Source organism: Abramis brama (assembly GCF_963993115.1).
Source record: "Abramis brama genome assembly, chromosome: 10".
NCBI lineage: Eukaryota > Metazoa > Chordata > Actinopteri > Cypriniformes > Leuciscidae > Abramis > Abramis brama.
In genome coordinates this window covers 25799529-25871617 of record NC_139972.1, presented here as the reverse complement: position 1 = coordinate 25871617, position 72089 = coordinate 25799529, and the positions used below count along the sequence as shown (strand labels likewise).

Here is a 72089-nt window from a genome sequence, read left to right as displayed (position 1 = left end):
AGTGAAAAGTTCCTGAAGAGTTAACGGTTAATCAAGTTTGTACTTTAAATAAAAAAGGGGTATTTGATAGCATCTTAAATATGTGCGTCCCAATTTGCATACTTAATGCACTATTCAACGAGCTTTGTAGTAAAAATATTGTGTGTGTTAACAATGACATATCCAAATAGAAAAAGTACACTTTAAATACCCGGATGATGCACTTAATTAACCGGAAAAAAACATGTGTGGAATGTTGGACACTTCATGTCTCTCACTGTCAGCTTAAATTACGTAGCAGAGGGGGAGGGGCATCAGACTCCAATGTTGAATGAGAATGGCTGCGTCCGAAAACTTAGGCAGCTGACCTGTTGCCTCACTGCCTTGTAGGCAATGAGTTTGCAGGCAGCATTTGCCCACAAAGGAACCTCACGAAAATTATTACGGAAAGACTTCTGAAGCAGAGTAACGGTTTAATGATCCACACAAAAATAGAGCGAGCTTTGGTTATAGTGAAATTTTAATTACTATAATAGTCATTTCTGACTATAATTGACATCAGAAGTGGAAAATGTTGGTCAAAAACGTACATTTTCACTCAAACTGACCACCAACTACATCTTTCAGACACCATCTTTCTTTCTTTTTTAGCTCAACTCTCACAGAATGGAAAGCACAGGATTGTGGGATATCAAAGGCAGTGAAGGATACATCTATGCTGCCTTTAAAAATCAATCAGATGAAGGTCTCTCAGGAGACAGGAAGTGAAGCTAACATCGGATCTGGACGTGCCTTGATGCCTTTCTACCTTGTAATGCATCCTCCGAAGACAGCATTTTTAAGCTTTCGGACGTAGCCAAAATAACACAATAAAATGCATAAACTACACAGTTGAGTACACAGTGCATAAGTACATAGTGTATAGGTGTATTAGTGCGTTGCAACCACTGATCTATATAGAATGACCAGTGGTTGCAACTAATAATTTTTATTTACGTATTTGCTCGAGTTCAGCATAGGCCTACAAGTGATGGTGAGGGTCGGTGAGATCAAGCCTCTCTCATATCTTCCTTCCATTCAAAGCTGCAATAGGGCAAATAAAGACACATTTGTTATTTATACACAACTAAATACAGCAAGCCAATGTTTCCTAGAAAGCCAAGAAAATCTTAAGCGTCCGAGATAATGTTAACTTCTTAGGGCATTTTACACAATACGTGGCAACTGGCAACCGTGAGCTCGGTTCATTTTCAACGAAGGAAATCACGCGAATCGCGGCATAACATGTCATTGATTAAGCGTTTCCACTAACAATAAATCGAAAAAATTAAACCATGAAGCTCGTTAAAATAAGTTCACACCACCGAAATCGTGTGGCACTGGTTGGCACGAGCCCGGCTCAAACTTGCACACTGAGTCCGAAATTATCGCATGCCTTTTTTCGCTTTCGTGATTCGGTGGCTCTGAATTGTCAAAACACCATTCAAAATGCTTGCTACGGATGCGAAAAACGCAGAAAATCGAACCTGATTAGATTTTTTTTTTTTTTTTTTTTTTGACGGACGAAAGTTTCGGAGGCAGTGTACAAGCGTGATTGACATAACGTGATTTCGGAATTCGGACTCAGTGTGCAAGGGCCTTAACCGGCTAACTTACCGAGTTTATGTATAATAAAATGCCACTCGACTGTCTACAAATGATCACAAAAGGCATTTTGTGATCATGTTTCTTACCTCCACGCATTAAAGATATCCACCGATGATAAGTTGAAGCACGAGGGAACTTGCAAGTTGCTCCTGAGAAAAATAACGGCTCACTACGCAGGCAGCAAAGTGTTGGGAGTCGGTTGGACACACTGTTGCGTTTTTTGTTTTTGTTTTTTTATATAAACACATTTAACACAAGATAACACAAAACGTGTTAAAATAGTCACTCGAAAAATGCGTTAAGATTTAACAAATCCTTTTTACCTTAACCTACCTGAAGAGGCTCCTTTATTAGAGCTCAGCATCCAAACATAAGAAGCTGTTTGTACACACAGGTTACTGTTCCATCATCCAATCAGCATTTTCCTGTGGTTTTAGAGCAGGAAAAAAGATCCTTCCTGCCTTAAAAAGTATTAATATTACTGCGATATCGTGTTCCAACTAATCTTAACTAGATAGCATTGCTAAGCCAAAATGCTAAGCTGTTAGCTTTCTTACCGAAGGCTAACTAAAAACTCAGCAGCCAGGAAATGTTTAATTTGACCATTTTTGCTTTGGTAATATGTGACATTAGCAAATAATGACTGCATTTAAAAGACAACAATTAACATTTTTATGATTAAGACTACAAGGCAAAACATGGGAATGCTAATGGAAAGCTCTGTCCAGGGAGTTTTCACAGTGATGCCATAGAATGACCATTTTTGTTCCCCCAAAGAAACTGTCAGTGATGCGTTCTTAAAAGAACCGTTTTTTTCTTTTCTTCTTAGTGTAAAGAATATTTTAATAACATAAAGAACAATTTTAACTTTAAAGAACTTTCTGTGCAGGAAAGGTTCAAAGGATGTTAAAGGTCATTCAAGGAACCATACATGCCAATAAAGAAAGTATTTGCCCTTCAGGCCTAAAATTACAGTATGTAAAGAACAGAATTCAGTGAATTTGTTTGTAATCCAATGTGCCATGCTGTGAACAATGTGCTTGTGTACTTCTGTCTATCTCTGAGCCACAGCAAGAGCAAAGGAGGCCCGTGCCATAAACGTGCTCTTGCCTACTCACACGACTCCTTCGGCACGCACTCGTAGCCAAACTAAACACCCTGTTATCCTCAGCCAACACGTGTCAGTCGCCTCACCTGTAGATCAGCACTTCCATCCGACAAGTTAAAAAAAAAGCGCCACTTTGTCCCTCTCTGTCCCTTTCCCTTAAGGAGCGGTGCGTGAGTCAGATTAAATAATCATTGGGACCGGGGTGCGTTTCACCTTGGGGACATATTGTCCCCTGTCAGTGGAACCTTCGGGGACAGAAGGCGGCTCAGCGGGGGAGCGTGGTGGGGAGCGCTCCGCTCTGATGAAATGGAGCTGGCTTAATGAAGGCATGGCCCGTGGCTTCCGCAGCTCTGCCATATGCTTCGCCAAATGCAAATGGCCCCCCAATTCAAACAACTTTTTCATCTTGATCTATGCAAATGTGTTTATAAATACGGGCTTATAAATATGGCATTTCACGTTTTAAAGAGTGAACTAAAAACTTGAATACCCCCCCTCCCTCACCCAATGAAAATGGCCGACGGACGTGGGGCGGATTAATGGCGTCCCGGGGGATAATATGGACACGTGAGCGCATGTTCAAAAGAAATGACAAATCATTAATTACAGTTTGCACAGAAACAATAGCTTGATATTTTTGTGACACACTTAAATTTTTTGCTTTAATTTTAAGAAAACCTACCCCATACAGTGTGACAACATGCCCCACTATTGTTGACAGGTCATTGTTTTTAAAGGGATAGTTCACCCTTTCTCACCCTCAAATTGTTCCAAACACGCATGAGTTTCTCTCTTCTCAAAAGAAGATATTTTAAAGAATGTTGGTAAGCAAACAGTTGACGGCACCCATTGACTTCCATAGTAGGAAAAAAAGGTTACACTTTATTTTAAGGTGCCATTGTTACAGTGTAATTATATATTTAAGTACTGTGTAATATTCATTAACTACATGTACTTACTAAAGGGATTGAGTAGGATTAGGATTTGGTTGAGGGTTAGTTTAATGTAATTATGCATAATTTACCGTTATTACTATGGTAAGTAGCCTACATGTAACGTGTAACAAGGACACTGTAAAATAAAGCGTTACCAAAAAAAAAAAAAAAAAAAACTGCCTAGTGAGCCTATTATAGAAGTCGATGGGTGCCATCAACTGTCAGGTGACCAACATTCTTCAAAATATCTTTTGTGTTCAGCAGAAGAAAGACTCATTCAGGTTTGGAACAACTTGAGGGTGAGTATAAGTGATGACATTTTTTATTTTTAGGTGAACCACCCCTTTAATGAGTCTTTTTTTTCCTGGCCAACAATGATGGAAATGTTCAATAGCATTTTAGAACTTATACAGTAATTGACTTAAAAAATAAACCAAAGCAAAAGTGTGACAAGTAGCCTTGGTCTGACTCTGGCCTATTTAATTATCAAGTAGGCTAGCCTACCAACTTTTGCGTACAACTACAGCATGATGAGCTCTAGTCCGGTGAGCGCGCAGTGCCTGTGCTTGTTCTGATGGAGTTATTGTAACCTACAGGATCACAGTGAGCTCATTAGCCCGTGTGCTCCGGCGCTAATTTGGGGGGTTACGAACTGGATGTTAATTAATCACAAGGCTGGCAGAAAGCGATGGCCTAGCGTGCGGCTGTGAGCGTGCATATTAAGCAGGCTCTGCCGCGCCGCGCGCCCGAACAAGTGTTGTTGTTTGTGCGGAGCGTGAGAGTGCGCGCGCTGCAAGCTGCGAAGTGTTATTTGTGTAGAGCCAGACAGAAAGAGTGAGAGTGGAAAACAAATTACAGGCTGAGATTATTTGCAAAGTTATCTCATGACATGTGGTCCTGTAATTAATTTAAAAGTTTTTGGTCACTATTCAGATTTGGTATCGGCCATAACGAATGAACAAATTATATCAAAACGCATTTTCTTTCAATAATAAGCATCAAATTAAGCATGCTCTTAGCTATATATATATATACACACTCTACGTTTTGCTCGAGTATGGATTATAATGATGGACTACAATTTTACTATAATTTCTTGTCAGTTGCTGTGACGCTTCTTTTATATACGAGACGCAATGGCGCCATCTAGAGAATTAAATCGTGCAGACGTATACAACCATAAATATTATTTCCTGCCTGTTACATGCATCTATACTCAAATAATTTTAGCATATTATTTTTGGCATTACTTCTCTGTTTGATATTTTAAAAAAGATGTAAGAACAAGTTGCAACTGTGCAACAAACCCTTTTATTTTAAGTTATGAAAACCCTAATTAATATTTGTAAGGGTATTATAACTAAGGGTTTTAATAACTTAAGATGTTGTTGTTTTTTGCACCTGGACAGTTTGGTAGTGACATAATTAGTAGGCTAGTTCTTTATGAACGGCAACCTATATAGCCTTCTCAGAATTAAACAAAAAAGGAAAAAAACTATTGCTTATTTTACCATCTGATTTGTGGAAGTTTTGTGTTGAGAGATTGATACTTGCAGCTTTCAAATGTATTTTTGCTCTTTGTATGCAATACATCTGCAGCGGGAATAAAAAAAATAAATAAAAAAAAATTCTACATTTTTTAATAAATGTGGAGAACACAATATCAAAAATGATGAGGAATATACTGTTATTATTATTTAATAAGTTATAAGCTGGTCACAGTTTATGAGGTCAATTCTCCAGTGATGCAAACAAATCAAACCACATTTAAATTGGAGGAAAAAAAATGAAAAATAAAAGTGGCTTAATTGACAAGTATTCATCCCGCTGTATTTTGGCAACCTAAATTGGGTGAGGAAATCAATTATCAGGGGAAGTCACACTAAAGATGCTAACAAGGTACACTGGGTGTTCATTTCAAGATTCAGCAATGCTCAATTTATGACTGTACAGTAAATATAACAGTCTCAAAACTAAAACAGCAGTTGTTAGAAAGAGAAAGTTGGAGACGCTGTGGGGGAGAAGAAAATAAATACAGGCTTCTTTAGAGAGCTAAAAGAAAGCCGCTGAAGCCATGTGGCAAAAGTGAAATCATTTGGAAGAAAACTGTGGTTTCATGAGACTAAAGTTGAGCTCATTGGCTTGAAAGCAATTGTATTTGGCACAAACTATTTATAGCACAACACCACGGTAACACCATCCATGTTGTTAAACGTAGTGCTGCTGCATGTTGATTTTCAGGAGGAGAACCTGGAAAAGCTTGTTGCGTCAAGATGAATATGGGCAAATCCTTGGGAACCTTTTGTATGACTTTTTATATGTAGCCTACTGTACACACACACACACACACACGGATTTGCCTGTATCTGTCTTGATGATCTTGAGGAGGTGATGACGGCCTCATTTGGAGTTTTTTTATATATATTTTTTAATGTTTTTACTCCCAAACAATAGGCCTTTTACAAACACACTTTCCATTTAAAAAATTTGCTTTATACTTTGTGCATTTTTTTGCTGTTGAACGTGACAATATTCTGAAGTTCTAAATTTCGAAAAGTTCTAAACAATGACCTCGTTATCTCAATCTAACAGTCGTCTTTCTTTTTTCATTTATAAACCTATAATTTAAATAACAAATAGTAGTATGTCATTTTCCTTCCACCTGCAGTTTCATCTGCTGCTTTAAAGGATTTTAAAGCAGTAAATAATTACGTTTACAGCAATTTGAAGAAAGCAATGACAACTTATCACCATTAGATGGCAATGCAGCTTTCTACAGCAACATATTTTTGTGCTGTGGATATTATTATGTCTAATATCACATATATGTGATTATTAGATTCAATTATCTTATTTATAACATGTTACAGGAGAATAACATTTAAATACATTGGGAATAGTCCCATGAATGCAAGACCATGGCAGATAAAAAGTATCAATGGAGACAAGATGAACAGATTTATTTTAATAAAACAAAAAGTGTGGTTGGTATAAATAAAGGCATTCCTATTAAAACTCCAACTTAAAAAAGTACTCATTTGTGTATAGCTTTCACGTGAAACTTGCTATTACGCACTGCAAATACTGTAAAATATACTGATTTGTTATCACAATTTTTCTTTTGTCCAATCAACTTATATGATTTATTATGATCTAAGTTTCTGTTGATTAAACCAATCTCCATTGTATTAACTACATTTTTTACATTTTAATTAACTTAGAATTTCAAGGCATCCAGGTTACTTACTTTAAAGCTACAATATGTAAAACATTTTCGCCACTAGGGGTCGCTAACCTCTTACAACAACAAAGGCGTATGACAGTGATAAGTGGAATGATGGGACTTGCAGTCATGCTGATGGATCTAATAATGTTTATGGATGAGTGAAAACATTCATGTTTTTTAACATGACTGTGGTATGAAGCAGGTCGCGATTGCTAATTAGAGACAGATATCAGCGCCACACGCGAGTCCCGCGTATATAAAGGAATAAGGACATTTCATTCTACCGAACTAGCCGCAAGTGCTGAATTACTACTCACACAGGTCAGTTTATTTGACGAATTAAACTTGTGAGGTAACTCAGCGCTGTTTCACTTGGTCTAACAGCTACACTATCACACTAAACAGCATTTGAGTGTGTTAAAAGTTATAATGTTATTCTATTAGCAGTAAGCTAGATCAACATTAGAATAACATACTGATCATATTCTAACATTTCATCATGTTGAGCTATATAACACTGATTTGTTTTATGTAAATTAGCTCACCTGTCTAATAAAGTACATGCAAGAGCAGCGTCTCTGTCAAGTCCAAGTTAGTCGCGGACGTGGAGCTCTCGGCATCTCGAAAACGCCACGCTGATATTGATCCTCGTTTTAGTTCTCCTTTTGTCCCAAAGTCTGCTTGCCATGGTCCATTCATAATGTTTGAACGAAACAACAACAGCGTGCCGCTAGACGTTGCAGTTGTCCAGTCCACATATCGCCATGGTTACTATGGCAGTACAACCGGAAACCAGGGATAACGCGGATATTACGTCATTGACAGGCGACAAGTGAACAGGGACGGGCACTTTTTAAAATTGTGAATTTCTCTGAATTTACAAATTCTTGGAAACATTTAGGATAATGGAAGTACACAATTGAAAAAAATGTATAACACTGTGCAAGTGGTTTTTGGATATTTTGATACAAAATTCTTACATATTGTACCTTTAAGTCAAACCAACAATTAAAAGCTGCTTTGGATAAACGCATTGTGTAAATGTCAGGATTCTGAAATGTTGAAACATTATATAAGGTCTTACATAAAAAGCGAATTTTGTTAACACGTTTAAAACAAGGTTAAACTACATTCATATACATCGATATATATACACATCAATACATTGAATATTTTGAGATTACAACTTAATGTTAAACTGGAATGAACTGTGTCCGTTAAAAGAACTGTTATCTTTTATCACAACATGTGGATACCTATAGTCTTTGGTGTATATTAGATTCAATTAAAAAGTTATCTTAATCTTATTCACATGAGAATAACAATTAAATGTGTAATCTAAAATGGTCCTGAAAGCAAGACTAATGACAAAAACACTATCTCAAGAGTACAGTGTGTTTTATAGAAAAGAGTCTTTTGAAAAACAAAAGTTAAAAGACAAAATCCTCTTCTCTGTGAAGAGGCTGTGACTGTGGGTTTAGCTGTAATGCAGCAATGATGCTGACAGTCTAATCAGCCAAATTAAGAGGCAAAAGAAGCAGAGAGATGTAATTATTATTAGCATATAGCATAATTGCTGTGCTGTAGGGACTCTGCAGTAACTTTAATCCCTGGAGGACGTCACAGCGCACTGTTGAGACTGGTGAACATGTTTGCCCACGCTCATGGTTTCAAAGCGCACAGCACTAATTATGTCCTGAACAAAATCAACATTTATTACACCAAAACTGCTCACTGTAAACAGGAGACTCGGGTCTCCAGGGGGTCTTTATCAGAGCTGAGGAAATGTGGTTGCTTATGTCTGGCTCCTGGTAAGGTGCTCGACAATCAGGCTTTACACTGTCATTCTACAGGAAAAAGAACATATTTAATTGTACAGTAAATCTTTTGCATTGCTAGAGAACTTTTTAATGCCACGTCATCTATAAAATAAAGCTAGCTACATGTCAATATGCAGCTAATGACATGAATAACAAACACTCCATTGCATATTCTGTGGGAAAGTTTAAGCAGAAGAGATCCCACTTCAGAAAATATATGGAATTCTTAGTGTCACAAAGTTATGCCATATGATACATAAGCTGCTTAGGAGTTATGTGCTTACTGATATGAGAGAAACAGACCTAATCGTTGTCACATGAAAATATATTTTTCTGTACTTTTTATACATATATATATACAGTATATATACATATACATATGTTAACATTTGTTGATGCATTAAGCATTGTGAACTAATAATAAACAAATTTTATAGCATTGGTTAATGTTTATTTATAAATATACCATTGCTCAGTGTTAGGACATGTTTATAATGCAATTAATATTAATCTATACAACTTTAAATGTTAAAAATGCATTAGATTATGTAAATATATATATATATATATATATATATATATAGTACTTAAAGCACATATTAATGCCATTCTGCATATTCTACATCCCTTAATCCTACCCAATACCTAAACTTAAAGGAACACGCCGACTTTTTAGGACTTTAGCTTATTCACCGTATCCCCCAGAGTTAGATAAGTCCATACATACCCTTTTCATCTCCGTGCGTGCCGTAACTCTGTCTGACACACCAAGTAGCAGTACTTCGCCTTCTGAGAATAGTTCCCAGTATGTACACGGTTAGTAGATGGCTGTGTCTCATGTGACCTTGTTATTTGTACACGCTGTGACTATACAAATCACAACATGTAAATAGGAAAATGTTGTCGTTAATTTGTCACTTATTGGGAGCAGTATGCTAGCTGGAGCCATTTACCTCCAGTCTTTGTGCTAAGCTAGGCTAGCGGTGGGTGCGTCAGACAGAGTTACGGCACGCACAGAGATGAAAACGGAATGAATGGACTTATCTAACTCTGGGGTTCCTTTAACAACTACCTTACTAACTATTAATAAGCAGTAATTAGGAGTTTATTGAGGGAAAAGTCATAGTTAATAGTTAATAGTGAGAATTAAGCATGATCAAAAATAATTTTCTTCCTCAGTATTTTTGTCTTGTTTTCCAAAACAAATATCTAAACATTCATAAATCAAGATACATTTACTTGATAAGCTAAATTTATTAAGTTTTGTGTGTGCGTGTGTGACTATGCTTAAAAAGAAAAATCTGCCAATGAGTAAGAAAAATGAACTTAATTTAAAGGGAAAATGTATTTATTTTTCTTATCCCACTGGCAGACATTTTTATCAATTTTGATACATTTTTCAGAGAACAAGACCTGCAATGTCATTTGACTTTTTTTGACTTAGATTTTTTTTCTTCTTCTTTTAAGTGTTGATTAACAGCCTTATTGTAAAGGATTACTTAAATCTGCCAAAGTTATACTATATGTTTAACTTATGTAGATATGTGGACAGACATATACATTTATTTTGATAAAACAAGAAATATGGTAGGTATAAAGGCACTCTAGTGCATCTAGTTTGTGCACATGAAACTTGACATTGTGCAGCAGCGCAAATATCGTTGGCTGTAATGATAAATAGCTTACATAGTTTCTCATTTGTAACCTGCTTGGATAGAAGCATATAGTGTAAATTTCAGGATTCTTGGATCTGTTGAAACAATATGGCCTTACACGCATAAAAAGCTGAATTTGTTAACATTTTTAAAATAATCCTAAACTACATTCTTTTTGAATATTTTGAGTCGAGATTAACTTAATGTTAAACTGGAATGAACTGTTTCCCTTTTATTTTTTACATTTGCAGCTGCATCCTCTCCAGTAAGGGGAAAGTAAACTGCAGGCACTGTGGGGCATCTGACAGAACATCATGTCAGAAGTCTCTTTCCCTTAATTGTATCAGAGTGTGTGAGTGTGTGCATGTGTGCGGCGCTAATCAAGTCATGTTCACCACGTGTAACATCCTCAAAGGAAATGAGTCACTGGTAATGAAGACCTGTTAACATGGCAGGATGTTGCAGAAACGGAGGATCAGAGCCATTACGCAAAGCTTGACTGATAGGGATGTTTACCCCCTTTTTGTTCATGCTATTGTTTAATTTAGAAAATAGCTTTAAAAATTGTGTTATGACTAGATGTTTGTGGTCACTGTTATTTTGATGTTCATGTGTCTCACACTGCATACCGTGAGAGTGTTAGACTAGAAAATATGCATTTGTACCTACCAGGGGCGTAATTTGTGGGGGGGATGGGGGGGGAGATAACCCCCCCAATATTTAAATCTATGCATTACAACCCCCCCAATATTTATACCGATCACAATATCAGGAGGCATATTTATTTATTTATTTATTTTAGGGGTGTAACGTTACACTGAACTATATATGTTTGTGGGTATGGTATGTGTGTGTCAATTATTAAATTTAGGAGCTGCACAACAAATTTTGTTGTACATTAAATGTCCAGTGACAATAAATCACTATAGAATAGAAAAGCATTATATTCTATTATTAATAATACATTATAATCAAGATCATACAATCAATCTCTACCAAAGGACAATAAATTGATTTAGACGTGTTGTATCAAGTGAAATATTATTTTTTATTGAATATTAATTATTGATGAAAGAGATTTACTGCCTAACTAATCTAATATTCTTAGTCACATATATACAGTGAGGAAAATAAGTATTTGAACACCCTGCTATTTTGCAAGTTCTCCCACTTGGAAATCATGGAGGGGTCTGAAATTGTCATCGTAGGTGCATGTCCACTGTGAGAGACATAATCTAAAAAAAAAAATCCAGAAATCACAATATATTATTTTTTAACTATTTATTTGTATGATACAGCTGCAAATAAGTATTTGAACACCTGTCTATCAGCTAGAATTCTGACCCTCAAAGACCTGTTAGTCTGCCTTTAAAATGTCCACCTCCACTCCATTTATTATCCTAAATTAGATGCAACTGTTTGAGGTCGTTAGCTGCATAAAGACACCTGTCCACCCCATACAATCAGTAAGAATCCAACTACTAACATGGCCAAGACCAAAGAGCTGTCCAAAGACACTAGAGACAAAATTGTACACCTCCACAAGGCTGGAAAGGGCTATGGGGAAATTGCCAAGCAGCTTGGTGAAAAAAGGTCCACTGTTGGAGCAATCATTAGAAAATGGAAGAAGCTAAACATGACTGTCAATCTCCCTCGGACTGGGGCTCCATGCAAGATCTCACCTCGTGGGGTCTCAATGATCCTAAGAAAGGTGAGAAATCAGCCCAGAACTACACGGGAGGAGCTGGTCAATGACCTGAAAAGAGCTGGGACCACCGTTTCCAAGGTTACTGTTGGTAATACACTAAGACGTCATGGTTTGAAATCATGCATGGCACGGAAGGTTCCCCTGCTTAAACCAGCACATGTCAAGGCCCGTCTTAAGTTTGCCAATGAGCATTTGGATGATCCAGAGGAGTCATGGGAGAAAGTCATGTGGTCAGATGAGACCAAAATAGAACTTTTTGGTCATAATTCCACTAAACGTGTTTGGAGGAAGAAGAATGATGAGTACCATCCCAAGAACACCATCCCTACTGTGAAGCATGGGGGTGGTAGCATCATGCTTTGGGGGTGTTTTTCTGCACATGGGACAGGGCGACTGCACTGTATTAAGGAGAGGATGACCGGGGCCATGTATTGCGAGATTTTGGGGAACAACCTCCTTCCCTCAGTTAGAGCATTGAAGATGGGTCGAGGCTGGGTCTTCCAACATGACAATGACCCGAAGCACACAGCCAGGATAACCAAGGAGTGGCTCTGTAAGAAGCATATCAAGGTTCTGGCGTGGCCTAGCCAGTCTCCAGACCTAAACCCAATAGAGAATCTTTGGAGGGAGTTCAAACTCCGTGTTTCTCAGCGACAGCCCAGAAACCTGACTGATCTAGAGAAGATCTGTGTGGAGGAGTGGGCCAAAATCCCTCCTGCAGTGTGTGCAAACCTGGTGAAAAACTACAGGAAACGTTTGACCTCTGTAATTGCAAACAAAGGCTACTGTACCAAATATTAACATTGATTTTCTCAGGTGTTCAAATACTTATTTGCAGCTGTATCATACAAATAAATAGTTAAAAAATCATACATTGTGATTTCTGGATTTTTTTTTTTAGATTATGTCTCTCACAGTGGACATGCACCTACGATGACAATTTCAGACCCCTCCATGATTTCCAAGTGGGAGAACTTGCAAAATAGCAGGGTGTTCAAATACTTATTTTCCTCACTGTAGGCCCTTGATAAGCAAAATCGTTCTCATGAGACATATGAAGCCAAAAAATGTACTTCCTTTAGTGTTATCAAGAGATGAGAATGAGAACTGGAAGTCATGCAGTCAATGATTATTTACAAGATAGATCATTTGCAAGTGATATGCATGGAATCTTTATTTACACAGCCCATGTGACCAAATTGCAAAGAACAGGATTTCCTCCCTGTAACTAGGCAGTTTTAGATAACTTGCCCCAAAGTGCTGATGCAATTTAATATTCTGATGTGATATTGAAGCTTTGAATCCAGGTAAGGTGAACTGAGGAGGGGAACTGTGCACCCGACAGAGCAAGATTCCCGTTACCCATGTGATCACTGTTTATTCTTCACTGAGAGAGTTGCTGATAACAGTGTTGTTCGGGACACCTCTGATTTCCTCAGAAGGAAGCACCTGTACCCTGTGGAAAAAAAGTTTTGCCACAACACACAGAAAATCACAACAGTGCCCACGTCATGCATCCCCCCTAAGGACTCTTGGATTTTGCTTGCACAGGCGAACGAGCTCAAGTACCTCACAGCTCCAGAGGCGAGAACAGCAGTCTGGAAAAGACCTGCAAACAGCTGCGGTTTACAAAGTGACAGAGAAAACATTAGTGTTCTCCAACAGAGTGGTCTAGTTAGAAGGTAAACATGACACACTTTAACAATAGTATAACAAACAAAGATACATTAGCCTACACACTGACTATAGGAGTTCCTGTAGCTTATGAAGACATGTTAAGTAGTACTAAGCAGACAAGACCTGTGTTATGATTCAATACAGGTATTAGAATTGCATGATAAAGCTACATTATTTACTCAAAAAATATGATTCATTCATACTCAACCACATGTCATTCCAAACTGTTTCTCTTCTGTTAAACACAAAAGATGAATTTCTGAAGAAAATCTGCTCTTTTTCTATATTTCCATAAAATGAAAGTGAAAGGGGACTATGGCTGTGAAACTCCAAAACTGACAGAATTTTTTTTTTAGCGTGGTTTACACAACAATAAGCAGCAGGCTATTTTAAACATAGATAATAATAATGTTTCTTGAGCAGCAAAGCATCATATCAGAATGATTTCTGAAGGATCATGTGACACTGAAGACTGGAGTAATGATGCTGAAAATACAGCTTTGATCACAGGAATAAATTACATTTTAACATATATTAAAACTAAAAACAGTTATTTTACCTTATAATAATATTTCACAGTATTACTGGTTTTACTGTATTTTTAATTAAAAAGAAATGCAGCCTTTTGATGAACATGACACTTCTTTCAAAAACATAAAAATATTTTACTGATCACAAACTTTTCAATGTATATATATATATATATATATATATATATATATATATATATATATATATATATATATATACATATACATTTAAAAGTTTGTGATCAGTAAAATATTTTTGTTTTTGAAAGAAGTGTCTTGTGTTCATCAAAAGGCTGCATTTTTTTAAATAAAAAAAAATTATATATATATATATATATATATATATATATATATAAATATATATATATATATATTATTCTCATTTTGAATTCACCTGGTGTTCCACAAAGAAAATGAGTAAACATGGGATATAATCTCATTCATGACATTCCTTTGATTGTGATCATGGGTGAAAAAAATATACAGGCATCCAAAACCCTTTGATGCAATGCATACTGTACCTGTAGACCTTTTTTTAACACCACGTTGTGTGAAAAATTATTTTGTTGTCTGGAAAGCTGATTGTGTATGTTTCAGCATGTTTCTACATGCATGCTGACTCACTCTTAAAGTGAATTTCTTTTGCAATATTGTTAAATACTTGGTATTGCTGAGATCTGTAGAGACCTGTCTATTGAGTCGTTAAGTCAACAGAAAAAAATATCCACTTCTTAGTTCAACTGTACTTTTAAAATTGCCACATTTGTTGGGAAAAAAAGGCTATATGCACATCTGTTTTCCATGGCAAAAGTCCTGAAGTCATTTATCTGATAACTCGCTTTTTTTAAACTAAACTTCCTGACTTCCCCTGAACTAAAGGTTCAAAAATTGCATTTTAAGAGACTGACACTTATCAGCTAAACTAACTTTAGCAAAGCATTCTATATAAACAGCAAGGAGGAATAGGGTGGGGAACACCACTACAAAAAAAAAAAAAAAGCACATTCCTCTGAAGAACAAAACTAGTCTGACTTGCCCGAGTTGTTCTTTTAGTCACATGAGGTTCTTTTTGCTTGGCTCTTTCCCTGACATGCACTATAGTGTAACACTTTCCTCATATTACAGCTTTAATTACTCAGGTAAATTCTTTTCAGCAATTACCTGGCAGAACAGATTAAATAACTCACAATAATCATCTATTATAATTATTTAGAAACACTTTCTGCACAAAGACATGCATCACTATGTAAACTAGTATTGTACAGAAAAAGCTTCCATTGTGACAATGGAAATACTGTAAATCACAGGAAATACTATCAATACACTTACTAAGCGAGATGGACATGAAGAGATTGGACTTGAAATGTTTGTGCCATATCTTTTTCATAAGTTGTTATAAGTTCTCTTCTGAAGCCATATGATAGATAAAGGTATTATTTACTGAAGAACACTGAATTCATTTATTAGCAATAATATGTGACCCTGGATCACAAAACCAGTCATAAGTTGCACAGGTATATTTGTGGCAATAGCCAACAATACATTGTATGGGTCAAAAATTATCGATTTTTCTTTTATGCCAAAAATCATTAGGATATTAAGTAAAGATCATGTTCCATCAAGATATTTTGTAAATTTCCTACCGTACATATATAAAACATTTCTTTTTGTGAGTGAATGCAGCACAATCGTGAACATAAATGGACAAATTTAAAAGCGATTGTCTCAATGTTTAAATTTTTTTGCACCCTCAGATTTCAAATATTCAAATAGTTGTATCTCGACCAAATATTGACCTATCCTAACAAACCATAGATCAATGACAAGCTTATTTATTCAGCTTTCAGATTATGTATGAATCTCAATTTCAAAAAATTGACCCATGTGACTGGTTTTGTGGTCCAGGGTCACATAAACAGTAGCTTGAAAACCCTATTACAGGTGAAATTAACAAGTTTATTCTGATTTTACCAATTTTCATAGGTCTGAAAATCGCTATTTAAAAAAAAAAAATCCAGGTTTCCATGACCGTGGGAACGCAGATACTAATGTTTCTTCAAGACAAGCACCAGCTAGTTCTCAATTCAGTAATTTATTGCTGAGACTGGATCAAACATGGCTAGACTAACAAGCATCAGAATGAATACAGACCTTGTGACAACTAAAGCCATAAGGATTAAATGCAATCAGTATTTACCACGCTAAACAAGATTAAGATCTTTGTGGTGATCACATTATCTGTGGCAGCACACTGATATAAACCAGACACTACCGATTACAGAACATGATGTTTACTTAGCTCTAAAAGACCAAAACATTACTTATTTAGCCCATAAAGTCTTTTAATCTCATGATGTTTGTCAGAACGAACACTTGTTCTAATAAGAGCGCAGCACCCTTTTGAACCCACTGAGAATTATTTTTCAGACAAAAGGATGGGGAAAACAGCTACTAGACCCCCCATCTACCCCGAGCTCATCCTTCAAGCTGGAATGAGATGAGAGCAGAGCTGAACAAAAGCAGCCTGCCAACACACTGTCATCAGATACAGACGGGGGAGTGAAGGGGGGCCTGCGTGGAGAGCCAGGTCGCTACACCTCTCGCTTTCCCACAAAATCTCATAGACTGCACTGCAGGGTTTCTGAGATAACTGAACACAAGCGCACAGTTTTCCTTGAAACAATGTCTAAAACTGCTTTGACAAGTGAAAGTCCCCTACAATTGTTTAAAAGCAACAACAAGCATTTTGTATTTCTAGAAAAGCACCATTATAACAAAAAAGACTCCCTCTTTCTCTGTTACACTCTATTCTTTTACAAGCAGTCACATGGTAATCTACTCTTCTTTTACCCCCTCTACAGAAAGGTTTGCAGGAAAAATAGGTCTGCACAATGTACTAAGGGCTAGATAACCAAGTATAAAAATGTATCAATGTCATTGCATTAGATACAAAATAAATCCACTGGCATTTATGAGCGAACAAACACAAATTAATTTTTTTTTAAATTTTAAATTATACTGTTCAAAATGTGTTTAAGTATTTGGACACTTTGTGCTTGTCAAACGTTAGTACAACTACCCCTGTGTAAAAATTACCTTACCTATATATATATAAAGTTGGTTCCGAGAGCCTGTAAACATCTATCTGCAGATGTCATTTGTTTTGATATTTTATCTGATGCAATGAAATTCATAAGTTTGGTTGAAGTGTTCAAAAGTGTTTTGGGGCCACTAACAGTGTGATACTGACCTGCAGTTCAGTATCAGTCTAGCAAAAGTATGGGAAAGAAAACTGCACTGCAGATTTTTTTCCAGTCTGTCACCATCCCAGCATTACTGATATCAATGGAATTGGGGGAAGAGTCCCAGTCGCTCTGGATTTATGAGGCAGGACTGGAATTTAGGGACGCATGTGACACAGCAGGCAAATCCTATAAATCCCCATCCAGTTGGGCTATTTCTGATGCCTGCAAAGGGGGATGCATCACAGATAAAGGGTCATTTCTAATCTGATAACAACAGACAGAGCGGCCCAAGGTCTTGTAATGTACAATGCATTCCACTCTCACCTTAGTGTTACTGAACCAAAGAAGAATGTGGTGGTGCAAGGCTCCAAGTACTCATGCTTTTTAAAGGGATGAGTTAAAGGGATAGTTCACTTAAAAATACCAATTCTGTCATTTACTCACCATCATGTCGTTCCAAACCTGTATGACTTTCTTTCTGCCATGAAACACAAAAGGAGATATTATGAAAGACCATGCAATTATAAAAGCTGTCCATATAACTGCTGTTCATTATAAGTTTTCTAAAGCCATAAAATAAGTAATGCACCAATATTAAAATTCTGGCCCATACTTAGGAGCCAAAACCAATAAATGGTCGATATTGAAATTCTTTACCATTGTATAAATAATAAATAAAATAAAATCAATTTAGACATCACATTATAATGAAGCCGTATCAAAAGTGGATATTAATTTTGAGATTTGTTGAAGATTATATTTAACGGTGTTATTAAATTATTAGTGTTTTTAAAGATTAACTTTAAGTGAGCATAATATAATGTAAAAGAATAAAGGAAAAGAGCATGCACAAATAACTATCTCGGCGGTTAATTTATATGGTACAGATATATTGTGCATCCCTACATGCAATAGCTTTGTGTGAGGAACAGACCGAAATTTAAGTCATTATTCAGTAAAAAACAACAACATGAACATGAGTAAATGACAGATTTTTCATTGTTAGGCAAGCTATTCCTCTACCATGATAGTACAAGGAAAAATTACCTGAACCTAAAATAACTTGGCAGACATTAAAGTCTCAGTGTGTGCAAGTATTACAACACGTGACAAATTAGAATAAACATAGAAAGCCCTTTTATTGCAAATACACATTCTAAATAAAACCAACAACTTGAATCATCCTTCAGTGTGATAATAAAAAAAAAAAACTTTATATTAAGTTTATGTTTCTAAGTGATAGTAAACAACCAGAAGTAAACAACAAGAAAGTAAACAACTAAAGTGCATGTTGGTTTTGACCAACTCTGGGCACATAAAAATGACAGTTCACAATATTGTTCTTTTCCCACCCATTGATTTATATAATACATTTATGGTCTATTTTTCTGTTTTTGCTGTTTGAGCATCTTTCTTCGTTTTAGGATCATGTCATGAAGTTTTTCGAGTCCTTCTTTGAGACCATCACCAATGATGGCGCAGGTGGGCTGCAGGTGCCATGGCGTAGAGGGTCCCAGTTCTTTGAGCGTCAGCATGGTCTCTATCTGGGACGGTGACAGAGCCTGTCTCAAGTCCTGCTTGTTTGCAATAATCAGCACAGGCACTCCTTGATTTTCAGAGGAGCGGGCGATTTTGTAAAGCTCCGTCTTAGCCTCTTCCATCCTCTCCGAGTCCAGAGAGTCCACAACAAACATGATGCCATCCGCGCATCGTGTATAGGACTTCCAGAGAGGGCGCAGTTTCTCATGGCCGCCGACGTCCCAAAAGTGAAACGTCACTGTCCGCGAGTCCCCGACAGCTAATCGGACTTTCTCGGCATTGAAACCTTTGGTTGGGACGGTGTTGACAAACTCATTGAACTGCAGACGGTACAGCACTGTTGTTTTGCCAGCTGAGTCCAGACCCAGAATAGAGATGTGAAGAGAATTACAGAACGGAAGACTGGAAAGAAAGTTGGGTTGCTCTGATATTCCGTTCCCCATTTCCCTCAGGAGTGTGAGAACAACAGGAGTTTAGGATGATGTTCCATAGGTCCAAAATCCCAGTTGCACATCCAATGCGTGCCTAAAAGGTCATACATAGGCACATGGTGGTTTTTAAATGGTGATTGAATGATCGAATACAATTTGGATAATGACAATTATTTGTGTGGATCTGTTTGAAATACTGTCCCACTTTATCTTTACATGTCAAACAAAGTGAGACTTTCAGGTAAACTTAAAAAAAAAGGGTTACTTAAAAAAAATAAAAAATCTGATGCATGATCCTAAATCATTATACTGTTATGAGCCTTCATAGACCATATCAAACAATGGTTGCAACGTAGTTGGTCCAAACAGATCTAAATTAAGACTGGACTACCAGCTGGTAAGGGTTAAACTAACATGGTAGACCTTGCTCAAGCTGGTTAGTGCTGGTAAACCGCTTTACACAACTAAATAACCAGTATTAATGTTCCAAACACCACGGTGACCACCTTAAAGAGATAGTTATTACTTACTCACCCTCAAATAGTTCCAAACCTGTATGAGTTTCTTCTATTGAACAAAAAAGAAGATATTTTGAAGAATGTTGGTAACCAGACAGTTGACGGTAGCCATTGACTTCCATAGTAGGAAAAAAAATCCTATGAAGTCAATGGATGCCGTCAACTGACTGGTTACCAACATTCTTCAAAATATCTTCTTTTTGTTCAACAGAACAGAAGAAAGAAACTCATACAGGGTTGGAACTATTTGAGGGTGAGTAAGTGATGACAATTTTTTTATTTTTGGGTGAACTACTCCTTTAGGCTAATATGACATGGCTTTTCGTAGAAATGCAATTCACTTTTCATTGACTTCTGTCCCACATTATCTGACAGAAAAGGTTAAAAGCAGTGCCTAAATATGTACATTAAAATTACATTAAATGTTATATTTATATATTTACAGTACATTTAGGGTAGAACAGTATCATAAACTCAAATTCTATATAAAAATACATATCAATACTGCATTACGACAAAAATCTCTTACATTTCATAGTACTTCGTCATACAGTAGTTTAACGTTAACGTTACCTAACTAACGTTAGTACAAATTTCGAGAAGGAGCATTTCATTAATGTAAAAATTATATTAATATGAACATGGGTGTGTTGTAAACCCACAAGATCTCAGTACGCAATGTAACTTAATTAACTCATGACGCAATATTGTTTCCTAGAAACTGATAAATAGGGTGGTCCAACAATGAAGGCGAGCGCGATAAGAGAGTTCTGCTGAGCACGTCGTTTCTCTGGAAGTCGCTCCACCTGTCGAGTCGAAACTTTTCTCAATGCAACTAAAGCCCACGCAGACGTCGTATTTATCCATCCTAAACAGTGACTACATCCGTATATTCTGCAAATATTACCTTAATCGAAGTGACAGCAGCTTTGGAGAAAATGTGTGGATGTTTAAAGCGCATGAACCGCAGCTCGCGCCTGGGGCCAGTATAATGAATTAATCATGACAAAATGAGCTTTTATAGAAAATAAAGATGAGTCTGTATCCATCGTCTTTAGTTAAAAGTTTTAAAACTAAACTCACAGTCGCCCATTCAACTTACCGTTCAGACTTCATACTTCATTGATTAACGCCCTAGTAGTAGCTCTGCTCTGCGTGCTGCTGACTGACTGACACAGCGCGCGCTTGCACTCACGCTCACACGCAGCAGCTCATTTGTTTACCTTTAAAATGATTGGTCAACGCAAACGGAGGTCGTGCGTCCATAATGAATACAAAGAGAAAAATGAGAAAGCTGCAGCTATTAAGTGTTTATACTATAGTTTAAATTTCTAATACTATAAAAACTTATATTAAGACATTTAATAATATTAAAACAAAATTTAATTAACATCTCGTTTGTAACATTTTATCTTTATTTATATTAATGATATATTATTTACATTTATTTTGTTATAATAAATGTACATTTGCAATATAAAATTTTTTACAGTTTATCCCCAAAAAAAAAAGGGGGGAAAAAGAAACAGAAAGTGTGTAATAAACATCATTAACGTGAGTGAATAAACAGTAGACAAAACAGCAACCTTCTTTCTTTTCTCTTGAAACAGATTCATTTCCTCCAGGAATTGGTCAACTTTTCTTCAATTCGGTCCATTAAGGCACTATATACACCTCTTCTGCGTCGATATCTCTGTAACACAGAGAGTAAAATGTTTCCAAAAAAAGTTAATAAATCTGCTAATTGATAGAATATATGGGTGTTTTCTACATGCTCACTGTATAAGATGCAGATTTTGGAGGCCATGGCATCTTTGGTAGTATGAGCCTTGGGTCCCATTTAAGCTCTGCCGGTTTGAAAGTGTCCATTTTGTCTCTGTGAGAAGGGTTCAGGTCAGGATGGCTGCCAGTGACTGTTGAGACATTGAAATAAAATGCAGTTCTTATCAGTAATACATGTTGGGTTACTGGGTGGTTTAAAAGACCTTTGTTCTATACAGTGGTTTTTATTAAGTACAAGATTGATTGTTCAAACACAAGGGCAATAATATGCAACACAATTTATACCAACCCAGTGTTCAGTGTTGGAAAAAAAACACTCATATTTCTCTCTGTTTTCAGTCATGATGTCTTAATGAAAATAATACACCTGCTTTTAGGCATTGAGACTTTAAGAACAAGCAGTCTGGATCCTTTTCTATAGAAGTCACCATGTCTGGCATTCCCTCAGCACACTGCAATCGGATAAGGAGTGTTTAAATGTATTATAAAGACTGTCATCTAGTGTTGATACAGTGCAGTGCAGATAATGGTGGCAATCATCTTTTTACTGTAAAAAAAAAAACTTACAGGTCTGAAGTTGTGAGGTTTTGGATCTTTGTAAGGCCCGACAGGATTCGTCCCTCCTCTCACAAACAGGAGTTTTGTCTCTAGTGAGTCTGGTGGTTTGTAGAATGTGATAAATGATTGTTCTTTGTGTCGAGATAATATTGAAGTACCATCCTTAATCTTTTCCAAAACGAAAGATTTTTGTTCCACACTATCATTGGATTTAACCAGGTGAATGTTTTTGCTCTTGATCCGTGGCAAACCCACAGATCTGTAGAGTTTTGGGGTGAAGTCAGGAGCTTTCATGTTCCATGGATCACGGGGAACTGGGTGTGGCGGGACGAGTCCACAACTCCGGCTTGAGATCAAGTTTTGACTCACAGAAAAGAGCAGCTTTCTTCTGAGGTCAACAGACGTGGTAGTATCCAAAGGCTCAGGAAGATTCATTGTGAATCAGCCACATGTTCAGAGCAATGATCTGAGACCAAACATGTACTTTATAATGAATAAAACGGTTACTCTTTTCAGTGCACCAACAATTTCATGAATTTCATTGAATCTTATCAGATAAATGCCAGTATATATGCACAACAAGGAGCAAGATGATGACTTGGGTGATAGAAATGTAATTATATACGGTGTAAAAAAAAAGCTAAAATCTTTGTTACTGTAATAATAATAATGTTAATAATAAGACATTAAATGATGTAAAAACAAAACTAAGTTTAACTAAATAAATGCAAAAGTAAATAAATGAATGCGTGGATGGATGGACGGACGAACAGATAGATAGATAGATAGATGGACAGACAGACAGACAGACAGACAGACAGACAGATAAATACATATTCATACATAGGAGCAAGAACTATTTCTATCAACCTGACATTTTAAAGGAAATAATTCTTAAAATCAAGGTCAACTTACAGCAGAATGGCTGTCATTCAGCCATGACTAAGTAGACAGTGAAGAGTTCGAATTGCTGTGCTTGATCAAAAAATGAAGCCAGCTCAGCATGGAGCATTGGATACAACAAAAAGAGGTTGCCGAGCAGCAAGAGTTTCAAGTTCTCATTCAGAGACTGCATGTGGACAGAGCACAGAGGGGACATTGTTGAGGAAACAAAGAAACGCCTTAGCAACCATCAAACTATTAATTAAAGCCACTGATAGACTTTGTGAAACATATTATTGCTCTGAGGTATATCTTCAGTTATGAATTAATTCATAAATAATAATTCATTCAATAATAATGTGTATGTGGTGGAACTTATTTTTTTTTAGGTTTATATTTATTCTTTTAAAATATTTTAGCAATTGCAATAAATAGCAAATTCTCATATCTGATCTCTTTCATGTTCATTTTGGCTTTTTGACCTAAATTACTCCAATTTCATTAGTGTTAAATGTTTTGGACGTTGCTTTTGTGTTTTGAAGTAAGTTGAATCAAAAGTTCAAATTGTACTTTCAAACCAAAACCAGCAGAGGGTAGCAGTCAACTCATTTAAAGATAGAGGAGAGGTTGATGGGTAATAGATGAAGAAAACAGAGGACGAAGATATTGTAAATACATAAGAGCATATCAAATTTTATTAACAGACCAACCATAAGAAAAAGGATTCTAAAAGATTAAGTGCTTAAAAGTCTTCAGTAAACCGTGCCATTAGAGTGGAAGGGTATTGACTTGACCTTGACTAATTTCTACTCCATATGAACTTTACATGAACGTTTCAGGCCAGAAGAAAAAAGGTATACAGAGCTTGAATCAGTGGGTCAAAGGGCACAGCTGGGTTTTACAAGGGTTATGTTTTTTAAGAGCAGAAGCTCCTAACACAAACTGTCTATTGCACATAGAACAAGTCGTATGTCCAGCTGGTAGGACAGCTATAGGTTGGTCAACCCTTTATAAACAGCTGCTTCTCTTGAGATGCAGCAAGAACCTGTTAAACAATGGGAATGAGCATCTTAGCTTAAGAGCATGTGGGGCATGTGACCTCAGAACCCTTGTAAAAGTTCAGACAAATCTATCATTCACACTCCTTTTAGTCACATACAAAGAAGTACAAATCATCATTTGACAGGTGATCAGATGGACTATTCATTTTTTTCTTTAAGGAATAGTTCACTCAAAAAGGAAAACTTACAAAAGAATCTTTACATTTGTATTTTTTTAAGAATCTTTACACTTTTCTGCTATAAAAATGGAGCATACAAATATCCTTAAAGTAGTCCATACAGCTCATATGCTATATTTCACGTCTTCCGATACCATAAGACAATTATATGCAATTTTGGAGTATGATCATTACATATAAAGATTCTTCAAAGATTCTCCTTTTATTTTCCAGAATAAAAAATAGCAGCATACAGGTTTAGAATAACTTGAAAGTGAGTAAAATAATGCCAGAATTCTACTATCCCTTTAAAGTACTTTCATGTTACCAACACTTTAGTTAAATTTTATACATTTGCAGCTTTTAGACTTTGTGTTATTTTGATTGCTAATCACACCTTTGGGTCATGGAAAAGTCTTTTGATTGTTTAACAATCTGCTTTTCTCATTAGGTGTGACAGCTGTTATGCTGCATTAACCCCTTTTATCTAAATCAAAGTAAAAACACTGGGAATATGTTGTGGTTTTGTTCTGCCTAATGAGTATATCATTCAGTAAAAATATACAGTGTGGAGGAAGAATTTAATTATTTCATACAGAGTGTCAACACCTCTCGTAGAGAAACAGATGGTGTTATACCAGTGCTCAATCTTCATCCCGCGAATGTTATTCACATCTTCTTTGAGAAGGAGTGGCACGCCCTTGATAAAAACAGTTTAACAGATGGCCTCTGGTTATGCGATTCCTTCACAAAGTCTCGCAGGCATCCCACAACAGACCGTGTTTGACTTTCTCAGAGCAGAACTTTGGCTGATTATCGTCATTTTGATATAAGCAGCCCAGCAGTGGACAGAGAAGAATAATTTTCACACTAACTAGTTTTCTAACAACAAACATTTGCACTATGTCTAGCATTATGTTTAGCATTTTGTGGTGAAAATGATCCCAGATAGCACAGGTACGTCTGTAAGATGTCTGCTAAAGATATGTTAATCTGGAAAGCATGCTGTGTAAAAAACATCTGATAAACGTCTTAGAAAAAGCAGTTTTACATACATCTTCTAAATGTCTATATGACATCTAACAGGAAACGTCCTGGAGACAATGAGCAAATTTACTCTCTAAAAAAATACATCTTGCAGATGTAAATGCATAGACGTCTCCGAGATGTACTTGTGCTATCTATTTGAATTGTTTTTATAAATGGCCCAAACTCATTTGTCATGCTGCTAATTTCATAAGTCTCATTTTAATTGATATGTTGCGATTTTTATAAAATGACTGCTTGACTGAAAATGAAGAAAGTACTATTTAAATATGCGTGGTGAATAAATATCAAGTAGGCTACTAATACTTTCATTGATTTTTATTTATTTTCCTCACATATCTAATTTCATTTCAAGCATAGGCTACTCCTCCTTACTGACAAGTTCACTTCCTTGGTAAATAAGAACACTAACTTTTGGGTGGGAATCGTTGGTCGTTGACTCATTGTGTTGGAAATGACGCCACCACTGTGGGACGTTGTTTACAAATGTGAATAAAGACATTATTCGTGGTCATTTCAATGCACAATCGTGAACATGTCCTTTGTATTAGTAGATTTAACTGAAAAGATGGGGTTAAAATATGTAGAGGATGTGTGTAATATTAAACGAGCCGCACTGGAGAATGGGACAGTCAGCTCGAGATGCTCCAGCGGGAGGAGGTGTGTGTGGTCTGGACAGCAGCCCATGAAACACTCGCTGTTCTCCTCAAAGACACAGCAGATATTTCTTTGCCAGCTTTCATTTCGGGACTTATCGGTCGGGATATTATCCTGGATTGCGTTATTGGTTTGGAGACGCTCTTAAATGTTTTCTAAAGAGCATTAGAGACGGAAATGCATTTAAACGTCTGTGTGGAGTATTGCCTAGCTATTATATTTATTATTTTAAACAACACTGTCAGTTGTCAAAAAGGTAAGTGAATCGATTACCATTCAACCTTGGACTAAATGCTACATTTAATTCTTGGTTACGTAAGAGCACGTTTGGACAACAATTTTGGTTGCTTTATTGATTTGTTTTTGCAGTTTGTCATTATTTAATATTATTAAATTCATTATTAATAGTTGTATAAAATTAATATACATGTAGGCTATTAATTACCTCGTATGATGTATGATCATACACAAAAAGTTTTTCTTTAAATTAAAGTTTTACTCTTAATGAAGTTAACAGCAATTTTGAGAAACGGCAATAAAAAGATGTAAATTCCCACGAGATGAAGACAATAGAAAAAAGCTGTTGTTTATATGCTGATATGAAGCGGGTCGAATTCCCAAGGGCGCCTTGTTGACATCACATGACCTGATGTGACTTGCACTGCAGTTTCTACCACTAGTCTACTATCAATGATATTACTGTCAATTAAACAGTAATTTATTTATTTTTTAATTTAAAATCTTGATTTTTTTTAATTTTTATTAATAACTTGTCTATGTTGTATTGTGTGTTTGTGTGTATTATTATTACAGTGGAGCCCCCTGAATGCAGTCGTGGGGGTTACACTGTTCTTCAGAGCCCGTACCGAAGCACCAGGTTCAGCTCACAGCAGCTGCTCCAGTCTGCCCTGCAGGAGCTCATTTGTGATCATTCACTCTCTCCCGGATGGTATCAGTTCCAGATCTTCGATAAGCCGGCCCGTATGCCCACCAAATGTGTGGAGGTACAGTACAGTGCATCTCTGTAATCGGTCCAGCCTGCTGAACAATGGCTCCTTTATGTTATGTTTCTATATTACAATAATCCCTACAGGTGAATCAGTGTGGAACACAAGCCCCAGTGTGGCTCTCCCTGGCGGATGGAGAGACTCTCCCTCGGCCTCTAGAGGTGAAGCAGATGACGGCCTGCGCTACCTGGCAGTTCCTCGGAAGCGACAGTAAAGACTGCTGTCTTTTTCGCCTGCCTGTCACCGTACGCAATTGCGGGGACTTTTATGTGTACTTGCTCCAACCAACGCAAGGATGCATGGGATATTGCGCTGAAGGCAAGTCAACGAACCTCACTGAGTAGTAGGCCTATTTGAAATGTTAGTATGATTATCCATTGGTTCTGCATCATGCATCCCAAAGGCTGTGAAAAATAAGACATAGACATATTGTCAAATAAGAATAAGACAGTCCTTTTCAGTCATCATCACTACATTTTATTATATTCGCAGAGATGTCAGAATCCAATCAAACCAGCTGTGACGGGACACAAAGGAATAGTGATGGAACCTGCAGTGGTGAGTAGTCCATACTTGTCCACCAATATTATAAAAATGCATCTTCAAAACAAAATAATCTAAACAAAATAAATTCAACCCATTAATTTTTTAATCACTCTTTTTTTCACCAAATGTTTTTCCAGAGCTTGTGTAATACAGTAAAATTAACTGCTGCATATTATCTGAAAGGTTCCCCAGATGAATCTAGCAGAAGTTCATGTATTTGTGTTGTTTTTGTTTCGACTGTGGCATGGAGCGTCGCCTTGGCAGCTGATCACAAGTGATCCTTCTCTTGGTCTTAGGCATCCCAACAGAGGCTCGCTCTTTATTTTATTTCTAGTGGAATCCTTCAACACACTTACTTTAGAAGTGTCCTTCATCCGGCATCATAAAGCATGTCTTGGAAGTGAAATAGACATGATGATTAAGACTTTGGCTGGAAATCAGGGTCTTGGGTCTTTCCTTTGGACTTAATGTTTTAAAGCTGAAGCAGAGCCAAACATTCTTTATTTCAGAGAAAATGGCATTTTGGATTTTGATATGATTTGAACAACTACAGACACACAGCAGTCACCAAATCCGGCTGGGCAGCTTTAGAGGTCGCTGAAATCTGTTACCCCCCTCTGTTTCACACAAAATGGTTTTAATATTCTCCAAATTCACTATGGTGATGGCTGAACTCCTCTGTTTCATATTCTAGAAAACATTTTGGTTTTATAAACAGTTGTGGGCATACAGCAGGGTCAGCCAATCATTAGATATTACAAATGATCTGTTACCCTCAAGCTTTAATGACTTTAATTTTCTTCAAATATTTATAAAACAAATATATATTTAGATATTCTAAGTATATGGTTTGAAGCATATATTATTTGTCATTTATCCCTCAGAACTCCAGCCTCCCTCTTCTGCAGTACCACTGATAGTTGCTGAGCTCTACGACAGCAGTGTGTACCTGAAGTGTACATTTGATGACAGTAGTGGGAACAGCTCTCTGGGATATGTAGTGACATGGTGGCGACTATTGCCCGAGGGCAACAGAGAAGAGCTCAGGAAAGACACTACAATAGAGACTTTTGCTCTCATCGAGCTGGATGGGATCAACCTGCGACTGGGAGACAGGGTAGCCACTTTATAATCAGTATTCACATGAATTCAAATTCATATTTATGAATCTTAACCTATATATCTATGTCTCAGATCCATTGCAGTTGCACTAGTTTTTTTCTGGAGTCTCCCAATATACAAAGCCTTCCCGTGGAGAGTGAAGAGTTTTATGCAGGGATCCAAGTAAGTCTCAATTCTCATCCAGTGACTTACAGTTTGTTTGGCAGTTATTAGTAAAGAGTTGTTTCTGCGAGACTTATTATATTTTTATGCATATTTTCCAGATGAAACCTCAGGCTGTGTCTATTTCAGAAGATGGGAGAGAGTATAAACTAACAGTGGAGAGCACTGTACCTTTACCATGTTCCTCAGAGAGATGCACTTTGCCTTTGCATCTTACAACTAGTAGCCAAGGTGGAGTCAAAAATTGCAGTCTTAAAGGGTTAGTTCACCCAAAAATGAAAATTCTGTCAGTAATTACTCACCCTCATGTTGTTCCAACCCCGTAAGACCTTTGTTCATCTTTGGAACACAAATTAAGATATTTTTGATTAAATCTGAGAGCTTGATCACTCCTCCATAGGCTTCTAAAGATGTTATAACTTGCTGGCCCAGAAAATGTATTAAAGACATCGTTAATATAGTCCAAGTGACTACAGTGGCTCAATCTTAAGTTTATAAAGCAACGAGAATACTTTTTAGTGTGCAAAAAACAAACAAAAATAACAACTTTATTCCACTATTCATTTCCTTCTCTCTGGGCCTCGAGTTTTTTCACGTAGTATAACTGCGCAGCGCATCTGTGTTGTACGTCACACGCATCACACACATGACCAGCGTCAGCCAATAGTGAGCCTACGTGTGACGTGCAACACAGACACGCTGCGCTATTACACTACGTGAAAAAACTCGAGGCCCAGAGAGAAGGAAATGAATAGTGGAATAAAGTTGTTATTTTTGTTTGTTTTTTGCGCACAAAAAGTATTCTCGTCGCTTTATAAACTTAAGATTGAGCCACTGTAGTCACTTGGACTACATTAACGATGTCTTTAATACATTTTCTGGGCCAGCAAGTTATAATGTCTTAGAAGCCTATGGAGGAGTGATCCAGCTCTCAGATTTAATCAAAAATATCTTAATTTGTGTTCCGAAGATGAACGAAGGTCTTACGGGGTTGGAACAACATGAGGGTGAGTAATTACTGACAGACATTTTCATTTTTGGGTGAACTAACCCTTTAAGTTATGGCATATGTTGTATTAAATATTTTTTGCATTGTGTCACCCAGAATCCTAATCTCATTACTGTAAATGCTAATAAATATTATTTATATACTACAATAGTATTTGTTTACTGCTTTAAATGTATATTAATTTGAATAAATTATTCTTTTGTTTGCTTTAATACAATAATGTGAATATACGTTTTTGGGGGAGACTTTTATGTGATTTACCCTTTAAATCAAACTTGTAATATTTTACCTTAAATATTAATGTGTCAGAATTTTCCCTCATACTCTGAAAATCTACAAATTATGTTTTTACAGCAGAAAATATGTCTCTCTTAACTTTAAGAAGCAGCTGCACCATGTCACCTGTAACTGAAAATTGTACTAAAAAGATTTGTCTCCAGTGGCAGGTGAGAAGGACCTGGGTGTTGATTTAGTCCTGTCCTCCTGTGAGGTCGAGCTGTTTCAAACCCCTTGTCATAATGGATTCTGTAGCCAAGCATCTGTGCACTACAGCGCAGTGACTGATATATGGAAGGATGGAGACAGAAGCACAGAAATACACATCAAACCCATAATCAGCAGCACCAACTTCCTGTGGAATGGGTACGCTCCTCAAAGTGTGCAGGTGGGCCTTATTTGATTATATATGTAATATATTATGTATTATAAATAGTTTAGGAATATATATACATGCAATTGTCCTGGCACTATGTAAGCATATCAATATTTAGTATGCATATAATCAAATGCCTTGTTGTTTATGCCAAAAACCATCTGCCAAGAAAATGTGTAAATGCATCTTTAGAAAACTAGGTAAAACATATTTATGAATAAATAATACTATGTAATATATGTATTCATATGTATACATGTATATATGTATGTTCCTCTCAGATTCTTGTGAAGGACGTTCCATCTGCTCACTGTTACACTTTTACGGACCCTCACATCATCACATTTGATGGCAGGTAAAAACTCTACACTCAAACTATAGTCCAATAATAAAAGTTGATGTATTCTAGAGGACCTATTATATATTTTTACATTTTCAACTTTCTTTAGTGTGTAATGTTGCGGTTTGAGCATGAAAAAGATCTGCAAAGGTACAAAGCACTAAGTCCACTACAAAGGGAGTTGTTCTCTATATATCAGTGCACACTGTTTCTGAACTCCCTGAAACGCCTCGATTGTAATCTTGAGTTTTCTTCCGGAAACATTTATGTCACAATATTCCTCATTTAAATAATTCCCGCCCAAGGCATACACAAAATAAAAGGGGCGAATCCTGGTTGAATTGTGTTCGTAGTGTGTTGAAACTCGAAGTTATGGTAAGGGATGTGACATTTACAAAACACGCTCGAAGCGGTTGACCAATCACAACTCACTGGTCCAATCAGAGCGGCCAATCAGAGCACATTGAGCTTTTCAGAAGGAGGGGCTTTTAGAAACAGTGTTACTGACAGACTGTGAAGAGAGGTGCTGCAACCCTGTAAAATATGTGAAAAATAATGTGTTTTTTAAACTTTCAAGCATGAAAAGGTATTCTAGTAAAAAACAAAATCAAGACTTTGTAAAAGGGCACAATCCTCTTTTAAAAACACTTTTTGATGTAGAATCACCGAATGAATTTATAAATGCAAATGGAGTGAGAATTGAATTGAACATTGCTTGTTTGTTCACAGGAGGTATGATAACTACCAGATAGGCACCTTTGTACTGTACAGGAGCACCGCTCGGCTGTTTGAGGTACATGTGCGACAGTGGGAATGTGCCGGCACGACCGCCCATCCCACCTCGTGTGTCTGTGGCTTTGCAGCCAGGGATGGTAGTAATGTGGTCACTTATGACATGTGTAACGGGCTGGCTGGAGAGACAAAGCCACGTCTCTCTGTGAAGAACGGAGATCTGGTAAAGAGTGGCATTCGTGTTACTGAGTCCTACCAGGGCCGCAAAGTCACTGTGAGTGATATTGGGTGTATATTAGTATGCATCTTTGATTATTTCTTTTAAGTTATTATACCTACAGTTTAGTCCATATAAAATGATTAATAAGCTTTTTTTAATCCAGATTATGTTCTTGTCTGGGGCATTTGTGCGTGCGGACGTGGCTGACTGGGGAATGAGTCTGACTGTAAGGGCCCCGGGCTCTGATCAAGGCCACACTGAAGGCCTGTGTGGAACCTTTGATGGACAGCCAATGAATGACTACCACAAAGAGGGTGGAGAGACTGTGGAGGACAGCAGCTCTTTTATCAACGCGTGGAGGTGAGACTCACCCTGTTGAATTAGATCAACATTCAAAGTGTAATGAATGGGTTTGGGGTTTATTCAAATACATAACTGTAAGCTTGAGCAGTAGTTTTATTGATGCTTGCCTTAGGTTATTTTTATGGATGCACCAATATCAAAATTCTGTGTGATGTTATGGCTGACATTCAATAAATAGCTGATAAGCTGAAAGGTCTGTTATTTTGTGCAGTTAAAAATAAAATCAATATTTTTAAATGCTAGTGAATTTAGGCCTCACAATATTATTTATTTATTAAATTGTTAGTTAAAAAAAGGATGAACACTAAGAGAGTTGAATATCAGAAAAGATCATGTAAATATACAAATTGAGGAAATTAGTGTAGACAATTAAATATACAATATCTGTCAAAATATACACTAATGATAAAAATATTTTTGAATGTTTTTGAAAGAAGTCTTTCATGCTCACCCAGGCTGCATTTATTTTGAAATATCATTACAATTCCAAATAACTGTTTTCTTTGTTAATATATTGTAAAATGTAATGTATTCCTGTGATGGTGAAGGCCATTTCTTCAGTCTTGTGTCACATGATCCTTTAGAAACCATTCTAATATGATGATTTGGTGCTCAAGAAACATTTATTATCAATAATCAATGTTGAAAACAGGTAATATTTTTATAGAATTTCGTAATATTTTGTATTTTTTTGTAGAAACCATGTTAATTTTTCTCAGAATTATTTAATGAATAGAAAGAACATTTATTTAAAATCGAAATCTTTTGAAAAAATACAAAAGTCTTCACTGTCACTTTTGATCAATTTAATGCATCCTTGCTAAATAAAAGTTTATGGTGACTGACCCCATACCTTTGAACAGTAGTGTATATCCAGTATCTATCTATAAATAAAAAATAACTGATATGGTGATGATTTGTTGTGCATCCCTCCTTAATATGGATTATTATGTTCCCTTAAAACCAGGTTGGCTCCCAGAAACAGCTTTTTTGACAAGATCCCCATCTATGAAAGCAACTCCAGTCTCCGTGAGTACTGCCATTGTCAACAAGAGAAACACCAGTCAACCAGCGGAGCATCGCCCCAGTCTACCATTTCCTCCAGGTGTTCTTCCTCTACCCGCGTCCAATCTCCCTCCATCATCCCTACTTTGGATGTAACAGTTGAGTACATCAGGTCTTTCCCACTTCATAGAGAGACGTCCACCCCTCCCGGCAGGCCCACACAACACCGTCCAGCTCAGGGAAGCAGAACAAATGCTCAGAGATCACAAATTCAGAGACGCGTTATGAATCCCCAAAGATCCCAGAGTCAAAGACGTGTCCTAAACCCACAGAGATCCCAAACTCAGAGACGTGTCACAAGCCGAAGCAGACGTCAAGGTGGATATTACAACTCCAGATTACAACTGGAGGAGCCAACATATAATTTCCCAGAGGACCATTCTTCATCGAATTCCCCTGAACCGCTGGTACCATCCTGGCCTACTGAGTCAGGCCTGACGGAATCCGAGGTCCGGCGGCTCTGCGAGGGAACCCTGAGGAACTCCACGGTGGGGTTGGGTTGTGGGCGTCTCCTGGGCGAGATGCTGGAGCAGGCTTTGGAAATGTGTGTGATAGACCAACAACTAAAGGACGATCAGGCCTGGAAAGGAGCCACCGTGCCCCTTCTGGAGAATGAGTGTGAGAGGATGGTGGTAGAGGACGTTGGCAGGAGGAAGGAGAACCAGGATGTTCTAGCTTCCCTCAGGTGCCCGAGCCTGTGTAGCGGGAATGGACAGTGCACAGAGTGGGGCTGCTCGTGCTTCCCTGGATTTGGCTCTTATGATTGCAGCCAGGTGTCTGGTGGGTGTGTCTGTATATGGGTACTTTATATAATTGAAATATAAGTTCATATGTTCTGCATTGGGACATGCTATACTCTAGCGAAAATTTGTTTACACAGCTTTTTCTTTCAATAAGTATTATGAATGCAGGGTTTAAGAGGCTGCATGGAACATTTGTACTTTTTGTTTTAGTATTATTTATATACTATTATAGTATTTATTAGTATTTTGAATTAGCTTGTAATCTTGTAATGTGCTTTTGTCATTTTTATTATATTTTGTTTTGTTTTTTATATTTCTATTTAGCTTTAATTTATGTTATTTCAGGTTTTTTTTGTTAGTTTTTTTGTGTTTTTCATTTAATATTTACATTTTATTTGATCTCAGGTTTATTTCATTTAACGATTATTATGTTTTTAAATATCACATGATATTTAGGGAATATGCTAGGGAAGTCAAAAACTTTGGCAAATTCTTTTTTTGACTAGTTACATCCCCTAAAATATACACTTCTCTTTATACATTCATATAAATTATTGCCTGATATCATGATTTTGTTTTAAATTCATGGATATGTTATGCATCAATCACTCATTCTAATCTAAAGAGTAAAAGTGGTCTCAAGTGGAGAAAATAAACAAACAAAAAATCCAAATGATTATCTTTACGTGGCCTAGAATGGGATTTTACAAATATTTATTTTATAAAATCATTGCTAAGTATTTGTATATGAGTAAATGAAAATGTAGGTTGATCTAGAAGACTTTGATGTGCATTTCATTTGTTTTTAGCCAGTTAATCTGTTTTCCTGATGCAGATGAGACTCCAGAGATCACAGAACTGGAGAACGGAGGACTGTGTGATGTCCATTATGGCGTCTGTTCCTCTGTTAGGGTTCTTGGTCAAGGCTTTAAAAAGTCCTACAGGCTCAAGTGTGAAGTTGTGAAGGAAAAGGTAACAGCAAATTTGCCAGTCAAGCATTCAATTGAGCATGAAGGTAAATGATTATTAACCTGAATACATACTGTTCTGTCTACTTAGATAGTAAATGGTGAATGGTCTTTGGATGATGCTCAGTTGGTGCCCGCCTCCTTCCAGAGTTCGTCCTCATTAGAGTGCCAGCTCCCTGTGGACGACCCACAATCCTCCACCACTGCACACCAGCCAGTCTTGCGCTGGCAAATCAAAGTCAGTTTGTCACTCATTGCTGTGTATTGAGCTATAAATGTAAAACTAATGTGTATTTAAACGTATTGAAAATGTAATTTATTTGTTTATCTGTCTTCTAGGTGTCTAATGATGGACACAGCTTCAGCAATGCAAAGATACTGACTCTTTTTGACGGCACATGTCAGATTTGTACAGTCAGCACCTCGGTTATCTGCGCCCTAAAGGTCTGTGCTATCCATTCTCATATAAAATGATCAAATAAAGCTGCAGCTGAAATTATGAAAATTCAGCTTTGCCATCACAGGAATATATTACATTTTAACATATATTAAAACTGAAAACAATTATTTTAAACTTCAATAAAATTTCATAATATTACTGTTTTTTTTATTTATTTACTTTTCTTAATCAAATAAATGTACCCTGGGTGAGCATGAGACTTCTTTCAAAAACATTCAAATATCTTTCCAACCTCAAATATTTAATGGTACTGTACATCACTGTAAACCATTTCACAAGAAGAAAAGAAAAACGTGCTCCACCATGATCTGTTTGTAATTTGTTTAAATGGTGTTTCTTTAAACCTTTTTCTGATCAGTTGACCCAGATTCAGTGGACGTTTTATCTTGAAATGTTTACATACACTGTTCATTATATATCATTACGTGTACTAAGACTTTTTAAATACAGGAAACTATTTCACATTCAGCCTTGTAATTATGTACAGCAAATAATTTCAGGTCAAAATCAGTCGAACAAAGCTAGCACTGTTCAGTTCTCTAAAACTGGGGCTCTCTCACACTCTACGGATAAACCCAGCAAGAAATGTTTGTGATAAGCACACTGCAAATAATGCTTTTCTTACTTAGTATTTTTGTCTTGTTTCCAGTCCAAATATCAAACATTTCTTAAATCAAGGTGAATTTACTAAAGTAGTAAAATGACATACACTGAACAAAATTATAAATGCAACACTTTTGTTTTTGCCCCCATTTTTCATGGGCTGAACTCAAAGATCTAAGACTTTTTCTATGTACACAAAAGGCCTATTTCTCTCAAATATTGTTCACAAATCTGTCTAAATCTGTGTTAGTGAGCACTTCTCCTTTGCCAAGATAATCCATCCACCCCACAGGTGTGGCATATCAAGATGCTGATTAAACAGCATGATTATTGCACAGGTGTGCCTTAGGCTGGCCACAATAAAAGGCCACTCAGTTTTATCACACAGCACAATGCCACAGATGTCGCAAGTTTTGAGGGAGCGTGCAATTGGCATGCTGACTGCAGGAATGTCCACCAGAGCTGTTGCCTGTGAATTGAATGTTCATTTCTCTACCATAAACCGTCTCCAAAGGCGTTTCAGAGAATTTGGAAACATCCGACCAGCCTCACAACCGCAGTGAACAATATTTGAGAGAAATAGGCCTTTTGTGTACACAGAAGAAGTCTTAGATCTTTGAGTTCAGCTCATGAAAAATGGGGTCAAAAACAAAAGTGTTGCGTTTATAATTTTGTTCAGTGTAAGATATTAAGTCGTGTTTTCTGGGAAATAATAAAAAAATTAAGTGATTTTTGGCTTAAAACAATCTAAGTTATCTGCCAATGGAGTAAGAAAAATAATCTTGTTTCTGTTTGAATTAAGATTATTTTTCTTACCCCATTGGCAGATAATTTAGTTTTTTTAAGGATCAACTCACGTAATTTTGATTAATTCCCCCGGAAAACAGGACATAATATCTTATGTCATTTTACTCATCTAGTAAATGCATCTTGATTTAAGACTTTTTAGATATTAAGACTGGAAACAAGACAAAAATACTAAGTAAGAAAAGCATTTTTTGCAGTGCATGTGTAACAATGTTTAAGGCTCAGGGAAGGAGGAGGCGGAAACCGACAAACGTTCAACATAACTTTAATATTAATATAAACATAAACGGAGTAATTCCAATAGGGTCCTCACACCATCGGTGCTCGGGCCCTAATAAACAACAAAAGTAAAGTGGCAGCCCCTCATGGACGACTGTCGCATAAACTAAAGCAAAACAACAACGTAAAGTCCAGGCCTGGTCCTCTCTTGTCTTCCACTGTCATCACTCCTCCTTTTATCCTTCCGGAGCTCCTCCGTGGGATTCGAGACCGGCTCATTAACACTCGCGTCACCGGCTTTGCTCTCAGACCCACCCTGCTTGCTACAGCATGCAAGAGGTTTATTTAAACAACCACAAAAACCCAATGATATAATTACAGATTGCTTTGTTTGATTAATGTAAAGTTTTAAAAGTTTTCCCTGAATATCCCCTCAGGACAGGACATGTAACATTGATGGACTGTGTTATGAGGAGGGCGATCACAGCCTGAGCAGCCCGTGTCTGACATGCAGACCGGATCTTTCCAAATACGGCTGGTCCATTGCTGAGAGTATGTTCGTTTCGGGCTTTATTTCCTATATTTCCTAAAGCTGGAGTCCTTACTAGTTCTGCTATTGTAATGACTTCCTTGATGACTCAGAGACTTGTTCGGTCATATTTTTCCATAAAGATGCATGTTTGCTTAGTACGTTTGATTTTTTTTTTTTAAGCTGTTTTATAGTTTAATGTTATTTTTTTCACTCTCCTGCAACGGTTATATATCACAGTATCCATATAAGCTCACAATAAATTATGAAAATACAGTTTTGTTATATGTTATTATATATGTATTTTCCAATGTACATAATGTTGACTGATGTTCTTGTGTCATTGTCCTCGTTCTGATGTTCTGTGTGTGTTCATAGAAAATGAGCCACCGGTGTTTCACGCGGGTCAGCTCAGTCTGAAGACATTCTACGGAGAGAATTTGGTCTATCAGTTCTCAGCCAATGATCCAGAGGGCTCTGCAGTTCTCCTCACGCTCAGGTCAGGGCCCAGAGACGCTGTTCTCTCTCCAGCTGGCCTGCTCATCTGGAAAGCTCTCTCCACAACACCAGTGACCTTTGAACTGGCTGTAACTGATGACTGTAATGCAGAGACACGTGCAGCAGTGAAGGTGAGCTCTAGAAAGCATCTGGTAAAATGTTGCATCTTAAAAAATTCGCAAAAAGTCTTTTTCTGAATGTTGTAGACTGCTGAAGTACAACTGTGTGTGTCTCCATTGTTGTCCACAGGGGGGTGCCAAATGGCTACCAAAAACATTTCTGGATCATTAGATCAGTGTAATAGTTTCATAATATATTGCCAATAAATAATTAAATAATAATTATTATATACATGACAATATATGAAATTAATACTTTTATTCAGCAAGTATATATTGATCAAAACTGACAGTAAAGACTTTCATGTCACAAAGGTTTTCTATTTCAAATAAATGCTGTTCTTTTTGAACTTTTAAGAATCCTGACAAAAATATTTTACCACAGTTTCCACAAAAATATTAAGCAGCACAACTGATTTCAACATAGATAATAATAAGAAATGTTTCTTGAGAAGCAAATCAGCATATTAGAATGATTTCTGAAGGATCATGTGACACTGAAGACTGGAGTAATGATGCTGATACAGCTTTGATCACAGGAATAAATTACATTGTGAAAAATATTCAAATAGAAAGCAGTTATTTTAAATTGTAGTAGTATTTCTTAATGAGTATAAGAGACTTCGTTCAAAAACATTAAAACATTTTGCCGACCCCAAACTTTAGAACGATGGTGTGTGTTATATATACTTAATATATGGTTTAATTTTATATTTCCCAGGTGTCAGTTCACCCATGTGAATGCCAGAATGGAGCTTCCTGTGTGACCAACATTAACTTCCCCCCGGGATCTGGTGAATACCTGTGTGTTTGTCCTGCTGGTCTGGAGGGGTACAGGTGTGAAGTCGATGTCGATGACTGCAGGTCGAACCCATGCCTCTCGGGCACATGTGTGGATGGACTGAACTCTTTTACCTGCCACTGTCCAGTGGGCTTCACAGGTCAGTTCACTTATTGTAGAAACAATCTATTCATGTAGAAGTGGATCTGTTATAATATTAGTGTTTTTGTTATTTGTTTAGCCTTCTTCTGCTGTGTTCTACAGGTGTAATCTGCGATGAGGACATTGATGAATGTTTATCAGCTCCATGTTACCCAGGCGTTTCCTGCAGAAATATGATGGGCTCGTTTGTGTGTGGACCCTGTCCTGAATACCTCACTGGAGATGGGACGACCTGCATCCGTACGCCCATATCTCATACTTTAAGGTTTATGATCAAATAGTCAGGCAGAGAATTTTTACATTATGAGGATTTTTTTTTCTTTGGGATAGCATGAATAGTAACTTGTGAATTCAAACCATGAATGTGTTTAAGTAAATAGGGTCAATATAAGTAAATTGTGTCAGTTTTGACTTTACTTGAATTTAATCCTTTCTCAAACACCATCCATTTTGTAACTGCTGAAAGTAATGTTATCCTGATATTGCACCAAGACTAGTTGTTTATGCCTGTTTTAACATTTCTTGTGTACAATAACAGTGTTCACATTGAAATGGATCGGTTCTATGGAAGCCCATTTCTGCCACATAAGATAGAAAAGTCATGCTTTGGTAAATTATGACAGAGAAAGTAATTATGAAATAAAACATTATTAGATACTAAGTAATAATTATGAGATAAGTTGAGATTGACAAAAAAACTGTTATGACAAAAAGTAGAAATTGTGAGGTGAAAATATATAATTATGACAAAAGTCGAAATTATGACAAAACAATTCTTACATAAAAAGTCAAAATTTGGATAAAAAAAGTTGACAAAAATTTGATATAATGACAATTACAAGTCAATTGACAAAAAGTAGAAATTGAGAGTCATAATTATGACATAAAAGTCAAAATAATGACAGTCATAATTATGACGCAAGTCAGTTGACAACAAGTAGAAATTATGAGATGGTCATAATTATCACATAAAAAGTAAAAATTTATATAAAAAAGCATAATTATGACACAAAAGTTGAAATTATGAGATAGAAAGTGATAATTATGATAAAAAAATATAATTATGATATAAGTCAAAATAATGACAAATACAGTTGTAATTAAGGGGGAAAAAATCAATTTTGACAAAAAAATGTATCTCATAATTTCAATGTTTTTGTTTTGTTTACTTGTTTTTTTTTTGTTTTTTTTTAGAAAAGACAGTGGATAAAATTGATGAAGGCAGTCATAAAATGACCTCAAAAAGTGTGATTAACCTCAACTCCTTCAAACCCAAGCTTGTTCCAGGTAGGAGTAATAAATAACTACACTGTTTTTCACCTCTAATATGTATCAGTTGACTGTAAATATGTACGTACCCTCAGAAGGGCAGAGTCCGTGTGCCAGTCGGCCCTGTTATCCTGGAGTCCAGTGCTTTGAGAGCACATACACGTCTGCTGGTTACATATGTGGCCCGTGTCCCTCTGGGCTCAACGGCAATGGACAAACATGCACGTCAAGGACAGCAAACAGTCAGTTGCTTTTCCTTATACGAACATTATCATTACAAGAAACATTATTACAGAGAAGCCAGAATAAATAGCTTTTGTGTTTTTGTAGATTCTTCTTCGGACTCGACCTTCTAACCCTTACTATTTTGCAGGACAGATACTATTGAGGGAGGGTGACAAACTCTCTGATGTCACTTCTTCCACTAGGAAGTCAGCTGAACCTTCTATTGGAGCTGAAAGATCTCCTCCTAGCAACAAGTGGACCTCATCTGTTGATAGGAAGACCACCTCACGCACCCTAGACTGGACCAACACGAAAGCAAAAGGCAGCTCAACCAGAGAGCAGCTGAATGAAGAAGAATTTAACCCTGAACGCGCTGAGGACAACCGAACCTGTGCGGACTCCCCCTGTTTTTCTGGAGTACCGTGTGAAGCCACATCCTCTGGCTCCTTCAGATGTGGAAGCTGTCCACACGGCTATAGAGGAAACGGAATTGCCTGCAAACGTGAGCAGTTTGAGCAGATCTCTGTCTGTCTGCCTGTCTGTCTAATATCTATCTATCTATCTATCTATCTATCTATCTATCTATCTATCTATCTATCTATCTATCTATCTATCTATCTATCTATCTATCTATCTATCTATCTGTCTGTCTGTCTGTCTGTCTAATATCTATCCATCTATCTATCTCTCAATCTCTCTATCTATCCATCTATCCATCTATCTATCTATCTATCTATCTATCTATCTATCTATCTATCTATCTATCTATCTGTCTAATATCTGTTTGTCTAATATCTATCTATCTATCTATCTATCTATCTATCTATGTCTAATATCTATCTGTTTGTCTAATATATATATCTATCTATCTATCTATCTATCTATCTATCTATCTATCTATCTATCTGTCTGTCTGTCTGTCTGTCTAATATCTATCCATCTATCTATCTCTCAATCTCTCTCTCTATCTATCTATCTATCTATCTATCTATCTATCTATCTATCTGTCTGTCTGTCTATCTATCTATCTATCTATCTATCTATCTATCTATCTATCTATCTATCTATCTATCTATCTATCTATCTATCTATCTATCTATCTATCTATCTATCTAATATTTATTGTCTGTTTGTCTGTCTAGCCGAGACATTTATTTATGAGGTTTACAGTACATTCAAATATTATTGTTAGAATGATTATCCAACTGATTGTTTTAACATGATTTAAGCATGGCCTGTGTGTGTGTGTGTGTGTGTGTGTGTGTGTGTGTGTGTGTGTGTGTGTGTGTGTGTGTGTGTGTGTGTGTGTGTGTGTGTGGATACAGCTCTGTGTCGTCACCCCTGTGGTCAGAATATGGAGTGCTCACAGCCTAACACTTGTACCTGTAAAGAGGGTTACACTGGATACAACTGCCACATTGGTCAGTCACAGCCTATGATATTCTTTTAGCTTGAAAGAATTTTTTTAAAAATTAAAATTACTCATTTGAATTCTGATATGTCTATGGTTAATTTCAAACTCACACTTGATATATCTTGTCCTGTCAGCTGTTTGCCGACCAGACTGCAAGAACAAAGGGAAGTGTGTGAAGCCCAATGTGTGTGAATGTCCTGCAGGGTACAACGGCCCCACCTGTGGGGAAGGTAAACTCCATCTTTAGTGTCTTACTCCATTCTTACCTTTACAAATTCATTCTAAAAGTCACTTTTTGCCATATGACTCTAGATAATATGAGGGTTTCATATATTATGTATTATTTTAATATATTAACATTAGGGGTGTAACGGTACGTGTATTCGTACCGGACCGTTTCGGTACAGGGCTTTCGGTTCGGTGCACGTGTGTACCGAATGACTGAATGCAATATTTTGTGTGCGGAACATAGGTACATTTTCGTGTTTCCACACGAACATATTAAGTGGCGGATGTCTCCGCGTTCAGCGCTAGTCCCGCCCTGCAGCTGATTCTAATGTTTTACCCTCTATGGTTTTACCAGTGTTTTACCCGTCGTCACTGTAACCTAAACCAATGAAATAGACTGCAGGGCGAAAAAAAGCTTTTCCGCTCCGTGTGCGCCGCCGCACTCTCCGTTCCGTGTGTGTGTGTGTGTGCGCGCGTGTCGGCCCGCTGCGCTCTCTGCTCAATGTTCGAGTCCGTGTTTGTGCTGCGCGTTCTGCTCTGTCGTTAACGGCCCAAAGACTCCAATCATGTACCGATCACGCACTGGAAAAGCAAAGTCCGCTCAAATAAGGTGAAATTTCTCAGTAGTAGACTTCTGTTTGCTGAACTGGTATAGTCACGCTAGCAACACTGGTAAAATGACCTGCTCCGATCACATGCTCTGGTAATAATAGCTTTGTACTATAGCTTTGGACTATATTTTATATTGATAATTAGTAAAAATAGGGGCAAAAAAAAATCTTAAATTGATTATGTTGATTGATTATTGAAAAATAATAATACATTGATATATTTATGTTTAATATTATTTTAATATAGGGCTATTTTCTGTTCTTTTTTTCCCCGTGTTTCATTTAATTAGGTGATTATAAGTTTAATTATTGATGATTACAAGCTTGGAGGAATTGCAATTAATTACAGCAAATTGTGCAATTAATTAGTTAATTTTTTTTATCGATTCCCAGCCTTAATTTTTAAATATGAGCAGGCCTACAAGCTGGGATTGGTAATGCTGCACTGTAATCATAGTTATTTATTTATATTTTTCATTATATTTTATTATGTGATATTGGTTTGAGACTGAGAGTATTTTATTTAGTGGAGAACTTTGCAGCAGTATTTTATTTCTTATTCTTTTTTTTTATTTTATATATATTTTATTATATTTTATTAAAAAGTGTTTAAAAAAGGTGTAAACAAATTGTTAAAAAAAAAAAAGTTTATAGTAATAAACAACCTGCAGTTTAATGTTTGCATTTTTTTCCCTTACTGTACCGAAAATAAACCGAACCGTGACTTTAAAACCAAGGTACGTACCGAACCGTGATTTTTGTGTACCGTTACACCCCTAATTAACATATATTATGTGAACTTTATGTAATGTAATTTTTATGTAACTTTATGTACAAATATAATGTACATGTTTTTATCTTGCCTCTCAGCCAGCTGTGATCCGCCTTGTCAACATGGTGGCCGATGTTTGTCCAGAAATTACTGCACTTGTCCATATGGCTACGTGGGACCAAGATGTGAAACTAGTGAGCAGACATTTCCGAACAATTTCTAAATATAAAGAAATTAGTTCATAATGATTGTGAGTCATTGCTTTTGTTTTTTCAGTGGTGTGTAACAGACATTGTGAAAATGGTGGAGAGTGTATGTCGCCTGATGTCTGTAAGTGTAAACCTGGCTGGTACGGACCAACGTGTAATTCAGGTGCGCTGTTTCATCCTTAAAGTCAGCATAGTCTTTTCTTCCCTATTGTGACACATATCCAAGTGAAACGGCTTCTCGAACAAGAAAAAATGAAGGGTAGGACTTGATTTTGTTTATCAGGAATTGATTGGAGCATTGTGGTTTGCTATTGGTCGATCTCATGTGAGTGACAGGTTGTCCCGCCCTCACGCCAGTAAATACATCATCAGAGAAGAGATGTCATTGCAAGAGGGAGTTATTTTGATTAAAGATTGCGATGGCACATGAATTTAAAGGAAAGAAATATGCACAGATACAATTTATAATAAATAGTGCAATACTCCATACAAAATAAGAATTGTCCATTTTGATTTCATGGTGACTTTAAATATTGATCATAAATCTATTTAATAAATGTGATATAATATAATATATAATAAATTCCCTAACTGTTTTTATTCTCAGCCGACTGTAAACCTGTGTGTTTAAATGGAGGGACTTGTATTAAACCGAACATCTGTGCTTGTCCCAGTGGCTTCTATGGTTCACAGTGCCAGATAGGTACAACCGTTTCATAGCGAATGCTTATTTCATGTAAACAGTTCTGCACAATTAATAAATGGCCTGAGTTATTGATAATTAATTAAGCTGTGTGTCGTTCTTTGTAGCTCTGTGCAATCCTCCATGTAAAAACAGAGGCCAGTGCATGAGAAACAACGTGTGCTCCTGTCCTGAAGGATACACTGGGAAGAGATGCCAGAAAAGTGAGTGTTCAATGGTGTCATTTTCTCCAGAATCTAGATTGTTTCATTTCTGTTGTTGTGATTTGTGTCTATATCCAGCATGCATTCTAGCATATTATATGTTTGGACTATATGCTCTGTGTTTAGGTGTGTGTGACCCCATGTGCATGAACAACGGAAAGTGTGTCGGTCCAAACACCTGTTCCTGTCCATCTGGATGGAGAGGAGGGATTTGCAACATCCGTAAGAGATTTCCAACATCCTTAAGGTCACCAAGGCTGCATTTATTTGATCAAAATACAGTAAAAACAACAGTAATGTTGTGAAATGTTATTGTACAATGTAAAATAACTTTTCTATTGTAATATATATTCAAATGAAAAGTATTCATTGATGGCAAAGCTGAATTTTCAGCATCATTACTCCAGTCTTCAGTCACGTGATCCTTCAGAAATCATTCTATATGATGATTTGATGCTCAAGTTACAATTATTATTATCAGTGTTCAAAACTTCTTAATAGTTTGTGGGACTTTTTCAGAATTATTTGATGGATGAAAGTTCAAACGAACAGCATTTATTTGAAATAGAAATCTTTTGTAACATTATAAATGGCTTTACTGTCACTTTTGATCAGTTTAATGCATCCTTGCTGAATAAAAGGATCAACTTCTTTAAAAAAAAATCTTACTGACCCCAAACCTTTGAACAAACTTTATATATTATCTTGAAATATCAAATACATGGAACATAACACACAGTCTTGTCTGTATGTGTAGCGGCATGTTTACAGAAATGTAAAAATGGTGGTGAGTGTGTGGGGCCGAACACCTGTCACTGTCCAGCTGGATGGGAGGGTCTGCAGTGCCAAACACGTAAGTCCTGATGAATCCTAAATGATCCTAAAGGGCTCTTATTATGATTTTTTACATTTTTAACTTTTTAGTGTGTAATGTTGCTGTGTGAACATGAAAATGGTCTGTAAAGTTATAAAGCACAAAGTCCACTCTATATATCTCTATATTTCTGAACTCCCTGAAATGCCTCGATTGTAATCTTGAGTTTTCTTCCGGGAACGTTTATGTCACAATATTCCTCATTTAAATAATTCTCACCCAAGACATATTATAAATAAAAGGGACGAAGCCTGGTTGAATTGCATTAATAGTGTGTTGAAACTCGAAGTTATGGTAACGGGTGCGACATTTCCAAAACACGCTTGAAGCGGTTGACCAATCACAACTCACTGGTCCAATCAGAGTGGCCAATCAGAGCTCAATGAGTTTTTAGAAGGAGGGGCTTTTCTTAACAGAGCTTTACTGACAGACTGTGAAGAGAGGTGCTGCAACCCTGTAAAATATGTGAAAAATAATGTTCAGGCATAAACATTCAGGCATGAAAAAAAAATGAAAAAAAGAAAAAATATATATATATACTGTATATACAGTGAGGAAAATAAGTATTTGAATACCCTGCTATTTTGCAAGTTCTCCCACTTAGAAATCATGGAGGGGTCTGAAATTGTCATCGTAGGTGCATGTCCACTGTGAGAGACATAATCTAAAAAAAAAAATCCAGAAATCACAATGTATGATTTTTTAACTATTTATTTGTATGATACAGCTGCAAATAAGTATTTGAACACCTGAGAAAATCAATGTTAATATTTGGTACAGTAGCCTTTGTTTGCAATTACAGAGGTCAAACGTTTCCTGTAGTTTTTCACCAGGTTTGCACACACTGCAGGAGGGATTTTGGCCCACTCCTCCACACAGATCTTCTCTAGATCAGTCAGGTTTCTGGGCTGTCGCTGAGAAACACGGAGTTTGAGCTCCCTCCAAAGATTCTCTATTGGGTTTAGGTCTGGAGACTGGCTAGGCCACGCCAGAACCTTGATATGCTTCTTACAGAGCCACTCCTTGGTTATCCTGGCTGTGTGCTTCGGGTCATTGTCATGTTGGAAGACCCAGCCTCGACCCATCTTCAATGCTCTAACTGAGGGAAGGAGGTTGTTCCCCAAAATCTCGCAATACATGGCCCCGGTCATCCTCTCCTTAATACAGTGCAGTCGCCCTGTCCCATGTGCAGAAAAACACCCCCAAAGCATGATGCTACCACCCCCATGCTTCACAGTAGGGATGGTGTTCTTGGGATGGTACTCATCATTCTTCTTCCTCCAAACACGTTTAGTGGAATTATGACCAAAAAGTTCTATTTTGGTCTCATCTGACCACATGACTTTCTCCCATGACTCCTCTGGATCATCCAAATGGTCATTGGCAAACTTAAGACGGGCCTTGACATGTGCTGGTTTAAGCAGGGGAACCTTCCGTGCCATGCATGATTTCAAACCATGACGTCTTAGTGTATTACCAACAGTAACCTTGGAAACGGTGGTCCCAGCTCTTTTCAGGTCATTGACCAGCTCCTCCCGTATAGTTCTGGGCTGATTTCTCACCTTTCTTAGGATCATTGAGACCCCACGAGGTGAGATCTTGCATGGAGCCCCAGTCCGAGGGAGATTGACAGTCATGTTTAGCTTCTTCCATTTTCTAATGATTGCTCAAACAGTGGACCTTTTTTCACCAAGCTGCTTGGCAATTTCCCCGTAGCCCTTTCCAGCCTTGTGGAGGTGTACAATTTTGTCTCTAGTGTCTTTGGACAGCTCTTTGGTTTTGGCCATGTTAGTAGTTGGATTCTTACTGATTGTATGGGGTGGACAGGTGTCTTTATGCAGCTAACGACCTCAAACAGGTGCATCTAATTTAGGATAATAAATGGAGTGGAGGTGGACATTTTAAAGGCAGACTAACAGGTCTTTGAGGGTCAGAATTCTAGCTGATAGACAGGTGTTCAAATACTTATTTGCAGCTGTATCATACAAATAAATAGTTAAAAAATCATATATTGTGATTTCTGAATTTTTTTTTTTAGATTATGTCTCTCACAGTGGACATGCACCTACGATGACAATTTCAGACCCCTCCATGATTTCCAAGTGGGAGAACTTGCAAAATAGCAGGGTGTTCAAATACTTATTTTCCTCACTGTAATGTATATGTATATAATGTGTGTGTGTGTATATATATATATATATATATATATATATATATAATCTATCAGAGCACGTTGAGCTTATCAGAAGGCTTTTATAAACGGTGTTACTGGCAGACTGTGAAGAGAGGTGCTGCAACCCTGTAAAATATGTGAAAAATAATGTTCAGGCATAAACATTCAGGCATGAAAACACACACACACACACACACACACACACACACACACACACACACACACATATATATATATATATATATATATATATATATATATATATATATATATATATATATATATATATATATATATATATATATATATATATATATATATATATATATATATATATATATATATATAATTTAAAAAATATATATATATATATATTTCTTTTTATTTGAATTTTATTTAATTTCTTCCCTAACAGCGATCTGTAAACAAACGTGCCTCAATGGGGGGAGATGCGTTTTCCCAAATTTCTGCCACTGTCGACAAAGTTACACCGGACCTTCCTGTGGTACCAGAGTAAGCATTTCACAAACGCATTGCCATCATTGATTTCATCTTTAAAATGATCTTTGTAGAAACATTTTTGACGTCATTCATGGCCAAAATATGAACTGATTATAAACTTTGTATTCACAGACTAGGTGATGAAGATGTGACATTGAAGACAACTTTCTATCGCTCTGTAAAAAGTAAATGGTGTGTGTGAGTGTGTTGGTGTTTGTAAGCATCAGTGCCTTAAAAGTAAGGTAAACTTACTGTATAAATAAAATACATTTATTAGACTCTTATTGTCTGATACTATAGTATTTCAGGAGTGTTATATGTTTGTGTGGGTGTTGTTTTACATCTCTTACACAGCTCTGACAATGACTATTTTCATTTGATTTTTGCAATGTGTGTACATTTTATAGTGTTGATAAACTATTTTCCTGTTATTTTTTTAAGTAAATTGCTTTTAAAGAAAAAAACAGTACATTTGAAATCATGCAAATACGTCTTAGTGTCATTTCTCAATAAAAACAAGTCGTCAACAACAAAAACAGGAATGAATCATATTTCTGATCTTTAAAACCTTAAAACAAGTTGCACACACACAATTTAGATTTTAACTTTATTTAATAAGTTGCACTGTATGCTAAAGGAAATTCAACAGTTATTGTAAACACACTACTTAATAATACAAAAGTCATAATGTCATTAATGTACAATGTTAACATAGAGAAAACATCACACTTCACACAGTTCAGTTTGGCTTCAAAAAACAAACAAGTAACTTTAGCACCAATTTGAGGGAGCGATGGGGTCGGAGGTCAGACTGTTCTGACATCAGTAGAGCTTCTTCCTCTCTTCACACTGCGGGCCTGAGAACGGAGCTCGACAGCGACAGGTGTTCGGAGACACACACTTCCCCCCGTTCATACACCGCTTTTTACACACAGCTGCAGACAGACGGAGGAGATATCACAGGCTTCATTTTGTCAATTTTGAGTAAACTTGTGGATTTACACACATACAACAGCATATAGTAACTGCACGACAAAAATCTAATTCTAGAGCAGTTGAAGAGTCTTGCATATACATATAAGATACATATCTTGCATATCATAAGAGTCTGTAGATCTTGGTGTCGTCACCCACCTGTGTGGCAGGCTCCGCCTATCCATCCGTCTGGACAGCTGCAGATTCCAGGAGCCACACAGCTGCCCCCGTTCCTGCATCCCTGCGGACAGATCGCTACGGAAACAGAGATAAATGATCAACATGTGTCCCAGATACTGCACTCACATCTATGCACAGCAACCCAAGAGAATGTACATGTAAATGATGATTAATTCACGAAAAATAACTTTAAACAAAACACATATTGGTTTACGAGTGTATTTTAAGTGCCTTAGCCTTAGACAGATCATTTAAATAACATTAAAATTAACTGGTTGCACTACATTAGGATACGCGCAGAGGAAATAATATATCAGTTAGACTAAAACAGTGATATTTAATTATTATTTATATACTTTTATAGTATTTTTTAATCGTTTTGAATTACCTTTTATTTTTTAGTCTTAGTAATGTTGTTATATGCTTTTGTCTTAATTTATTTTTTAAATATTTCTATTCAGCTAGGAAATCATTTTTATTTCAGTTTTAGCTGTAGCTATTTTTAGTTGCCAAGACAACATTTAAAAATTTCGTTACGTAAAAAAATTGTTACGTTTAGGTTTTCCATTTGAAATAAATTAAAATATAAAGATTTGATTTACTATTAACTATTCATTTTTAATAGTTTTACATTTACTTAACAATAGATCAGGATGGCGCCATTTTTAATTTTCGTCTGGACTGAAAACGAGGCTGTGAGGGAGAGAATTGCAATGCATTCAATGGTTAGTACGGTTGTTTAACAACATAGGCCCTACCGATTGTTCAGCTGACGAAACATCATTCTAGAAAAAAAAAAAAAAACTTTCAGTAGACTCCATAAAACAGTTTTAAAGTTGCGTCATCCAGAACCTTGATACAGTGCTGCAGTCGTGGCATCAAAACACCGAAGATTAATTCGCCAGTGATTCCCTCGAGATTTTCCTTTGGGTTTTTATAACAGCGTTTTTCAATTTATGTGTAAAATAAGGTCTGTAGTAAACATAACTTTACAATACAGCGTAAATCACACTCACCCGTACTGAAAACGCACATTTTGAAGCTGTTTAGAGAAGAATGTTTGGGGTAATTTACATTGTATAGCAAAAAATTCAAGTATCGTTAAGTTATGTTTACCACAGACTTTATTTTACTCATAAATTGAAAACCCCCATTTATAAAACCCCATAGGAAAGTCTCGAGGGAACCAGCAGCACTCCGTAAAGACTTTAAGTCTTCATCCGAAATCACTTACTTCCTTACTATATAGTAGGCAAAAAACTGTATGTAACATAAGTATCTCCCAATTCACAGTGCTCATAAAAGAGCAGGCAAAAAGTACCCTGATGACCTAGAGATACTGAAGTGTGCATATGATGAACACTTTACTATCAAACGAGGCCATAAGAGAGGATTTATGAATGGCAGTGAAGTGATGCAACTGACACTGGTGAGTCACATGATAATAACAACATGGCGAATGTAGTACGTCCAGATTACATTCAAACTAGAACATGTTTCATAGAACATACCTTTTATAGCGGTCGCAAAGTAATTCCTTATTCAAAACAAGTACCTACTCAAGAGAGTGTGATTTCGGACACAGCCTAAGTCTATCCCTCACAGCCTCGTTTTCATCTGTGTAAAACTCAGTATGGCATCTAATCTTACTATAACTACAAGCAGACCAAGCAGAATTGCCGGCGCTAATTGCTTTGGCAATGGGTGGAACTAACGCAAAATCCTTAATTTCATTGGTTAGCGTTCAAATGTCCCCACCTTCATTTTGATTAACCAAATGATTTTAGCAATATAGTGTCGGCCCAGATCCGGCCCACATCTGGTATGCGTGGAATCTACATGTACCAGATGTGGCCCGGATGTCTGGGGTATTAGCGCGAGAGAAAAGCGTTGTAGTTGACAATATGTAATCTAGTGGAGACAAGACGCGAGTGACTAAAATAATTAGTGTTTGACAATTGTTAATGCTGTTATACAGATGAAAACATTTTACATTTTGTTAACATATAGCGAGTTTTTAATCTTGGTGTGTTTCACATTTTAAAATGTAAGAACCAACTGATATTTATGATAATTCTTCTGTTTATGAAAATGTGCCACATCAAATATATTAAAGTTATATACATAAATAATGTTGTTAATATGTTAATATAATATATATATATATTTTAGTCACATATATATATATATATATGAAGAGTTCAGATGCAAAAGCCTCTAAGTGCCATCTGAAATTTTCTTCCAGAATGATCGTTTTTTATCAAGCTCGTATATTTAAGTTCAATAATTTCACTTAAATGGCAATGCAAATTACCTATTAATTGTCATTTAAGTGAAATTACTTTTGCATCTGAACTCTTCATATATATATATATATATATATATATATATATATATATATATATATATATACATTAGAGCCCGACCGATATATCGGCGGGCCGATATTATCGGCCAATATTAGGCATTTTCCTAACTATCGGTATCGGCATTTATAATGGCCGATAAATTCATATTTAAAAAAATGTAGCGTGCAGTGATTTATGTAAGGATGGCGCTGCCAATAAAGCACCTAAAAGCTGTCACAAAGAACTGGCAAAAGTGGCAAAAAATAATGGCCGTGTCCGGTGTAGACACAGTGTTAAAGCTCATTCTGCTACGTTACAACATCAAGCAATATTCCAATAATTTATATAATTATAACACTTTATATAGGGCCATTTTGCATTGAGAGTAGCCTAGTTTCACGTTTAGTACATTTTGCTTACTACTTATTTAAAATAGTATAAAACTACTGTACATATGTAATTATAAACGTTTTCATTATGATATTATTAATTTTACTTTACTAAAAAGATCTGAGTTGTTCCTCCACTGGTAGATATTAGAGAAATTAAGATTAAAAATAGAAGATAAGGTTTCGTCAGTGACACTTTTGATATATTTATTAATACAAGTTATGTTTTAAATAACGTGACTAAATTAAAAGACAAAGTCGTTAGTGAAGATTATGCAACAGTATTTAGAATATAATATAATATAAAATGCAATGCAAACTAGTTTGTTTACAGCATAAATTCTCATTCTATCATTCACCTCGCCTCCATTACATATCTTTGTCACACAAGTGTTTGATCACATTTGAGTGATCATTGCAAAACGTTTATATATTTATTCTGTTTATACTGTGTATTCTATATACAGTACCCATCAAAAGTTTGTACACACCAATTGGAAAGTGTGTCCAAACTTACTGTACTATAATACACATAAATAATATTGCTACTGTATTATAATATACACATAAATAATATCGGCCGATATATCGGTATCTGGCTTTTTTTATCGGTATCGGCATCGGCGCCCAAAAATCCATATCGGTCGGGCTCTAATATACATATGCTTAAATATGCTTAATTTATATGAAATATACTGTCGTTATGGAATTGTGAATTATAAGTAAAACAAAATGGGATCAACAAACCATCTTGGCATCTGGAGCCGGTCCAGCTGGAGGGACAGATGCATTTTGCTTCTCCATTCACAGCAATACATTCACCACCGTTCCAGCAGCCACTTTCACACACCACTGACAAATAAACACACACACCGACTGTGAATTTTCTGTGCTGTTGGACTCATTTTTGACTTTGTTTGTTCATTTTTTAGTGTTCAACTTGCAAGCAACATTTAAAAACATAATGTAAGCTAAATCACAGATACCTTTGTGACAGTATTTTCCTCCAAATCCTGAAGGGCATCTGCATTTTCCAGGTCGAAGGCACACTCCACCATTTTTACACTTTGGATAACAGGTTGCTGAAATCGACATGCAAATCATGTGAGTAGTGGCCCCTTAAATATATAAAGCACAAGTTTGACACTCACACGAACACATTCCTCTAAAATCCACTTCATAGCAAGAAACTTGAAACATCACCATATTGGCAGGTTTCTCCCTCGTATCCTCTTGAGCAGAAGCAGGTGTTGTTTCGGATGCAAATCCCGGCATGTTTGCAAGGAGGGTCGCACGTTGCTTTGGGGTCAAAGACAAAAGGAAGAGCCACCCCACGGGGCCCGTCGGACCGTCCCAGACAGACGCCAGCCAGAGCGGCAAGTGCCACCAGCAAGAGCTGCATGGACATACAGCAAAGCACTGCCATTTTCATATCCACACTCTTACAAGGAACCAGAAAGACTGAGAGTGCTGGTGAACGTGTTTGAACAGAATACTACACTGTAAATCACCTACAGGACAGACATGGTACAGCAGGGAGCCACAGCTGGAAAAGTACTAACTGAGGAATGTGTGAGACAGGATTGAGAGCTCAGAGTGTGTGTTTAGAGGAGTGTATGTGGTTGTCTGTGGTTTATAGCAGTCCTTTGTGAGGTTTGTACCTGAAAGTCCATCAACAAGTGGTCCCAAAAGGTCATTTGAGACCAAGCGGCACTTATTTCAAAGAAAGACACTCTTATAATCTCTTACAATCACTCTTCAAGTGACATATTTCACAAAAAATATGGTTGTTTTAATTTTAAAATGACAGATATATTGAAGTTATTGGAAAATGTTCCTAGTTAATGTGATAGGAACTTCATATATATATATATATATATATACACATACAGTATAGCCTAATTACATTACCAAAAGGGTCAGTCAGATTTTGTAATGTTTTCCAAAGAAGTCAATTATGATCACAAATTAATTTGATTATTTGTTATTACAGTAAAAACAGTAGCATTGTGAAATATTATTACAATTCAAAATAACTGTTTTCTATTTTAATATATTTTGCTATGTAATTTATTTCTGTGATGGTAAAGCTGTATTTTCAGCATCATTACTCCAGTCTTCAGTGTCACATGATCCTTCAGAAATCATTCTAATATGATGATTTGATGCTTAAATGAAAAAGAACAAAACATAAATGTATATATATATATATATATATATATATATATATATATATATATATATAAATCTTTTGTAACATATTTAGGGCACTTTTTTATCAATTGATGTATCCTTGCTGAATAAAATTAATTTCTTTCAAAAACAAAAATCTTACTCACCCCAAACTTTTGAATGGGAACATATGTATCGAATAGAGTACATATTTAAGTGTGCCCAGATATGTTTTGGGGCCAGTAGAATAAAAAATCTCTCTAAAAGAGTTAAGAAGAAAACGACGACTCATTACAACTGAATCTGTTGCAGTAGAGCAGAATTTCTAAGAGCTATTGTGAGTATATGCAGTCTTATATGAAGTCCAAACTGTGTCTTGTTTATGCCTATGTTACTGTCGTTTAAAAGAAATTTGTCTCATATTCACTTCGCTGATCCCAGGAAATGTGAGGAAATGGATTCTGCAGATGTCTTGAGAATTTCCCTCCTCCTCAATGAAATTCCAACTGAGATTTCAGACCACGGCTAACGTGTTTCCCTCTCTGAATGACGTAGGCTATGTATGAACTAAAAAGGGTAGATAGGTAATAGGTAGATTTTTGATCAGTGGTTATTTGTAGTTTTTATGTGAAATTGTTAAATGAAGCTTGACTCCAGCATGCCATAGATGTCAAACTTAACAGTTATTGTTCTCTGTAAGGCAAGGAGTTATATTGTAACTCTATCTCAATCTTTCTGAAATCGGTGGTTCAGAATGGCAAAGGCATGCAGAAACATTGCATGGTCTTTGTTTCAGAGGCCCATTAAAGTGGGACCAGAGGGATCTGCTGTTCTGAGACATGAGAGGAAGTGAGCAGGAACTTTAATGACATCAACAGATGTGCAGAATCCTTCTTTCTTCAGAAGAAAGTGGAAACACGGCATATATTAGGCTACCTTACGCACAGCACATTGAGAACACAAATGCATACGGGTACCATTTGTGCCTGAACACTTAAGCTTTATGGCAAGACACCGTCCCAAATATTAGTGGTCATTATTATGACTTCTTCCATGTCAGTTATTTATAACGCGCAAATGTAAGTGGTTACAAAACTAAAAGCTATTTTATCATTACTAAACTTAAACCATTATTTTACCCCCACATTTGATAGTGTTACCTCACTCGCGTCTATTCCTTCCTCTGGTCTATTCCTGTAATGAAGTAGCTACCGCATCTTGTAAGCGCCATCTTGTGGAGTATGGTGACAGTCACACCACTTTTCTCCACAAAATGAATGAACATTTATTAATAGGTTTTGACTAAAAGCATAAGAGACCCAGTTTAATAATAAAAAAAATTATTAGTTATAAGTTATAAGTTATTTAATAAGGTGTTATTTCAGGCTACCCCAGTCCGTACTTATTTAATTCACCATAACATGAACACTAGAAAACAAATATATATATAGTAACATTTTACTTGGGAGAGTGCTGAAATGCCCACAAAATATTTTAAGACAAAATATACATGGACACAAATTTCATCAAAGAAATTAAACATTAAACATTAAAATTAAATACCATTCAAATATATTGATGTACAAGTACCATTCCAACAAAACACAATTAGCCAAACGGTTAAAGTGAATGAGAAACATCTACATTATCAATTATCTACACACCAACACCAAGAAAAAAAAAAAAGGTTGAATTTAGTCAAATATGACGACAAAAATGCATCAATTAACAGAAGTACATTTCTTAATACAGAATCAATTACCTTCCTTCCTTTTTTCTATTCCCTTTTTTCTTAACTAATACATTCCACAGCTTCCTGCTGAGGTAAATTTACATTATATTTTATTGACGCCTGATTCATGGTCAGTGTTGTACTTGCCTCAGAATAACCCACTTCGTTTTTTATTTATTTAAATTGTCATAATTTCAAAAGTAGTTTAGACATTCGTTCTAAACATTCCCTTTGAACATAAATTCTGGAAATAAAATAAAAACTCTTTGCAGTAAGAGGTTGAAAAATCCACAATATGGAGTTGTATAAAATTCCCATAAACTGAAGTCGGAGTGTGGTTTCAGGCAAGTAACATTCCATCAAAAATGAAACCATCTGTTAATGGTTTTGTTGATAATAACTCCCTCAAAAAAAATCTACTGAATACCTGCTCAACAAAGAGCTAAATAACAGAATGATACGAGCATGACTCAATGTTTCAAATGTTTAAAAAAACAAAATAAACACACCAAAAGAATAATGGAGTAAAGTTGAAGTGGTTTAAGTGTTTGCAGATCTATGTAGAATTTTCTACTGCTGTCATTCATTTTCCCAAAATATACTAAAGTGCTTCTGTCTATCCAAGCAAAACCTCCAGAGCAATGCTAAAGAATCAGTAATGATGTGGTAGAAAGGATATCAGCTCTCTGTCTATAACTCGCTGATCAATCCTGAAGTTGCCACCCTACAGTACAGACTTCATTTTCAGACATTCGTAACACTCAGGACAAGCCATTTTTTTATCACCACATGAGAACATTAAGAATTGTGGGTCATACGTAGGGGCGTCACTGTATCACACTCATGCGTCCGCGTGAAGAGGTGGTGTTTGAGCCGCAGTCCACGTACAGGTACTTTTCCTGAGACACCTGCTCAGCATGCCCAAAGTACACAGTGGTTACAGTCGTTCTGGAGAGACATTTTCTTTGTTAGTTGAAGTGGAGAACATAGGCATTTAAGGCAATTAAGGAATTATATTTTGCTCTTACTGTTTAAAATGTGTGTAAACCAACCCCATAAATGTCTTTTACCATTTTTTGGTTAAAGGTGCAGTAAGCGATTTCTGAGAAACACTGCTTATATTTGAAATCAACCCAAAGAGTCACACCCCCTCCTTTCATTGCCTGCCCCCAATCATCAATCATCTCCTCCCCAATCATCAGTGGACACGCCCCCCAACTGCTGATTGTCTCACTCTCTCCTCCCTCATCATGAGTGGACACACCCCCTACTGCTGATTGGCTCACGCTCTCCTCCCCCATCATGAGTGGACACACCCCTACTGCTGACTGGGCCACTCTCTCCTCTCCAATCATCAGTGGACACACCCCCTACTGCTGATTGGCCCACTCTCTCCTCTCCAATCATCAGTGGACACACCCCCTACTGCTGACTGGCCCACTCTCTCCTCTCCAATCATCAGTGGACACACCCCCTACTGCTGATTGGCCCACTCTCTCCTCTCCAATCATCAGTGGACACACCCCCTACCGCTGATTGGCTCACTCTCTCCTCCCCCATCATGAGTGGACACGCCCCCACCGCTAATTTGCTACAAGCGTGTTGTGTTGCTCGGTCCGATCCACTTTCAACAGCGGTTCTCAGAAATCACTTACTGCACCTTTGATTATTATATTATCTAATAAAGATCTACCATTCTTTACTAAACTTGGAAATTAAAATAAACACAAAAATACTAAATACAACTACGATAAAACTGAATACAGTAACATTTTACTAAATATTTATCTATTGAAATACTTTTTTTATGTTCATTTACATTAACTGTTTAAGCACACCTATTCACTAAAAGAATACTTACTGCATCATGACAACAATGTTATGCACTTTAATTGACTGCATGGTACAGTAGTCACTGTAAAAACAGATACGCAATCATCACAATACGCATTTTAGAACACTGTAAGATAAAATGTCTTTATGAAAGTTTTATTGATGTAAGGCGAGACTGGCAAATACTTACAATATGTAGTTCATCTCATTGGCTATGATAGTGGGAACAGTGTAATCAACCTAAAAATGAGACAATGACATTGACAACATGTGTTATCTAAGTAATTACACACATGGAGAGAAACTCAGATTGCATAGTTGTAGAGACTTTTGAACTGTTAGGTTCTGATTTAGTAATGAATGAGTAAACCCTTCAGGATGCCGGTCAGAGCACAAATAATGAGGAGACAGGTGATCAGATTAACTCTGTGTATTAGAGGTAGATGGATGAACCACAGAGGTATATTCAATGATGTACATAGTCTGGAAAATAAGTACAATAAAGATAATGAATAAACCAAATATATATATATAATAAGCATTCACTGTTACATAATGTAAAATAATTATTCTTAATTCACATCAGTGACATTTCTCTACTCAACATCCAGTTAAATAAACAGAAACGAGGTATTCCACAGGAAAATAGGCTGTAAGCAACCATGTCATCAATAACATACAGTGCCCATATATGGATAACCTTGTGGCAATATGATAAGCATTCAAACAAACATGACGCTAATCACTCGTCTGGTATTATAACATCTTAACAGACCAACATCATATCATTAATAACCCATAACACTGATCTGCAGCTTAATAAAGAATGAAGAATCATACTTTAAATAATATTACTGATCTGAATAACAGAACGATCTCTACAGGACATGACCGGGCATGCACGTATGTCACGGACGCAAAAAACTCTGTTCAGATCACGTTTAACACAAAAATAGTAAAATTATCTTACTTTGAGGTCAGTGACTAACATCGTGACATTCCATCTGCAGCAATCACTATGAACAAACAGGAATCAACAACTCTGCAGCTGACAGCTCGAACAGATCACACAGACACAGCAGATAGCGGCAGCTCAACTAACTACTGGCTCACTAACGGCACATTACCATTACTACGGTTTCATAATAAAAGTCCCTACTAAATGAGCCTTTAATACAGCCGCCCCCAAAGATGTGGAGCATCTTTGCTTCCTTTAAAAGGTGACTTCACTAATCAGGGTTAGGAGCATTAGGTCCATCCTTTGGTAAGGCAGGAAGGATGACCAGGCGGGCTACCGGTCTGGTATAAACTTGGCCCCTGATCTCCACATCAGCTGACCGGATATGACCATCCGGGCTTAGGTGGGTCTTGATGACTTGTCCCACAGGCCATAAGCTCCGAGGTAGTTGTGGGTCTACAACCAAAACAAATGTTTTCTCCTTCAAGTCGGGAGGAGAGGCTTGCCATTTCTGCCGAGTTTGGAGACTAGGAAGATAGTCCCTTATGAACCTGGACCAGAATCGGTCGGCTAGGACCTGGGAATGTCGCCAGTGCCGGCGACTTAGCATCTCTGATTCTGGGTAAATGACTTGAGGCAGAGATCCATCGGGCCGCCCCATGAGGAGACTATTTGGCGTCACCGGGTCAGCATCTGCCACGTCTGATGACACATACCCTAAGGGTTTTGAGTTCAGGATGGCCTCCACTTCCAGCAAGACTGTCATTAAGACTTCCTCGGGAACTGACTGTGAACCCAAAACTGTGTACAAGGCTGATTTAACAGATCTCACCTCCCTTTCCCAAACTCCACCGAAGTGGGGGGCCGATGGGGGATTAAAGTGGAAATGGATCCTCTGGCGGGCAAGCTGACTCTGTATGTCAGGAACTAATGCGGCATAAGCTTCCCGTAACTCCCTTTCACCCCCGCGGAAGTTCGTACCTCGATCCGACCATAACTCAGCTGGTGTCCCTCTGCTCGAAACAAACCTTCTAAGAGCCATGAGGAAGGAGTCGGTACTCATGCTTGGGAGTAGATCTAAATGGACAGCTCTCGTGGTCAAACATTTAAAGAGAATGCCCCAACGCTTCTCTGTACGTCTTCCGATTTTGACCAGCAAGGGTCCAAAGCAGTCCATTCCACAAGAATGGAAGGCAGGCTTGTAGAGCCAAAGGCGAGCAGAGGGTAGATCTGCCATCTTTGGGATTGTCGGCTGAGCCCTCCACCGTTGACATTCTGGGCAGTCATGTTGAAACCTTCGAACAGCTTCGCGGCCACGTAGAATCCAGTAGTATCTCCGTATTTCCGCGAACAGCCGTTCAGATCCAGAATGATGTAACTTGTGGTCATAATGGTGAATGATCAAACGGGTGACTGGGTGATTAGGATCCAGGACCAAAGGATGTAAAACGGAGTCCTCAATAGTGTTGTTTTTGGCAGCCTGTTTTAATTTTAGTTTTAGTCTAGTCTTTGTGTCAGGCTGTCATTTTAGTTTTTATTAGTTTTAGTCACATTCATACTCTTTTTAGTCTAGTCAAGTTTTAGTTGACGAAAACTGATGACATTTTAGTCTAGTTTTAGTCAACGAAAACTGATGACATTTTAGTCTAGTTTTAGTCGACAAAAACTGATGACATTTTAGTCTAGTTTTAGTCAATGAAAATTGTATTTTAGTCTCTTTTTAGTAATGTGATTCTATTTAACCCAGTCAATATAGAATTTCAAACAAGGCTATCTTATTATAGGCTATTTAGTAGGCCTATATTTAGGGCTGTGACGGTGGCAATTTTTTTTTTTGGGGGGGTTTATTTAAAAAAAAAACTCGTTTTATATTTCCACACAAAGACGCCTGATACACTCTGCGCTTTGAGAGGGATGTGGGACACAGGCAGGAAAACACGAAGATATCGATCTCCATCGATCTCTTTATGATATCTTTGTGTTTTCTACTTGATGTAAATTGGTTTGAAGAGCGAATTTTATCCTCCACAAGGGCGAAATATTTAGGCTATGTTTGAGATTGCGCTGCCAGAGAAAGTGAAACTAAAAATCACCCGCGCGTGTGAAACGCGCTTTAGGCCTACAACTAAACTTGACGCACCCTATGTCTAATATAACAAGCACAAACTGTTAAAAAGAATTTGACATGCAAGTACAAATGTAGGCTATCTGTCCTACAGCGTTTTTCTACTTTACCACAGTAAAGAATACGAATATAATAGGCCTTGCGAACCAAGAAACGTTTATAATAGGCTACCTTTAGAAAATGGGTGAGACGTGACGTGAGTGAAGATTTGGGAAAAGAAACAAGAGATTCCATGCAGGGATGAGTCACGATTTTTGGATATTCGATTAGTTTATTTAATTATAGGATATCGAATAGGTTGTGCGATTATTCTCTAAAATAAAATCTCCATGTTCTGGCGCTGATGCGGTGACGCGTTCATGTAACCAGAGACGCTGCCAATAACATGCAGCTGTCACAAAGAACCGGCAAAAGTAATGATTATGAATGTGACAAATATATCAATGAGACATTTTAATAGAATAACTAATGGAGTAATATATTGTTAAATTCGCTGATAATCGGGTGACCAGATCGCAATCCAGAATTTAAAGCCGACAAAACTATGGGTTCACGCACAACTCTCTCATTCGTCGTGACGTTATAACATTTTGTCTCGTCTCGTTTTGGTCAACGAAAATGAAGAGACATTTTAGCATAGTTTTTATTTTTTTTAAACCACATTTAGTCTCGTTTTTATTCGTCAACGATATTGCATTATACATGTATTTTAGTCATCGTCACATGACCATGCATTTACGTCTAGTCTCGTCTCGTTTTCGTCAGGTGATAACGGTTCGTTGACGACAATATTTCGTCATAATTTTCGTTGACGAAAGCAACACTAGTCCTCAATGCCTGCAAGTCTCCTCAAACGACCTCCTACCCTAATCAGACTACTGGACGGATCCATTTCAGGGGCTAGGGTAATTAGTCGACTTTTGGACCTGACTGACTTTCCACTCCCTAACAGTTTATAATCCTCAGGGAAGGATTCCTGCTGCACCCGTTTGAGGATATGAAGCTCAGCCTGATGGTAATCCTCAGCCTGTGGAGAAGTCCCCGGAGAAAGGGTAGTTCGAAGTTCTTGAGCCGTCACATCCAATAGTTCCTGCCAGGTGTGGTAGTTCCATCCATCAGTGTTGTCAGAAGAGGGAGGGAAGGTACTGATCCCACAGAAAGCAGATTTCCGCAGTTCAACCTTATCTGCCATGGTCTCAGTCTTAGGTATTACTGGCCATTCCTTGGGATCCTGGAGGAGAAAGGAGGGTCCTTGGGACCATCGGTTTGGTGCAGCAAGGTATTGGAGAGATTTCCCTTTCGTGAGGTCGTCGGCTGGGTTGTCTGCAGAGCTTACATAATGCCAAGAACACTTATCCGTCAACTCCTGGATCTCAGCGATTCTGTTTCCTACGAAGACTCTATAGCGACAGGACTCCGAATTCAACCACTGGAGGACTGTGGTAGAGTCTGTCCACAGGGAAATAGACTTGATACGTAGGGTCAACTCATTCTCAAGCAACTTAGCCAACTGTGCTGCAACTAGACTTCCGCAGAGTTCCAGTCTTGGAATAGAGTGAGTTCGTTTAGGAGTAACACGCGAACGTGCTAGGATGAAGGACAGGTAGGTCCGACCTTCCTGGTCAGTAGTCCGGAGGTAAGCCACCGCTCCATATGCCTGCTCAGAAGCATCTGAGAAGACATGTAACTCATTGGTAGCTCCACCCATTCCAACTTCAGGAGGGACATAAGGTCGGGGAAAGGTGATACAAGGGAGGTATCGGAGTTCGTCCTCCCACGTAGTCCAAGACTGGATGAGCTCAGGTGGTAGGTTGGGGTCGTCCCACCCTCTCTGTTTGTTCCACAGTTGCTTAATGATGACTTTCGCTCGAGTCGTATAAGGTAGAAGCCAGCCAAGAGGGTCGTATTGGGAAGCTAGGACCTTATAGATATTCCTCAAAGTAAGAGTGTTATATTCCACAGGTCGGTGTTTGTAGGACAAAGTGTCCGTCTGCCAGTTCCAGCTTAGACCCAGCGTCGATTCAGGGATGTCTGACTTCTCCTGCGTTAGCCACAGTTCCACACTCACAGCTCGGGCATTGGTTGGTAGGTGACTCACCACGCCAGGGTCATTGCAGGCCCACTGGCGAATTTCAAATCCAGCTTCAGAAAGGATATTCCGTAGTCGATCAATCAAACTTCGCGCCGCATCAACAGTAGGCAGGCTCTGCAGGCAGTTATCGACATAGAAACTTCTCTCCACCGAAAACCGAATCGCCTCATCCGTCTGGGGGTGTTGCTGTACATGGCGTTGTAGTGCGTAGGTTGCACAGCATGGACTAGAGGTCGTGCCGAAGGGTAAAACCTGCCACTCAAGAATCTTGGGTGCCTCATCCATCTTCAGGTCCCGCCAAAGGAAACGGAGTAGAGGACGGTCCCCAGGTATAAGACGGACCTGGTGGAACATTGCCTTGATATCCCCACTCACTGCTACAGGTTGTTCTCTGAAGCAGATAAGGACGCCCAACAGCGAGGCCCCAAGGGTGGGCCCTGGCAACAGGTACTGATTGAGGCTTTGTCCTTGATACTGATGAGAACAGTTAAAGACAATGCGGAACTTTCCATTGTGACTAACAATGTGGTGAGGGATGTACCAACATTCAGCTGAATCAGGTAAAGGGACAGTCGCTTCCCGAACAGCTCCTGTCTCAATGAGTTTCCTCATTTCCTCTTTATAGACCTCAGCTTTTACAGGGTCCTTCAACAGACGCCTTTCAACACTGCAGAGGGTAGGTAGGACTGACTCCTTAGGTGCATTCAACAAAGGCATGTCCTTTCGCCGCAGTAGTGGCGTAGCTAACCGATTGATGCCTTCAATTTGATGGGTGAGAGTTTTCATTTCAAGCAGCTGAAGAGCCTCCTGATCTTGCTTTGACCGGGTTACCTCTTTACCCTCCCACTGCGGAACCGTATCCAACTGCCACAGTCGTTGAACGTTCTGGAATAGTTCGTCCTGAACTGGAGCCATGGAGGTTAACAGGCATTGCCGTGCTGCAGGAGGCCGCCCCATGGAAGGGATGGGGCCCTGGAGCGTCCATCCTAGGCGCGTATGAACTGCAGCTGGCGCACCCGGGCCACCCCATCGAACAGGCTCTGTCGGAGTTATGAGATGGGGCTGATCGGAACCGATGAGAAGTAAAGGCTGGACTTCAGTAAGTGTACGGATTGGAAGACCCCGCAGGTGTCTGTATTTCTGTCGTAGCTGTTCTACAGGGTAAGACTGGCGTGACAGATTAAGACGATCTGCTGTAAAGGCATGTTTGACCTTATAACTGGTTTGGGGTTTACAGAGGGACGAGATCTGAAAGGATATGGAAGAACCATGAAGGACCTGAATATCGTCTCTTACTATTCGCAATGGAAGATCTTCAGGGACACCCTTGATGCCCAAGGCCTTAACTGCAGTGGAGAGCAAAATAGTCCTCTCTGAACCGTCATCAAGAAGAGCGAAGGTGTCCAGGGTGCGATCTTCATAATGTAGATTTACAGGAACCACTTTGAGCATGACTCGGCCACCGACAGAGGGTTTATCCAGGAAGAGCCGATCTGGAGAGGAATTTGTCAGGCAACTCTTCTCCACTTCAGCTGAATCCTCCCTCGGGGATGGACCAACATTCACCTCATGAAGAGGGCGGAGATGGGTGCCTTGGCAGAGGTTGCAGGGCTTCTTCAGGTCACATTGAGCAGCATGGTGTGCCCTGGCGCAGCGCCAACAACGGTTGTTACTCCAAATCCATGTCCTGACCTGGTCGGAGGTAAGCTTATTGAAGGATACACACTGGCTCAGGTAATGCTCAGTGTTATCACAGAATGGACAATAACGTTTCACTTTAGAAGGCTTGGATTGTGAAACGGGAACTTTCCGAGAGACGGGAGTCTCAACCGGGGGTTCTCCAATCCCATGCAGGATGGTCACAGTTCTCTTTCCAGAGTCTGACCTGGCATGAAAAACCTTAGACATTGGCTCGGCATCGTAGCTGTGGCACCATGTTTCGTAACGAAGCCAGTTTGAAAGGTCAACCAGATTAGGGGTTGTGCCGGCTTGACGGAACATATGGCGACGAAAGTCAGCGCGCTGCTCAGGGGGAAGCTTACAGAGAAGGCCCACAACATGGGACCCACAACTCAGCTCCAGTTCACCATCGCGTCCCAAAGTTCTCAGTAGGCCCACTAGTGACTGTACCTGGAGAGCGAACCTCTGGAAGGCAGAGATATCACCTCGCTTGATGTCAGGACTCTCAAGAACAATGGCAATCCTCCTTAAGGCTAGCTGATGCGGTTGGCCGAATTTTTCATGGAGCGCAGCCATTGTATCACTGAATGGGGTAGGTGAGTTCAAGTAAGCATCCGCAATCATTCTAGCCTCCTCAAGCCTAAGATGATCCACTAGGATCTGGTATTTGAAAAGTTCAGTTCCGTCTGGAGGGAGCAGGTTCTCCAAAGCTATCCGGAGTCGGGCAAACTCCCCCGGATCAGGCCTGCTGAACTTAGGGATCGTAGGTGTAGGTCCTCTATACACATATTCAGACCCAGAAGGTGCTACAGGTCGTAGATGGGGATCTGCCTTCGGCGCTAAGGTTGGAGGATTCGAATAAGCAGGCACAGAGCTGAACCGTGGGGAGATAGGCACTGACTTGTGGTTGGCAGGCAAGGGCATGGCCGCAGGTGTTAACAACTCTAGAAGCTCTTTAGGAGTAGGAGGGGGAGGAAATCCCCAAGCATCAGGAGCATAAGATTGAAAAGGGTGTGACTGAGTAGCTGCGGAAACGAATGGATACTTTCTGGTCCCTGGCATCACAGGTGGGTAAGTTGTGGCACCCATATCAGACAACACAAGGGAATCCATCCGTTTTCTCAGGTCAACGTCAGGCTCAGGCCACGGCGGTGGGGGAAGCTCAGCGACGTGTCCATCTTCCGCTAAGGTTGTGGATTCATACAGCCTCAGGGGGGAACTGGATAACTGAAACGCTGTCGGCTGTGCTGGCAATAGGTTCTGTCCTCTAGCTTGACTGAGGTCGGCTCGAAGGGACTGAGCCACCTGAACTAATTCTCGGACTTCAGCACGGACTTCTCTCAACTCCCTTAAGTCAGCCTGGAAAGCTTGATGGGTCTGCATTAGTTGTGCATGCTCCGGGCGCAGATGCTGTCGCTCACTGTCATGTGCAGAGGTACTGAAATCAGCTGCCAGGGGCGATGAGAAGGATGTCTGAGGGAATGCAGCATGCTGTGGAGGCATATAACCAGAGGACATGATCTGTGAGCTACCAGAACATTCCAGGTCACCACCAGGGGCGTTGGCATAAGGCTGGAAGGATGGGGGAGGAGTCCGGTGGACAGGTGCCTCCCAGGTGCGTGGAACATCATGCTCAGTAACAGGTCTGCCTCGGGTATAGTGTACCTCATACTGCTGCAGGTAAGCTGGAGGACGAGTATGGCGCTTAGGGCGAGTTCCTCCAATCATCTCCTCCTCAGAGTCCATAACGTCAGAAGGGAATACTCAACTCCGGCTCGAAGGACCAATTTGTTGTAGAGACTTTTGAACTGTTAGGTTCTGATTTAGTAATGAATGAGTAAACCCTTCAGGATGCCGGTCAGAGCACAAATAATGAGGAGACAGGTGATCAGATTAACTCTGTGTATTAGAGGTAGATGGATGAACCACAGAGGTATATTCAATGATGTACATAGTCTGGAAAATAAGTACAATAAAGATAATGAATAAACCAAATATATATATATAATAAGCATTCACTGTTACATAATGTAAAATAATTATTCTTAATTCACATCAGTGACATTTCTCTACTCAACATCCAGTTAAATAAACAGAAACGAGGTATTCCACAGGAAAATAGGCTGTAAGCAACCATGTCATCAATAACATACAGTGCCCATATGGATAACCTTGTGGCAATATGATAAGCATTCAAACAAACATGACGCTAATCACTCGTCTGGTATTATAACATCTTAACAGACCAACATCATATCATTAATAACCCATAACACTGATCTGCAGCTTAATAAAGAATGAAGAATCATACTTTAAATAATATTACCGATCTGAATAACAGAACGATCTCTACAGGACATGACCGGGCATGCACGTATGTCACGGACGCAAAAAACTCTGTTCAGATCACGTTTAACACAAAAATAGTACAATTATCTTACTTTGAGGTCAGTGACTAACATCGTGACATTCCATCTGCAGCAATCACTACGAACAAACAGGAATCAACAACTCTGCAGCTGACAGCTCGAACAGATCACACAGACACAGCAGATAGCGGCAGCTCAACTAACTACTGGCATACTAACGGCACATTACATGACTACGGTTTCATAATAAAAGTCCCTACTAAATGAGCCTTTAATACAATAGTCATGTGACTAAATGAAACCGCTTTATTGGCAGGATACAGGTCATTTTCTTTCTGTTATCTTAATGTTTGGCTTTACTCCCATGTGATTTTCCTCACTATGAATACATATTTAGGCTGTATAATCAAATTTAATCAAATAAATGCAGCCATGGTGAGCATTAAAAAATCATACCGATCCCAAACATTTGAACAGCAGTTTATGTGTGTGTGTTAATATATGAAAAATATTCATTATTTAAATATTAATATAAAATTATTAGTCAAGTAATGTTTGCTGAAGGATAACAATTTGATATTAATAAATAGTTAAATAATTAATATAGTTTCATATATCAACACACACGCACACACACACAGAATATAACAAACCTAAAAACGTTGTTTTATACCACTGCACTGATCTAAATAAATTACCACACACCTGTCGCATATCCAGGGGGCTGATGGTGGTGACATTACTGACGACAGACTTTCCAATGACAGTCTTGTAGAATTGCACCTGGGCTGTGATGTTGGCCACGTGTATTGGGTAGTAATTATTGTTGGTTATGTTAAGGGTATTCTGAGAAAAAAAAAATACCGTTATTTAAAATTACACATGAAAAAATTAGAAAATACTCTGGCAAAAGTCTGATCAATCTCATTATCAAGTCCAATCCCTCCATTACAGAAAGAATAGAATCATAAATGAAACAGGTAATATTTGGTTAACAATCCTAAAATACAAATTAAAAGGGCGTGCTATAGATATTACCGTGATATTTAGGTATATTATCCGCTGGTCTCGGTCATAAGTGACATAGGCTGACTTCACCCCAACATAAGAGACGTCAATAGTCCGAGGGAACAGGAAGAACACAGCCAGACCAGAAAGCAGCAGACACAGAAAGACGGATACAGACACGTACAATGTCCTGGAACAGTGCAAGAATACACAGTTGGTCATTATTTATATTATATACATACACAATGCTGGGTTTAGGGTCTTTGGTTTAGGATCCAATTCTCACTATTAACTAGGTGCTTATTAACATGCATATTACTAGGATATTGACTGTTTATTAGTACTTATAAAACACATATTAATGCTTTTTTCTGCATGACCATATTCTACATCCCTTAATCCTACCCAATACCTATTAATAAACAGTAATTAGGAATTTCTTGAGGCAAAAGTCGTAGTTAATAGTTAGTTAATAGTGAGAATTGGACCCTAAACTGTGACCCCAATGTTTATGTGAAATAGATATTTAAACAAACTTACGTTCGTCTTGGCTTCAGCCTCTGGTCGCTGTATGGTATCAAAGCAACTAGCTGGTTTTCTTGGTCTGTGAGAATATCCAGGATAGGAAGTACACATGATTACAATAATGATTTATACAAGATGCCCCTTCGTTAAAGAACAATTTAATAATGTTAAACATTTAGATTTGCATAGGCTATTACATTTTTGGGATACAAAGTACTGTGTAGATGGATGTATGGATGGAAGGGTGGATGACAGAGGGATCTGTTCTTACCTCTTGGTATTCTCCCTGTCCCTTGACAAGTAGGACAGGTAACACTGTCTCTGCCTGTGAATTCAACATATGGAAACTGTGACACATCGTCTTTATTGTCCTCAGTGTTCGAGTCTTCAGTCAGGTTCTCCTGGTCCTCTTTTTGCTTTGGCAAGGAAAACAGAGACTTCCCCATGGTTGGGCTTGCCTTAAAAAAAAGAGAAAAGAAATCATCTGTAATATTTAGTGCATTACAATGCAAGTCAGGAAAAATCATCCAAGTATAGATCTTAATGTTTTGGTGAACTTAAGCACATATTTTCCACGTGACTTCGAGTATGCAGCTCCAGGCAGTTTTATAACGGAATTCTATACAAGATATACATTATATTAATATCTCATTATGCAATCAAAATATTCTGGCTTTCCTCAACTAAACAATATATTTTCAGTTCCTGACAAACATCTGATAAACATGCTTAATGTGTGATGATATGCAATTGATAACACACAGCTGATCTGAGAACACAATGTACTCTACAGCCGACGTTCTCGTGTTCTTGATACTGATGCTGTGTAACAATAACGTGCATTAACTGCATTAACAAAATAATGCAAAAAGTGCGATGCATTTAAAGAGCACGCACGCGACGAACATGGTTTTTAGATTGTGATGTTAGAGCAATTGGGCCTAAAAACTGATCAAGCACCATTCGAAATAACTCCTATTTCAAGGTACGATATGAAAATATAGTGGATGGGATATGAATTAAGGTTTACCTTTTTTGAAGGGTCCTGCCTTCTGTTTGTATAAAATTACAGTTGCTACAATGTCGTTACTCTGTCCTGACTGTGGTGTTCTTCTCCCCAAGCCTTGTTTCAACAAGCCCCGCCTCTTCGTTTAATCATTGACATGACGCTACATTGTAAACTTCGCGTGATTGGACGATAGCTACGGACAACACTGTTACAAGCCAATCATATTATATAAGGCGGGATTTGTCGGAGTGACACTCTCTAAGCCACGCCTCTCTGTTGATAGTTGCACTGAAGATTTCAAGGCCGAGTGTACTGTGTGTGCAATGTTTTGCTTTGGGTCTCATTGCCTTTATTTAGTCTAAAACCACAGTTGAATCCAGATGTGCTCATGAATCCTACTGTTGTAGATATTGCATGATACAGAAGTAAAAATTAAAGCATTGCATCTTAAATTGCATAAATTGAATGTTAAAGTAAATTAATAATAAACAAAATAAACAAATACTAATGATATCACTCGCCCATTGCATGAATGTAGGCGTGTGTATTTTTATTTTTATTTAATTTTCTCAATTGACAGAGTGATCATGGGAGAGTACAGGAATGGGAGAGTGCAGGAATGGAAGAATGGTTGGGCAAGAAAGATGCGATGCGATGCGCCCGTTTTTATTACTTTGGTAATAAAAGTTGTTTGTGCAATCAGAATAAGAAAAAAAAGTGTCCAACCGCCAAGTAGGCCTGTGGTTAGCACTTCTCAAAATGGTTTCGTTTCAAGCTCTGCAAAGTTATCATCAGACAACCTAATGAACAAAATAGTGACATGAAACTGACACAAATAATGAAGTTGAAATTTTGGCCTACATATAATATTTATAATATTATGTAATTTACAAATATATATATATATATATATATATATATATATATATATATATATATATATGAAGAGTTCAGATGCAAAATTTCTAAGTGCCATCTGAAATTTTCTTCTAGAATGATAATTTTTATCAAGCTCGTATATTTAAGTTCAGTAATTTCACTTAAATGGCAATGAAACCTATTTATGAAACCTAGTTATTATCACGATAATCCAAGTCCAAGAGTCCATTTCCTCGGATGAGATTGTTTTTATTCGTTATTTGACACTATAAACCATGCTATAAACACACACTGACCTCCTCGAGCTTTTATTTTGGCACTTCCGGACGGTTACCGGCATTTTGAATTTGCATATTAGTTAAATATTTAGTTTCACCCGAAACGTTTAGATTCAACATTTAGATTTAGATTTAACATTTATATTCAACATTTAGATTTAGATTTAACATTTAGATTTAACATTTAGATTTAACATTTAGGTGTAACATTTAATATTTAGATTTAACTATTTAAAATATCTCTAAGTTGACAAATATTGTTGTAAATGTGCTTAAAAGTGACCGTCAAAAATTCATACCAGTTTTTTAAACATTGTTTGAAGCTAAATGTGACAAAATGTTGCTGTTATTTGCCGCTTTACAAACGGCGCCCCATATGATGGGGGCTCTCTGTATGTTTACAGCATTAACTTTAGGTGAGTTTTGTTTTCTTGAGAAAAATTAACGCCTATCTTGTGTACCTAATATTTATCCAAATGAGTCAATATTAAATCAAATCACAAGAATTTTATATAATTGAAATCGTGAAAGTTGTGTCAAGCAATAATAAAAAAACGTATAGCTTACCAGAAATTGTACCATGTAAACATTGTAACATGTTGTCACTTAACCTAATAAAATTCAGTTTAGTTACTAAAATGTTTTGACAATCACAATACACTTGACAATACCCAAGTAGTGACATGAAACTGACACAAATAATGAAGCTTAATTTGGCCTATAATATTTATAATATTATGTAATTTACAAATACTAGTGCAAAATGCCCGTGCAAAATCAGTTTTTGCGTGTGTTTTTAGTAATTGTTGGTTTGGTGCCCGTGAAAGAGACTGTGAACACATTGAATTCAGGGAGCAGGCTAGGTTAATTGATGGCCGTGAATACAATATAATATTCAGAAGTAAACAGTATAGCTGACAGAGTGTTTATGTCAGAATGTTTATTTTTAAACCACAACCTTCTAAGTGCTTCTTTTACCGATATATTTAAGAAAACGCTATGCTTGAGCAAACAGCTTGTGAATAGGCAACTACAAATGATGCCAGTGAAAGAGACTGTGATCGCATTGAATAGGATATGTTTAG

The 72089-nt window shown here is 37.6% G+C and overlaps 5 protein-coding genes across 6 annotated transcripts; 1 reads left to right on the top strand and 4 right to left on the bottom strand.

Moving 5' to 3' along the window:
• Positions 1 to 18650: 18650 nt before the first annotated feature.
• arl4aa (ADP-ribosylation factor-like 4aa) lies at positions 18651 to 21214 on the bottom strand. Its single transcript, XM_084126507.1, has 2 exons — positions 21121 to 21214; positions 18651 to 19594 (listed from the first exon to the last, which is right to left on the bottom strand). The coding sequence occupies exon 2, from the start codon at positions 19510 to 19512 to the stop codon at positions 18904 to 18906; it is 609 nt and encodes a 202-aa protein (XP_083982633.1). The 5' UTR covers positions 19513 to 19594; positions 21121 to 21214; the 3' UTR covers positions 18651 to 18903.
• A 311-nt stretch (positions 21215 to 21525) lies between these two features.
• Positions 21526 to 23380, bottom strand: cUnh7orf78 (chromosome Un C7orf78 homolog). 2 transcript variants are annotated; one of them, XM_084126505.1, is made up of 5 exons: positions 23274 to 23380; positions 22368 to 22824; positions 22168 to 22252; positions 21798 to 21931; positions 21526 to 21711 (listed from the first exon to the last, which is right to left on the bottom strand). In XM_084126505.1, exons 2-5 carry the CDS (start codon positions 22791 to 22793, stop codon positions 21631 to 21633), a joined length of 726 nt encoding a protein of 241 aa, XP_083982631.1. In that variant the 5' UTR covers positions 22794 to 22824; positions 23274 to 23380; the 3' UTR covers positions 21526 to 21630. The 2 variants fall into 2 exon arrangements, with proteins under 2 accessions (XP_083982631.1, XP_083982632.1); XM_084126506.1 differs by lacking the exon at positions 23274 to 23380 and having other exon boundaries at positions 22368 to 22882.
• A 2741-nt stretch (positions 23381 to 26121) lies between these two features.
• vwde (von Willebrand factor D and EGF domains) lies at positions 26122 to 48977 on the top strand. The gene is made up of 32 exons (XM_084126154.1): positions 26122 to 26419; positions 26977 to 27167; positions 27257 to 27488; positions 27663 to 27728; positions 28601 to 28833; positions 28911 to 29000; positions 29102 to 29231; positions 30450 to 30673; positions 30943 to 31016; positions 31731 to 32007; positions 32117 to 32313; positions 33284 to 34161; positions 34960 to 35096; positions 35184 to 35330; positions 35432 to 35536; positions 37619 to 37733; positions 38089 to 38339; positions 39049 to 39268; positions 39373 to 39510; positions 40465 to 40557; positions 40635 to 40781; positions 40913 to 41266; positions 42090 to 42185; positions 42313 to 42408; positions 43888 to 43983; positions 44066 to 44161; positions 44606 to 44701; positions 44809 to 44904; positions 45031 to 45126; positions 45662 to 45757; positions 48367 to 48464; positions 48585 to 48977. Exons 1-32 carry the CDS (start codon positions 26341 to 26343, stop codon positions 48591 to 48593), a joined length of 5253 nt encoding a protein of 1750 aa, XP_083982280.1. The 5' UTR covers positions 26122 to 26340; the 3' UTR covers positions 48594 to 48977.
• Positions 48978 to 49042: 65 nt separating this feature from the next.
• seraf (Schwann cell-specific EGF-like repeat autocrine factor) lies at positions 49043 to 53922 on the bottom strand. Its single transcript, XM_084126155.1, has 5 exons — positions 53548 to 53922; positions 53331 to 53426; positions 53092 to 53196; positions 49587 to 49682; positions 49043 to 49387 (listed from the first exon to the last, which is right to left on the bottom strand). Exons 1-5 carry the CDS (start codon positions 53774 to 53776, stop codon positions 49275 to 49277), a joined length of 639 nt encoding a protein of 212 aa, XP_083982281.1. The 5' UTR covers positions 53777 to 53922; the 3' UTR covers positions 49043 to 49274.
• A 2038-nt stretch (positions 53923 to 55960) lies between these two features.
• tmem106ba (transmembrane protein 106Ba) lies at positions 55961 to 69991 on the bottom strand. Its single transcript, XM_084126153.1, has 8 exons — positions 69869 to 69991; positions 69110 to 69296; positions 68854 to 68917; positions 68344 to 68503; positions 68011 to 68151; positions 58272 to 58321; positions 58110 to 58163; positions 55961 to 57196 (listed from the first exon to the last, which is right to left on the bottom strand). Exons 2-8 carry the CDS (start codon positions 69282 to 69284, stop codon positions 57076 to 57078), a joined length of 765 nt encoding a protein of 254 aa, XP_083982279.1. The 5' UTR covers positions 69285 to 69296; positions 69869 to 69991; the 3' UTR covers positions 55961 to 57075.
• Between the last annotated feature and the right edge of the window lie 2098 nt (positions 69992 to 72089).

Bases quoted from the DNA above. Each gene is read 5' to 3' on its own strand.
- arl4aa (XM_084126507.1), bottom strand. From the start codon at position 19,512: ATGGGGAACGGAATATCAGAGCAACCCAACTTTCTTTCCAGTCTTCCG.
- cUnh7orf78 (XM_084126505.1), bottom strand. From the start codon at position 22,793: ATGAATCTTCCTGAGCCTTTGGATACTACCACGTCTGTTGACCTCAGA. The intron at 22,253-22,367 runs GTAAGTTTTTTT...ATCCGATTGCAG, and splicing joins AACCTCACAACTTCAGACCT to TGTGCTGAGGGAATGCCAGA. The intron at 21,712-21,797 runs GTGAGCATGTAG...TCTGTGTTACAG, and splicing joins CAAAATCTGCATCTTATACA to AGATATCGACGCAGAAGAGG.
- vwde (XM_084126154.1), top strand. From the start codon at position 26,341: ATGCATTTAAACGTCTGTGTGGAGTATTGCCTAGCTATTATATTTATT. The intron at 35,097-35,183 runs GTAACAGCAAAT...CTGTCTACTTAG, and splicing joins GTGAAGTTGTGAAGGAAAAG to ATAGTAAATGGTGAATGGTC. The intron at 44,905-45,030 runs GTGAGTGTTCAA...CTCTGTGTTTAG, and splicing joins TGGGAAGAGATGCCAGAAAA to GTGTGTGTGACCCCATGTGC.
- seraf (XM_084126155.1), bottom strand. From the start codon at position 53,776: ATGAAAATGGCAGTGCTTTGCTGTATGTCCATGCAGCTCTTGCTGGTG. The intron at 53,197-53,330 runs GTATCTGTGATT...TTTATTTGTCAG, and splicing joins AGGAAAATACTGTCACAAAG to TGGTGTGTGAAAGTGGCTGC. The intron at 49,683-53,091 runs GTTTGTTGATCC...CTGTTTCCGTAG, and splicing joins CGGCTCCAGATGCCAAGATG to CGATCTGTCCGCAGGGATGC.
- tmem106ba (XM_084126153.1), bottom strand. From the start codon at position 69,284: ATGGGGAAGTCTCTGTTTTCCTTGCCAAAGCAAAAAGAGGACCAGGAG. The intron at 68,504-68,853 runs GTAAGTTTGTTT...GCACTGTTCCAG, and splicing joins AGGCTGAAGCCAAGACGAAC to GACATTGTACGTGTCTGTAT. The intron at 58,164-58,271 runs GTAAGTATTTGC...CTGTTTTTACAG, and splicing joins AATGAGATGAACTACATATT to TGACTACTGTACCATGCAGT.